General features: G+C 38.8%; 4 protein-coding genes and 1 long non-coding RNA gene across 9 annotated transcripts; 1 reads left to right on the top strand and 4 right to left on the bottom strand.

The window, feature by feature from the left end:
• Positions 1 to 6940: 6940 nt before the first annotated feature.
• Positions 6941 to 38063, bottom strand: RhoGAP18B (Rho GTPase activating protein at 18B). Of its 5 annotated transcripts, none has more exons than XM_032439595.2 (6): positions 37133 to 38063; positions 19497 to 20657; positions 13222 to 13396; positions 9472 to 9499; positions 8922 to 9416; positions 6941 to 8026 (listed from the first exon to the last, which is right to left on the bottom strand). In XM_032439595.2, the coding sequence occupies exons 1-6, from the start codon at positions 37463 to 37465 to the stop codon at positions 7843 to 7845; spliced, it is 2376 nt and encodes a 791-aa protein (XP_032295486.1). In that variant the 5' UTR covers positions 37466 to 38063; the 3' UTR covers positions 6941 to 7842. The 5 variants fall into 5 exon arrangements, with proteins under 5 accessions (XP_032295486.1, XP_070062851.1, XP_032295485.1 ...); XM_070206750.1 differs by lacking the exon at positions 37133 to 38063 and adding an exon at positions 22384 to 24830 and having other exon boundaries at positions 19497 to 20621; XM_032439594.2 differs by lacking the exon at positions 37133 to 38063 and adding an exon at positions 22441 to 24830 and having other exon boundaries at positions 19497 to 20621.
• Positions 29248 to 32005, bottom strand: LOC6635422 (protein boule). Its single transcript, XM_032439599.2, has 3 exons — positions 31717 to 32005; positions 30674 to 31663; positions 29248 to 30217 (listed from the first exon to the last, which is right to left on the bottom strand). Exon 2 carries the CDS (start codon positions 31462 to 31464, stop codon positions 30700 to 30702), a length of 765 nt encoding a protein of 254 aa, XP_032295490.1. The 5' UTR covers positions 31465 to 31663; positions 31717 to 32005; the 3' UTR covers positions 29248 to 30217; positions 30674 to 30699.
• Positions 38064 to 42892: 4829 nt separating the features above from the next.
• Positions 42893 to 44851, bottom strand: Inx5 (Innexin 5). The gene is made up of 2 exons (XM_002058931.4): positions 43730 to 44851; positions 42893 to 43655 (listed from the first exon to the last, which is right to left on the bottom strand). The coding sequence occupies exons 1-2, from the start codon at positions 44390 to 44392 to the stop codon at positions 43119 to 43121; spliced, it is 1200 nt and encodes a 399-aa protein (XP_002058967.1). The 5' UTR covers positions 44393 to 44851; the 3' UTR covers positions 42893 to 43118.
• Positions 44852 to 45797: 946 nt separating this feature from the next.
• Positions 45798 to 46862, top strand: LOC116651991 (uncharacterized). The gene is made up of 3 exons (XR_004304990.2): positions 45798 to 45902; positions 45957 to 46005; positions 46091 to 46862. It is a non-coding gene; the product is annotated as an uncharacterized lncRNA (long non-coding RNA).
• A 6355-nt stretch (positions 46863 to 53217) lies between these two features.
• On the bottom strand, positions 53218 to 53986 carry LOC6635460 (uncharacterized). The gene has a single exon (XM_002058932.3). The coding sequence runs from the start codon at positions 53969 to 53971 to the stop codon at positions 53261 to 53263; it is 711 nt and encodes a 236-aa protein (XP_002058968.2). The 5' UTR covers positions 53972 to 53986; the 3' UTR covers positions 53218 to 53260.
• Positions 53987 to 60948: the final 6962 nt, after the last annotated feature.

The raw sequence follows: 60948 nt of genomic DNA, 5'->3' as shown, positions 1-60948 counted from the left end.
CAGGGGGCGCCACGTGGGGCGTTATGTCTTTGACTCGTTTTTTATGCAAACTGCATTTGAATTTGAAATTTGAAAACGCCAGCGGTACAATGCGGCTTGGCAGTTGCAAGAGGTCAACCGTGGCAACAGTGTCTGCAACTAAAAAAGAAACCATCAAGCCAACCCAACCACCCAACCACCCACCCACCCTTCCCCGCTTCATCCGCAAGCTGCGGCAGTGCATACTTTTCAGCGCCATGCGGCAACCTTTAGCACTGATATGACAACACTCCATGGCATCTGTGTCCATTGGCATTTTGTTTGTAAACATGCCTCATGTGTGTGCGAGTGTGTGTGGGTGTGTGGGTGTCGGTCTTGGCTTGTGTGTGTGTGTGTGTGTGCGTGCAAATAGTTTTTACTGTCGGCACAGCCACAAACCCAAATGCAGCCGTAAGGCAATAAAAGCAACGCGCCAACTTTGTTATTATGTTTTTATACCGCCAACAAACACACAAAAAAAACTAACACACACACACACACACACACAGCATTTCTTTGCATAGTTTTTATGTGCTGGCAGCAGCAACTGACATACCCGTTCAGCGGCATGCGCCCCGCTGCTTTCGCCACCCCCCCTCCCTCCTCGCCCACGGGCAACCACATTCATTTGCATTTGTATTTTTAGTTCTGTTTCGCCCCCCCCAACCCTTACTATTCCCTCTCGACCACCTCTCCAGACACTCTCCCCCTTGACAAAGCATGGCTGACTTTTATGATTTTTGGTTGGTTTTCTGCATTACAAAATATGAATGTGTTGACATGTTACGATTTTGATTTTAATTCAGCACCAGCAGCAGGCCAGGGGTTAACGGGGTGGACGGGGTGGGCGGTACTGGCAGGGCAGCTGCATAGCCATTCGGGCCAGTCTGTCTGGACAAATTTCAGGTTGGCCATATACACATATGCCGTGCTGTCGGAGGGAGCTGCGATTTGTGACTTTTGCACAAAATTGGATTGTAATAAGACAACAAAGCGAAGCTCAACAAAGGCGAAAGCATTTCCAAAGAATTTAATTAAATTGTCATTTTGGATAAACCTAAACACAAGCAGCAAACGTTCGATGATTTGAGGAATGCCAGAATTGAAATACCCTGGCGGACATGCGATATTTGATATGCTCATGTTGATAAACACAAAATAAATTACTTTCTTTTAAATGTTAAGAAATTGGCTAATATTAACTAAATTTACCAACTAACTAACTAACTAAACATACTTTCCGCAAGTTTTTTCTTTGGTAAAAGTAATGCAAATATTTTCGAAATTTTCAAAGTTTTATAGATTGAATTAATTTGAAGAGTTTTCTAAAATGTTTGATTCAGGTACTCTTTGAAAGTCAAATACATATATGATATAGAAATCAGATATTAAAAGGATCAAATCGATTCAAATTTCGTCCAAGCCGAAACACTTTCACATATCTAAATAAAATGGATATATGCCAAGCTGGTGATAAACAATATGTATTACCTTAAGGCTTCTTTGAAGTATAAAACAAGTAAGAGGTTCTAGTCGGGAGCTCCCGACTAGGGGATACCCTCAACCCTCTTCTTGCAACATCAAATGCATAAATATATATTCTATTTTAGAAGCTATATGTCAAGTTTGGTGACTCTAGCTCTTACTATTTATCGAAATGGCCCAAAAAACAGAATGCGGAGTAAGTTATCGATTATCGGAAACAAAATCGATCAAGCTCTTATATGTTCTGAGATCCTTGCGTTCATACATACGGACGGATGGACACACAGACAGACGGACATAGCTAGATCGACTCGGCTATTGATGCTGATCAAGAATATATATACTTTATGGGATCGGAGATGCTTCTTTCTGCCTGTTACATACATTTGGATTTTGCACAAATACAATATACCCTTATACCCATTTTTAATGGGTTCAGGGTATAAAAAGGGGACATCGGATAACTGCGAATGCCGCACATTAGTCTAATAAAAGTTTCTTAATTATTCAAAAAACATATAAAGCGTGCCAAAATTTGATATGTTAACTGTTTTATAATAGGCCAAAGCCAAATATTATATACTCCGATATCTCTTCGTAAACTAAGCCAGTTTAAAGCTGCTTTCGGACTGTGAACGAGTGTTGCACAGTCGCTGGCGCCTGACTGCAAAAGTTGTACTTGTTTTCTTTACTTTTCGCTATAATTATGCTTGCTTTTTATTTACTTTTGTTCAACTTGGGGAAATTGCCAATGGCCCAGGGCAAGAATCTGTGGCAATAACAACAGAACTTGGGCTTCGCATAAAATGACGCCAATGTCCTGTTTCACTTCCTGTTCCTGTTGCCCGATGCTGCCCACTCACCCTCCCACACTCTCTCTCTCTCTCTCTGTCTGTCTGTCTGTCTCTCTCTGTCAGATACAATGTGTCACTTGGGTGTCAAATGGGAAAATAAATAAATAAGCTGCGAGGCTTGGTATTAAGGAACTCACGATTTTGCCATTGCTCCTGTTATCCTTGCTGATGTTATTATCATTGTTATTATATTTGGTTGTAGTTGTTTTTGTTGTTGTTCTTGGTGTTGTTGTTGTCACGCGACTGCAGCGGCGCGTTTTCAATAATAATCTCTTGTCTTGGGCATAAATGTCGCATTAAAATGTCACGCACTTGTGGCTTAATCACGCCTAAAGGCTAACGCCCACACCCCTGGCACGGGCCAGCCTCAGCCCAGCCGGGGCCAGCTTAAGCCCAGTCCAGGCCGATCCAGGCCCATTCAGGATAACAGACAGGCGACATCATTTCAGAGTCAGCCTTTTCATGGCCCTTTACATCCTTGGCGGTTATCCGCTTGGACCTCAGCCTGCAGTCGCCGCTGATGTCGAGGTCCGATCCACTTCAATGGATTCGCTGCGTCTTCTGCCAAGTGGATAGTCAGCAGGGTCGGCGGAGTGGGCAGTGCCGGTTGACGCTACTTGTTTGCGGTTTTTATTATATTATGCTTGTGTCAAATGGGCTCAGCGCTGTCACATTCTCGACTGCTGCCAGCTCAGCGTCCTGTCAGCCAACGCTCAGTCGCCAGCCACGCCTGGGCCCCTTTATTCCGGCGCCAGTTATTACACATTGCCGGCATCTTAATGTCGAGTGCTTGGCTGTGGCCTCTTGTAGCATGTAGACGCATTAAGAAACTGCGCGGTTGAGGCTACAACTGCCTCCCTCTGCGAACCCCCTCTCACCAACAGGTGGCGGCCCTTAGCCACGTCAAGAGTCCTGGCAAATTCAAGCCCAAACAGCAACCACTTGGGCAACAACAAGTGCCACAGCTTCACTGCCAGCTGCTGCTGCTCCTCTTACTGCTGCTGCTCCACTTACTGCTGCTGCTCCTCTTACTGCTGCTGCTGCTGTGGTTGCTTACGTTCAAGATCTCATTACTCTGTCATAAAAATTGTAACGCAGCTTATGCGTGATGAAAATGTTACCAGACACAGCTGCTCGGCTCTATTATTTGCAACTATAATTAATATTATGGCATTATTAAATATAAATAGTATTACTATCGCGAAACTAAATTTTTTTTTGGGTTATAATTAATTAATAAATTTGATTAATTCAACTTAATTTGTTTATATTATAAAGATTTCAATCAAAATTCTATATTTGTAAAGATATTTCATATTTAAAAGAAAAAAAAAACTAAGCAGAACAAGATATTAATAATATTTACTATTCATATTAAAATGTAAGTCATATATATTTTATATATGAATAATTCATGAACGAAACAGAAAATATTTCGATTAAATTTGCCTAAAGTCAAGTTAATATATATATATAAGTATATTCCAAAGTATATACTTATTCGATAAATATTAATTATATAATAAAAATGAAAAACAATAAAGAGTATCTTGTTTTCGACTAGAGCCTGTCTTTTTGCTACCCATGTTCCCCTGCAATTGGCAGTTGGATCTTGCAGTATTTTATAAGTTAAGGCACGTTCCAGTGGTCAGGCCTTACTGCTGCGCCTTACTGCTGCTACTGCTCTTACTGCTGGCAGTAATTCCGCTCCACTCAGTCCACGACTGGACTCCAGTTACTGTTCTGCAGTCAACTGCTTTGGCCGCAATAAAATCTCCAAATTTATTTGCTGAGAACAGCAAAAAAAAAGCTCAAAACAAATATATATATATATTAAAGAGCCGCTAGATCTGGTCGAGCATGCTCACTTAGCTGATACCCTGTAGGCCAATGTGTGCGCCCGAATGAGTTCTGTGATAACTAAAGGATAAAGTCATGTGCATTCGCCTAACGACACGGCCAGAGCTCACAAATAGTGCCTACAATTTATATTCGAGCATAAGTCATAAATTGAAGACGAAACTTGACTTGAAATTCTTTTGGAAATATTAGTTTAATCATAACCAACTAAGCAAAGGCTTTATGCACCGAAAAACATGGCCAGCAAATTGGCAGCTCAAATTCAAAACTGAAAATCAAATTCAAGTAGCAAAAAGGCCGAAGATTGAATGCCCTGCCTGGCGAATGGCCTGGCAAAGTAGGGGTAATGCTTTAATCGGACCGATTGTTCCTATGGGAGTTATATTATATAGTAGTAAGACATTAGCTTTTTTTGAGCCGTAATAACAAAAAATGTTCGCCTTAATTTGGGAAACATATGAATAGAAATGTTTTTGGTAAAAAACTCTAATGGGTTTGTTAAAAGTTCAAAAAATTGATGTTCATCTTTGGTAGGAAAATCAAGAGAATCAAAACAGTTTTTCAAAAGAAGAACTTTCTTTTTTTTGAATTGGATCAGGGTTACACATTTGATAACGTAAATCGAATACCCTTTTGGCAAGGGCATAAGAAGCAAAGCCAATTGGAAAGTGTATAGGGAATCCTTGCTGCTGATGCACAGGCGCTAAGAGTCCTTTGTGGTTTGCCCATCAGCAGCAAAAATTGAATTATAAGCCAACTGTCTTGGCCGGGCCATCATCATTGGGCCATCATCATATGCTCGTACTAGCCCGGTTTTTCGTCGGCTAACTTGATTACAAGTTGCAAATGTTTATTCAATTTGCATTCTCAATTAAATGCGGACTTTGTTTTGTGTCTCATAATTGCATTTGGGTCACGTCCGCCTCACAGCACTTGTTGTTGTTGTTGTTGTTGTTGTGCACAACTATTTGTCGCAGGATCAATTTACTTGGCCCATGTCCCAGCTGACCCTTTCATTTGATGGCACTTTTCGCAACGCCCACTTTGCAACTTCCTCTGCATAATTTGTAATTTTGCTTGGACTTTACTTACAGCCAGTAAATTGTGAGTTGGAACTGTCTTTCGGATTGTGGCTTTGGCTTTGCCTTTGGCTGATTGGCCAGCATAAGTTTTGCCCGGCCTCAGTGTCGCCAAGGCGTTGCCATCATGTGCATGTGTCCTGCGCCTTCAGCAACAAAGTCCTGTGCCCGATGAAGGGACACGTCAGATGCTCGGCTGATTACATTGGCTAACCACTGCCCCTGCCCCTGCCCTTGCCGCTGCCCCAGCCACGCAGTCTTGGAGTCGCACGAAAAGTTTACGTATGATTTGCTTGGAAAATTGTATTTTGCGGTTTTGCCAAAGCCTCAAAAAATGAAAATAAAAAACCTGAACACACAACGGAATGCTCCTTCCCAAGCGAGGGTGGGACTCAGTTCCGAGTCCAGCTTCGATCACATAGTTTTTGCACTTCTCCACCGACATTATTAGCTGCATATGCCACATCCGGTGCCGCCGCTGCTTTTGATGTGCCATTTGCATTTAAATATCATTTGGTTGGACCGCAAATTGTATTTGCCAATCGACCCAAATGCCTTTTAAATAATTCCCAGTTGCCTGCTTGTTCCTGATGTTGCGTTCTTCCTTGCGCCTCATAACAAATTGAAAAGACAAATAAAACTTGGACTTGAACCGCCGACCTGCCGCTTGCTAGTACGAAGCTCAGGTTTGCGATGTTTAACATTCTCTTTGCCATCGACTTTGCTTTAAGAATTTGAAATTTGTTTAAGAATGAATATTTATGCTACATATCAAGGGCTGAGGGCCGCGACTTTCTCCTCACTTTTCAAAATAATAATTATATTATTTCTGTTATTTAAATTTAAAGTAAATAATTACTTATAATAAGCTACTATATTAATTGAATAAAAATAAAATGTAAAATTTAATAAGAAATATTAAATAATATTATTATTAAAACATATCCTAAAAATCTTTGAAGCGCACTTTCCACCAAGTTGGGAAAATTTTGAAATACTTCTCAAGGGAATTTTAACAAAAATCATTGAAAATAATGTATAGTACAATATATATATTTTTTATTTAAAATTATTTAGTAGTTAAAGAAAAAACATCAAAACTTACCTGGAATATTTGAATCCATTTGAATGAATTATGAAAAAGAAAATGCCAGCCAGGAATCAGTCCATATCGCGTAGTCTAAGCTAAAGCTGAAGTCCATGTTTTCTAGTTTGAGTATTCGTTATTTAAATCTATGATAAACTTGAATTACGATTTTTAAAACCTTACTATTGAATTGAGCCGAATCGCTGTGAAGTCCAAACTTTAGTTTACTTTTTACTATAAACCGAACCCAAACCCAGTCGGCTTATAAAACTTGCATTTAACTAAACTAAATTCAATATGTGCCAAATTTTTGGTTTTAGATCTAATGTAGCCCGCAATTTCTATATGAAAATATTTACGACTAGCAATATTTTCAGCAGAACGGGCAATTTTATAAAATTAAGAATTATATATAGTCAAGTTGGGAACACAACCAGACTTAGAGCCAGAAAGTCGATTGAAGCCATGTGCTGGCAGTCGAGCTAACAGCAAATGTGTACTTTTTGAATTGGCAACAATATTTTTTTTAAAGATTTTATCTTACAATAAGCAAAAAGTTCTTAATTTTTTAAATACTTGTCAGATTTATTGAGATAGCAAACATTTTAAACATATGCATTTGTTAAACATATGCAACTCTTGTGGTTGTTGTTGTTGTTATTGTTATTTTGGCTTTTGCTGCTGTTCTCAAAACTAACCACAATGCTAGTTAATTGTATTATTTTTAGCATATATATGTATACAGTAAATGTACATAGCTAATTATATTAGAGACATTAAAAAAAAAAAACAAAAAAAAAGACACTACGGCGGCAAATCTTATCACATGACAGTTATGATATAATATATACATATACATATGCAATTATATATACGTATATGTGTGCATGTATATGTATTTGTTTTGATATATCGCTAATGAACATTATGCATAGATAATGCCTAGAGTATGCTTCTAAGTATTTGGTCACATTGTCAAAACCAAGGTAAAGATATAAAAAAAAAAAAATATGTAAATCAAGAATATATCTACGCATATTTGTATAATAATATATATACTTAATATGTGAGTCATGTGTGTGTATGTGTGTGTGTGTGTGTGGTGCGCCATAGCTAGCGTTCACTGTACGGCATATATCATATTGTACATGCGTCTAGTAATTAGCATTAACTTAGTCTACTGTCTTTTTGGTAAGTATTTTGCTTGTTTGCTGAATTCGACTACAAGAAATGTTCGGGTCTCGAACATTTTGTTTAACAATAAATAAACATTAAGATAAGCACAGAAAAAAAAAAAGAAGGTAGCAAGACACATAAAAAAAAAGAAAATAATTATTGCAATAATTGATTGAAAATGTGTATTAATATTAATTGAAAGCGCTTCTCCTATGCGGCGCACAATTTGTGTGATGTTTTCCTTGGAATTGTTGTCTGTTGCTTTGCCGTTGTATATATAGATTTAACAGACAAGTCGCTCATTAGCAGGACGAAATATACGGTCATAGTTCTCAATTAACACCTTGGCTAGCATATTCATTCGACCGATATCGAAATTGATATCGTTCGCAGCCAGCAAGCAGGGTCCCCAGACAATGGCCAGGTTTGAGGCAGGCATCCGGTTCGAGCTGCTCGACGCTGCAACGCTGTGTGAAGGCAGACAAAAAACAAAGGCTTCATTAATGCAAATCGAAGTAATTATCTATTGCTTCTTTGGTTTAACATTTCAGCAAACTAATTGGTTGATGCGCCTCGGCTGCTCTAATTATATATATACATCAATTAGACTATAAGCACTGTCAAGTCATCTGACTCCGAGTGCGGCCACGGATATCGAGCAGACATGCTGCTCTTTCTGGCCTCGGGCAGATGCTCACATTTTGGAAGCCTTGATGCCTAGTCCGAGACAATGTCTGTGCGTTCATGTAAATAAATTGTTAAATTAATAACCGAAATCTACAGAATTTATTGAATTTGTCGTATGTGCTGCATTCAGCTGCAGCTACTCATGTGGATTGTGAATTTAACGTGCAGTTTCTGTAAATTGCAGTCGAATTGCGGCTAATCGAGTTCATTGTAAATTTAACATGAAGTTTTATTTCCGATATCTGCGAGCTGCAGCGACTCGTGTTCATTGTAAATCTAACATGCTGTTTCTTTAAATTGCTGAGAAATCGAGTTACTCATGTTCGTTGTAAATTGAACATGAAATTTTACCAGATTGCTGCTACTCAAGCTCATTGTACATTTAACATGAAGTTCTATGGAGCTTGGAGCTGTGGCTCATCATGTTCATTGTAAATGTTACTCATGTTCATTGTAAAACTTATATGAAGTTTAATTTAATTGTAGTGCTGTCACAATTGCACGAAGTTTTAAAGTTTTTTAACAATGAAGTCGAGTGAAAGCAAAGCAATCTATCCTCATGATAACTATGCGGCACTTCGTATGTATTCCGTGCAGTTTTTTCTCTCTTTTTCGGCCTATTTTCTAATAACAGCTATGAGCTGTTTAAAGTTCACAATGAAGCTGGGCACTCACTTGGTCAAATGCTTGATGAGGAACCGGAGCGTAGAGCGATTCGGTTCGGGCATCTCATCGAAGGCCAAACGCATCCGCTCGATGGCGGCATCGTCGGTGAGACACCGTCCCAGTCGCTCGTAGGCCTCCTGTGTGATCAGCGGGGCGGGCAGCTCGCGAAAGAACTGCTTATGGAGGCTGGTTAGCGTGTGTATGTCATCAGTTTGCAGGCAGCGTGGATCGTAGAGGTGGGTCAGCTTGCGCTTCAGCTCATCGACGAGCAGCTTGTTGCCGCTCGCGCGATAGATGCCATCCTGTTCAATGCAGTCGGCACGCTCGATGTGGGCGCAAACATCGACAACGAAACGCGGCACATACGGATGGTCCGACATGTTTAGCTCCAGGGCGTTCAGACGGGCGCCAAACAGCGGATACTTGGACTGTTCATCCAAGCAGAGGCTATTCACTTGGCTGCGACGTGTGCGCGATTTCTTTTCGCTCTTGGGCGATCGATTGCTGCAAATGGGTGCGATTAGTTGGCTGATATATGTATATGATAAGTGATACTCACAGTCGAAACACATTGCTGTTGACTGCAACTGCAGCATGCAACGTGGTGCGGCATTCCCATTGGCAACAACATGAAAGGGAAACAAATCGCAAACGGGATTAGCATCAAATTGCACTTTTGTGAAGGCAGCTAAAAGCTTGGCCTACATTCTGCAAAGCGTCTATCCATCCCTCTCTCTCTCTCTCTCTCTCTCTCTCGCTGTCTAGCTCTATGTATCTCTCGTACTCCCTCTTTCTCTCGCACTCGCAGACCACCCACAACGATAATATTTATACTATCAGCAAACAACTCGGTTAGCTACCTGAATATCTACTGGCATTGGCGACTGCCATTCCCACTGCTATTGCGACTGCGACTGGGACTGCGATTTGTAGTTTTATATTATTTAACGCCTGCATTCGATACACCTTGTTTGGGCATGCGGGCGTTTTTGCATACGGAATCTCAGCGACTGGAATGGCAAGGCTGACAAAAAGTAATAATAAATAAATCCCAACTTCCAAGATTCCCCGCAGTGAATCATTTTGTCACTCACTGTAATTCCCCTGCATACAATGGAGAAACAGGTACAAAAAAGTGAAACCCGCGAGACTTTCATTAACTAAAACAGACGTAGCTACAAATTAAGAGAGTTGGAGCGAGACACAGATAGAGAGAGCGAAAGAGAGAGAGAGAGGCATAAGAAACCTGCCCTGCCCCCCGCCAACTCTGCGCTCCATTAACCAAACAATTCAAGCCGCATTCCATGATTCGAATTCGCATTCGCATTCGCATTTCCAAATTCCAATTCCATTCAAAGCTGTCTGTTTCTATATCTAACAGTGTGTGTGCGAGTGTGTGTGTGTGTGTGTGTGTGTGTGTGTGGGCGCATGTGCCGCCTTTTAAGGCCAAGCTGTTGGTTACCAATTTGGTGGGGAAACTTGGACTTGGCATTTATCAACGGGGCAGACATCGGGGCGCCCTGCCACACAGAGCGGGCCACCACGTAGCAGAGGCGTCTGTCAGCTCGCTTTAAGCCCGATCCAAGGCGCTTGTTAACTAGTTGCATGTTTTGACCCACAAAGCCAGCGAATTGGCTGGCAACCAGTTAATTAAAGCACATACTCGAGCAGCATATGTCAGCTATATACTTATATATATATAGCTCAAGTTTGCCTTAACTTCTTACAACATATTACACATATCCACATACCATACTTTCATACTTTCTGGCATAATTCATATATTTCGGATATAAGTAAAACTGCTTTCTGCCAGATTAGATCAGAAATTGGGCATGTTCATTGGAGCTTCTTTAACTAGCAATACTGGAGTTCTAGTTAAGATGAGACAATTATTTTAATGTCTAGACCAATATTAAGAATGGGAATAACTCAGCAGATCGTATTTGCCTCACTCGCTCTCTCTCTCTCTCTCTATCTGTCTCGCTCTCTCTCTCTCTCTCTGTGTCCGCCTCTCTCTCTTCCCCTCTCCATTTTTCTCCGTTTCTCTTCTTAAATGTATGAAAGACTTACCAGGGTTAAGTCAAATTGAACTATCTCTCTGTATTTCTCTCTCTCTCTCTCTCATGCTCTCTGTGCCACCTCTTTTTTATTTTCTTTTTTTTTTTATTTTCCGATTGACCCAAACGTTTTCATGGCTGTGAGTCAGGAATATATTTTTTAAAATACTTACAGTATGTCAATAAAGTGTTTTTACTAACAAAAAAAAACTAATTTTTTGGGTTTAGTTGAAAATAAATGTACCTAAAAGTGAGAATTTTTTTTCAATTCTAATTTATTTCGATTCTATATTTTTCCTAGAACTTAATGGCAAAAAGAATTGTTAAATAACATTACCCAAACATTTTATAAAATTAAAAAACTAAAAACATTCAAATTTTATGCTGTCAATAAAGTGTTTTTACACGAAACTTTATTACTAAATAACAATGTTAAAAAAACAGGAATATTTTTTTTTAATACTTTGTGTGGCTGCCATTAGCGTCACATACAGCCTGCAATCGCCGTTTCATTGAAACAATAAGGTTTTGTATGTATGTTTCTGGAATCTTCTGCCATTCTTCCAGTACAGCAGCTTTTAAATCAGTTTTTGATTTTGGACTCCGCTTTGCGACTTTTTTTTTCAAATATGACCACACATTTTCTATTGGATTCATATCTGGACTTTGTGGTGGAGTGTCTAACACCTTTCCACAGTTGTACAACAGCCAAACTCTTACCATATGAGCTTTATGCTTCGGGTCATTGTCCTGGTAAAATTTAAAAATTGGCTTATTGTCCTCATAGAATCCAAATTTCTGTGCACTACTGACGAGATGTGTCTGTAAAATGCTCAGATATTGTCTAGCATCCATGGTATTCTCAATGAAGGTCAAATCTCCTACACCCTTGCTCGAAATACACCCCCACACCATCACTGATAGTTTTCCGAATTTAACGGTTGGAATAATATTGCGGTTTTCCAACGCTGTTAGTGGCTTTCTCCAGACTCTGGATGGCCCATCGTTGTAGAATAGCATCATCTTGCTTTCGTCACAGAATATGACGTTACTCCAAAAATCGTTCGAACTATTTACATGGACTTGAGCGAACGATAGCCGCTTCAAAATATTCGCCGCCGATAGTAGAGGTTTTTTCCTGGCAACTCGTGATGTGTAGTCATTGGAATTCAGTAATTTTCGGACAGTTTCATGTAACACATCAACACCACTTTCTTCCTTGAACTCCTGAGCAATATCCCTAAGCGAAATTTGTGGATTTTTCTCAATTTTTCTCAGAATTTTTCGCTTATCTCTGTCAGAAATTTTGCAGGGTCGACCACATACTGGCTTTGCCTCTAGCCTATCTTCCTTATTGGCTCTGTTTAATATGTTGTATATCGTTGCTTTTGATAAATTAAACATATCAGCCAGTTCCGAGACTTGACGTCCCATCTGATGGTTATAATACACCAGCTGAGCGACTTCAAAAGTTGTTCTTTTTCCTGGCATTTTATTTTTCATAAAATTAAAGCAAAACGTTATAAATTGCAATAGAAAATGACAAGAAAAGTCGAAGACACAAGAGAAGCCAAAACGCATGGGCCCAAATCTAACGGGATCACCCAAAAGAGAACGGCAAAACAATTTACCGTAGCTGTAAAAACACTTTATTGACAGCATAAAATGTGAATGTTTTTAGTTTTTTAATTTTATAAAATGTTTGGGTAATGTTATTTAACAATTCTTTTTGCCATTAAGTTCTAGGAGAAATATAGAATCGAAATAAATTATAATTGAAAAAAAATTCTCACTTTTAGGTACATTTATTTTCAACTAAACCCAAAAAATTAGTTTTTTTTTGTTAGTAAAAACACTTTATTGACATACTGTATATCGAAAATGTTTGAACTTCATCTATGTAGGGTATTTCTCTCTCTCGATCTCTATCTGTTCTTTACTATTTTTAACTCTCTCCATCTCGCTCTCTTTCTTTCTAATGCAAACGTTTTCATTGACAACTGGATGGACATGCCACACGAAGTCAACTGGACCTGCATACAACTACGATTACTATGATTAGCTACTTTCTCTCCCCCGCTCCAACTACCCCTACCTATCCCTCTTTTAACCAGTACGCCTCTCTATCTTTCTTTTTAAATACTTAAACTGAGAGTTAAGAGCATTTAAGTAGAGCTAATCGAGAGTACTTTTTATCATAAGTATAGAGTAGTTAATTATTAAGTTGGAACACGGACAACCATACTTACATTTCATGCGCATGCGATTCTTGATGGACTTCTTGTCATCCTCGCCGGGCAGATCGACAAGATTGCCAATGGAGGCGCTCTTGAAGCGCTGCAATATGGTCGTCTGCTGGGACTGCTGCACCTCGTTGTCCTCCTGGATTTGCTGGGCACGCAGAATATCAGTCACTGGCACAATCTGGAAGCACAAGACACGCAACACGCACATAAATATTTAAGGAAACACAAACACAATTAAGCGCAACTGGCAAACTGATGCAAGATGCAATTACTATCAGATACATAGCAGGGCGTGGGCGGGCGGGGCGTTGGGATGTTGGGGCTTGTCTGGCATGCGATTGAGATACAATTTGAGCAATGGCTGCAAATTAATTGCAGCTTTTCGTGCTGCTGTCGCCCGGCTCTGATTTTATATCTGTATCTATAAACACATACATATATTTAACTGATGCTTGATGCTTGCTCAAGCTCAACACGATTTACGTGTCTGCTTTTTATTTTTCGTTGTTTTTTTTTTTTTTTTTTTTTATCAATTATTTGTTGTTGTCGTCTCGCCCAACGCTCACCGTTGTTAGTCGACGCTTCGATTTGCCTTTGCCAGTCATTTGTTATCTCTTGCCTGCGCGCACGCCCCGGATAACGCAAGAACAAAAAGAAATTAAAGCAAGAAAAACGAGAACGAAAACGAAAACGAAAACGAAAAAGAAAAGACACCCAAGTTGATAAGAAATTGAATTCGATTTGCTGGAAAAGCAAGAGCGACGCGTGCAATGCCAAACGCAAACGGTTAATGTGCCCAAGATAACAAAATGTAGAAAAGTGTTCGAGCATTTCACGATTTTGTTGTATTTATCGTCGTATCTATAGCCGTAAGTACTGTCCGATCCGATCCGATCCGATCCGTATCGCTGCCACTCTCCCACTCTGCCGCTCTCTTGACTCGCCTGGCGCTTTTCACAAGTATTTTCTGATATTTTCTTGCACATAATACAACTCGTCTCGGCTCGCCCGCTGCCTTTGGCATAAACAAAGCGACACCACCGCAAAACCTGTAGACGGCCGTCTGCCAGTACGCAACACAGCCCGGGGCAGCTGGCTAGAAACGATATCGAAATCTATATGCGTCCCGGCAGCCGCAGCCGCAGCAGCAAAATCAGCTGTAAACACGAGCACCACAAACAGCTTGGTGGCAGCTTGAGTTACTTGCACCGGGCGCGGTGGCGCGTCTGTGCCAGTCGTACGCACAACTTCATTTTGTTGTACACCCACACACAGTCAACATTAACGAGCTTGTTTAGCTAGACGAATAGATTTCGCATTCCAGGAACTTGGCCAAACAGCTGCTGTTCCGCTTGTGCCACAGCCAAATGTAAATATCATTTTTATAGAGCAACTGTCACGATTCAACGATAACAAATACCTATAAATACGATATCAAAAGAGAATACCCTACAAAACATGCATCTGTTTTCAACAGTTTCTACTTACATATCTTCCTTTAGGCAACTCTAATAAACAAGCGTAAGAGATGAGTCGAGAATCGGGATAAACACATATCATATAAGAACCAGACAGAACGCAGCGAAGACAGACAGATGGAACTTAATAGACATCTCTCATCGCTGTGCTGTCATGGAAAGAGCTTTACTTTCGATCTATGATATAGTTTTTATAATGTAGTAGTCCGATTGGAGCTAGCGTTGCAGATATGCTTAACATCTTGAATATCTTGTCAAACAGCAAAGTAGTTTACAAATATATGTATCTTTAAGCAATACTAGAGATTATAGAACTGTATGCGAGCTTTAGCTTATATAAGAAGTTTTCAACTCATTCTGGAAGTAATAGAACTATATGCTTTAAGCTTTAAGTCTGCAAGACTAGTTTTCGACTGATCAGGAATATATATCCTATATATCTACTTGATAATTGCAGATACCTGGCTCTAAATCTGTCTTATATATATGACAAACTTGACATGCTTATGTTATTCCATAGCTATGAAGTTACTCAGACTAAAGAATATCTCTATTGTGCCACTCAGGAATATATATATATATATATATATCCTTATAGATGGAATATATCTTTATGGCAATACAGGGTGTACACAAAAAGGAGCCACAATCCGCTTGCAATTATGTTATTTAATCCCATTGTAACTGTTTGTTTAAGCTGCGCTGTTTTTTCCTATTCTCTTTGCAAATTCTAAATTAAGCAATAAAAAGTGCCTTAGTCAGATGTGCCCGACTAAGAGATACCCTGTAGACAACTACGATCACCTACACGTTTATTTATTGATTGTTATACAATTTTAATAAGCCAAAATAAGAATCTTACTAAGAAACTACGAAAATAAAGAAATATATAATAATAACAATCTGCGTGCAGCCAGAATTAAATATCAATTGTGTTAAATAAAAACCCAAACTAATCGATTTCTTAAGAGGGAAGTCTTACGTTCTTTAAAAACTTCAAGACAGAGCAGAACAGATCTGATCAGCAATAGGATTGTGTATATACATTGTGGGATTGCGGATACGTTCCTCTGGCTGTTGCATACAGTCTCTATGCAACATTATACACCTTTCGAGCCATTTAATGGGTACAGGGTATAACAGCACTCGATTAAACTCTAATTTTATTTTGCTTAATTTGTTATTGTTGCTTTTGTTTGTTTGTGCATAAACAAAAAAGCAAATATTGCGTAGTTGCTGCTTGTGTTGTTGTTGTTGTTGTTGCTTTTGTTGTTGCTGTTGTTGCTGTTGTCATTGTTTTTGCAATTAGTGAGGCAGCTGCCGCTGAGCGCGCTTTTGGGCATGTTTAGAATATGCGCGGCATTAGTTGCGCTGATTTTGGCCAACAGCTCGCAAATTTACAAACTCGCACAAATGTATCTCTGGCTGTATACACATAATCATATGTATCTTTTGTAGCTTTTGCATTTGTATCTGTATCTGAATCTGTGCGGCAAACGAAAATAGAATATTAAATGCGCTGCACGAGCAATTTTTCCGCCCTTGTTATTGTTGTTATTTTTGCTTTGTTGAATTTATTTATTCTATTATTTATATATTTTTTTTAATATTTAATTGATTTAGCCTTGGCATGTGGCAACATCTGTATCTGTATCTGTATCTGTATCTGTATCTGTATCTGTATCTGTATCTGTATCTGTATCTGTATCTGTATCTGTATCTGTATCTGTATCTGTATCTGTATCTGTATCTGTATCTGTATCTGTATCTGTATCTGTATCTGTATCTGTATCTGTATCTGTATCTGTATCTGTATCTGTATCTGTATCTGTATCTGTATCTATCTGTATCTGTATCTGTATCTGTATCTGTATCTGTATCTGTATATGTATCTGTATCTGCATCTGTATATGTATCTGTATCTGCATCTGTATCTGATTCAGGAGCAATAACATAACTGAAAGTAAGGCGACATATTTGACCCGCTGGACTTTTTGTTTTACGCGTATTTTTAAAGTGTTATTTGCACATCTATTTTTTACAGGTATATTGCTTTAAGCGTTGCGGTTATCAACTGGGCCCTCATAAGATGTCTCATGGACACCGTGTTAATGGTGCCAAGAGATTGTCTATAAGCCACATATCCAATTGTTGCCAAGTGTCGAACTGTGTGTTGAATTAACATTGCGTAGGCAAAGTCAATGCAACACAATAGCCAAACATCCGCTCGGCTCAATGATATTGCAGCTAACCTTAGCTATATCTAAGCTCTATGCATACATACATGAGATGATTTCAAAACACAGCCCGTTCAAATTGAAGCCAAGCCATGAGCACTCGCAACAAATACTCAGTCAGGGCCAAACTTATCAGCAGTGTTTCTTGTTTTTTGCTTTATGCAAACATAAATGAGATTCAAAGAATTTGAATGCCCAATATATATTCCAATACATAATAATAATATATTGAAAAGTGTTTTTGTATTCCAATAAGGTACTATTCTTATTTGTACATATATTTTAGAAACCAATCTTTAAAATCTAATCAACAAAACAAATTCTAAAAATATGTTTTAAAAAATAAGTATAAAAAACGTATGCAAATATAAATTTATACATTTCGATAGAGCCAATCCGATAATGTTGGGTACGTGACATTGGTTTAGCCATAAAAATAAAATAAGAGCTCAGCTTTCGAGCATTGCGATAAGCAATATTTTAAGCAATTCCCAAGCTCTGCTCGTAATATCCGGCCCTTTTTTTATGGAAACCAAGGCCCGTTTTTTACGATAAAAATAACGAAAACTGAAAAAAAATGAAAAAATTTAGGGAAAATCCGCTCTGTCGACGGCTTACAAGAGGCGCAGCCCACCTATAATTATGTAAAAGGTGAGCACAGAACAAACCCCGGTCTCGAGCCCGCGGTTGAAGCAGAACTCGAACTCGAACTCAAACTCGAGTTTACAAAAATATTTGACTAATGATTAACCAATTAAATGCTGATAAATACGCTGGCGATGACGAGGCCGGCGCGCTGCTCCGCAGAGGGGTGCATGGGGCAGAAAATTAACGACAGCATAAAAATCAGAAACCGGTTCCCCAAAAGCTGTTGGCAAAAACCTAAAAACTTGCCGACTTGTGTATGCTAAAATAATTGTCGCTGATAGCAGAGCGGGGGGCGTTGGAGCGAGGGTCTCGCCGATGGAGACAAGAAGGAGTAGGAGAGTAGAAGGAGTAGAAGAGAGGAAGGGAACGATATGTGAATCAACTTTTGGGGTACCGAGTCTCTCAGTCAAATTCCATAGAATTTCTCATGCAGCGGCAAATGCAGCAAATGCAAAAGGGAAATAATAAAACAACAACAACAACAACAACAAATAAAATGCAAAGAAAAACGTGAGAGGCAAATAAATAAAAATACATTATGCAAAAGAAAAAAAAAAATACAAAATAAAATCAAAATAAAAACAACAACAGCATATGATATAAACAAAGCGCAATAAAATTACGACTAACGCGAAAAGCACAAGAACTTTCGAGTCGCCGACCAGAATACACTATCGTACAAAAACTTGAAATCCTACGGAGTATAGCTAATGATATGATTGCCTTAAAATAGCTTAGTTCTTGTTTGAATCGCCAATTATGTACGCATCTATTTATTTTCAAATACTTTTTAGTATAAGCCAAACGAACCCTATACAAAAACTTTTTGAAAAAAAAGCCAACATATTTTTAAAAGCTAAAAACTTTTGAGACATAGTCGCAAAGCATGAAAAGCTTGGACTTGACTTACTTTTTTTGACAATTGTCAATCTTGGTTAGGCAACAAATTTAGCCCGCACTTTCTATAAGAAAATATTTAGGACTTGCAATATTTTCAGTAGAACGGGCCACTATAATATATCAACAAAAATTCTACTCATAGTTAAACAAGCATATAAATTTGTCTAAATACTATACAAAATTGTAATAACAAATAAACTTGAAAAACTACACGTACCGATTTCGAATGAAACATAAGCAGTATTACGTCTCAAATTTCATATACTTTAATATATATTTCTAATATATATAATTAAAAATTTGTATCAACTAAATCAAATAGCTTATATATGTAAGATTAAGGCTAGAATTCATTTTTTTTATTAATAACTCAATTGGTTTTCCTCCCAATATGGTCAACAAATTGAACCCGAAAACCTATTGACTCCAGACACTTAAATATATTGATTTTTAAGTTCGAAAGTCTTTTATTTAAAAAGTATATATATTAATAATATACTTTAACAATATTATGCCATAATATTAGCGGCAAAACAATTCCAAATAATTTTCAATAAATTAAAAAATTGTTGTAACATTTTCTACTTCTCTTCTTTATTTTTTTTTTGTTGAATTTTTTATCGGAAAGGGCATTCGGAAAACTTAAGTGCATTTGTTCCCCTTTGCATTGTTTGCTGCTGTGTGTAAAATTGTATGCAAACGCCAAAACTGTAAAGTACCCGCGACTGAGGCTCTGGCGCGCCCCAGCAAACGGCACAAACTCAAAACAAACAAACATTCGAATCAACCGTTACACACATGCACACACACACACACACACACACACACACACACACTCACACACACACATATAGAGTGCTGGCAATTTGCAGCGTTTAATTGATGGGGCCGCAGCAAAAACAATGCAATTGCGGTTCCCATTGAATTGAGCAACTGGGTAAGGGGGTAAAGGGGATAAGAGAGAGAGAGAGAGAGAGAGAGGGAGAGAGAGTTGGGTTGCGCTCTTTACACTTACCATATCTTCCTCATCCTCACAACAGTTGACATCTTGGAGCTGCTCACGCCACGCCAGCACCGAGGTGGATACGAGCAGGCGGGCCCTGGAACGTACGCGCAGCTTGCGGCCGGCGCGTGCAGCGACGCCCCGTTTGGTGCTCGCTGCCGCTGCGAGAACGGCCAGAGCCCAATCTTCTTTCAGTGGATGCAGTATTTGATCCGATAGATCCTCGCTTTCAGCCTCGCAGCTGCAGCCGCTGTCATCGTTGCTGGGCGACATAGCTGCCGTTGCAGCTGCAGGCCCAAATGCAGTCGCCTTCGCAGTCGCTGTCAACGCTGACGCTGACGCTGACGCTATTGACGGCAGCGGCGGCGCCGGGCGTCGTATGCGCGTCATGAAGCGCTGGTGTATCTGCGAGCGCTGATAGTCGTAAAAGATGGCGCTATATTTCTGCGGCTCCTTGAGACTGTAGAAGATGCAAATGTTGCGCAGCAGCGGATGCGTCAGCGTCTGCGTTGCCGACGAAGTCGCTACATTCACATCTCTGCCGCTGCCAATGCTGCTGCTGCCGGCGCTGCTAATGGAGCCAAGCGTTGCCGTACTATTTGTCACTGTGCTGCCCACGCTAAGAGTCTCTGGGTGCTGCTCCCGCTGCTGCTGCTGCTGCTGCTGTTCGTCCGCTTTGGCAAACATGAACTCATCGTCCGTCTCCCAGGCGCCCTGATCCATGGACGCCGTTGGCGACGGCAGCGGCGACGCTGTTGGCGTCGCCTGCTTAGTCAGCTTGTGACGTGCGCCGGCAGCAAATGCTGCGGCTGCTTGCAGAGTTAACGTTTCGACATCGATGTCAACGTCGACGTCGACGTCTGCGTCATCATCGCTGCCCGCGTCGGGCGCTGCGATGATCTCAAAGTCTTCATCATTGCCGTCTGGCACTGGCTCCAGGGTTTTAAATTGCCATATGGTCTGATAAATGGACTCCTCCTCCTCTTCCTCCGCCTCCTCCTGTGCATGCTCTTGCTCATCCTCATTCTTCTGCCCAGCTGTCTCTTCCAGCGCATTGTTGTTGTTGGCATTCTCATGCTCATTGTCAATCTCATTTCGTGGCTTCGTAAGCGATGTGCTGGGATTACGCACCGGCACCTGAGGGGCGGGACGTCGCACTTTAATCACACAATTCTACAAATATTTAAAAACAAAAAAAAAAAAGAACTTTGTTGTCACAGCCGCACATTCCGAAGACACAGATTTATATAGACAACAGCAGCTTTTCCATAGATGATATCCAACAATTTGGGCTCACACACAACAACAAAAAATAGAAACAAGGAATTCGTTAAATGGTTTCTCTGGATTTGCACTTCACAGCCACAGAAAAAAAGATTCCAACTCGAATTTTTAGCATTGCACATGAATTACTCCAACTAGAATATGAAGAACTCGTTTGTTTTTATAATTCGTTACTCGTTTTGTTTTACTCGTTTGTTTTTGCAGACAAGTAGAATACGAGTATAGCGAGTGCGCTCTACGCAAACTCTTTTTCGAACTATCTTTATTAAACAGTCAGATTTCTGCCAGTTTTTGTTCACAATTTCATGGGCACTCGTTACCAATTATCACTAATATTTATAGGTAACTCTTGAATCTTTTCCTATCTAATTTTATTTGTGTGACTTCTTTTTGCTATTTCAATTTCCAATACGATTATTATTCCTTGCTGCTCGCCTTGCTACTCGCTGCATTATTATTAGAATTCACAGGAACTTTTAAACTTAACTCGTTACTTTTTCGATCAAATGTTGGGTATTATTTGCATGCATAATATCAATATAAAACACCTTGCAAAATAGTTTACCTTTATCGCTATCAATCTAATCTTTAACATGCGACATACAATTAAATCGTTTACTCGTTACATGCGCTTACAAAACGAGTACGCGTGATTACTCGTTACAGAGTAACTATTTTACACTCTTTCACACTATACTACACTATGCCATACAATACTTTACAATACTATTTTTAACGATGCTAAAGGATTTGTTTTTTTTATTAATTGATGAGCTTCGATAATGAAATTATTAAAAAAAAGTTTTTAAAAATGAATTTTCATAAAGAAAAATATTCTTATAGTTTTTTAAAATAGTGAATTAATTTTGTATCTGATAATCTGAACAAAAACTTAATACTTTATTCTCAATCTTGCACTTTAAATAGACTTCCAACTTAACGAGCCCAAAATAATTAGAAAAAAAATGGCATAAAAAATATACTTATGTATGTATGTCACGTATACAATTATACATGCATACATACATACATCTTTACATACATGTGCACATACTTGGAAGTTTATTCTCGCATGCGTATGTATTTTTGCATAATTATATATATATATAGATTTTTTTTATATTTTTGTTTATGCTTCTAATCAACTTTGTGTTTCTTTTATTTTTTTAAATTTATTTAATTTATCTAACCATCTTGGGTTGTGCCTAATGTTATTTAGTTTTAATACAAAAAGAAAATACACCGAAAAAAAAAAAAAAAAAAAAACAATTGTGTACTTTGGGTTTTTGTCTCGTTGTTGTTGTTTTTCTATTTGCTATTTGCTACAGTTTGCAGCTCGTTGCCAGCTCGCTCGCTCTTATTGTCTTTCGCTTTCTACTCTCTTTCACTCTGACTCCCTCTCGCGCTGCCTGTGGCGCTCGCTCGCTCACTCGCACACACAACTACCGTTGTATGTTTTTTATTTTTTTTTTTATATTAATTTACGCCTCAATTGCGGCTGGCAGTGAGCCCAAATTGTTGTTGTTGTTGTCGCTCGTTATTTGTATTATATTTTTTAAATTTTGTTGTAATTTGTAATTTGTTGTAAATCTGTTTGCTTGGAATGGCTATTGACCTGTTGTATTGTTTGTTGCAGTTGTTGCAGTTGTTGTTGTTGCTGCTGCTGACTGACATTATCATGCTCCTTGTTATTGTTGTTGTTGTTGGTGTTGTTATAATTGCTATTGTTTTCACTGTCGTCGCAGCTGGAGCGCTGAGCGTCGCCGCTTTGCTTGGGTGCCGCCATCAGCGCGCTGCTACTGACGCTGCCGACAACGACGCCGCTGCTGCTGCCACACACCGATCGCGTTTGTGACTCGCTCTCGCACTCTTTCTCACGCACGCACGCGCTCACGATCTCGCTCTCGCTCTGCTCAATTGTATCGCTAACGCTGCCGACACGCCATACGACCGCTACGTCGTCACTCGCTGGCGTCGCTGGCACAACTGCCAGCTCCAATGACGGCGGCCCCAATAGGCGTCGTCTTTGCCGTTGCCGTTGCCGTTGCCGTTGCCGCAGCGCTGACTCACGCTCAGCGCTGCTGTTGCTGTCGCTCTCGCAGAGCCGGCGATAGCGTCGCAGCCAGCGCTCAATAGCGACGCTGCGCAGTCGCTGTCGACGCTGGCTGCTATGCAAAAAGGCGCTCAGTAATTTGTCATAGCCAAAGAAGCAAATGACGCTGCGGTGCAGACTGGCCGCAAGCGCAGCGCTCTGCCATAGCTGAGGCAGCGATAGACGCCCTGCGAGCAGCGCTGCCGCTGCTATTGTTGTGGCCGCAGCCGCCTGCGTCGGCGCAGGCGCAACTGTTAATTCAAACGTTTCGGCTGCCGTTGCCTGCTCACTGACCGCCAACCCGCTGAGAAATTCGCAAACAAAGGCCGCATCGTGGCGCTCATTGATGCCGCAGCGACGTCGACGCCGATCGTTAAGCAGCGCCTCGCATTGAGGCGCTAATTGGGCTTCCAATTGATTGTCTAATTGGAAATGCTGCTGCTGCTGCTGCTCCCGCTTGGCCAGCAGCTTGCGCTTAAAATCGTTTACCAAACGCTGCTGCAGCGCAGGCTCTGCTGCTACTGCTGCTTCCTCGGCTACTGCCTCGTTGCGTCGCAGCATCACCGAATCTGTCTCTTGCTCCCGCTCCCGTTCCCGCTCTCGCTCTCGCTCGTAGGCAGGCGGTACGGCTTTGGGCTGTTGACAGCCGACGCCGCCGTTTGCATCCTCGTAGCTGTGCAGCTCGCGTCGCAGCGCGTTCATCCACTGGCATATGCTTTCATTTAAATAGAGCGCCGACGTTGACGTCGCTGCTGGCGTCGGCTGCTGTTCATCTTGACGCAGCAGGCGCATGCGCGAAATGCGCGGCTTTTTGCGTGCCAGATCCGTTACACTCTCTTCCTCTGGCTGCGACTCCGGTGCTGGCGCTGGCGTCGACGCCGCCTCAGACTCTGGCTGCGGCTCGCGTTCGGCCCGCAGCCTGCCATAGATATGCTGATCGCTGCGACTGCACTGCAGCTGACGCTTCAGCTCGCAGATGCGCTGCATATCGAACGTTTCCTGCGTCCGAAAAACTTCGTCCACATTGTGAATGATCTCCAGGGAGCCGCCGCTGCCGACGCCAGCCTTGGCAGCGCCGCCCTCCCTTTGAAACAGGCGACGCTGCAGCGAACCGGAGCGATTCAATTGCTTCAGCGAGCCAAAGAGACGCGTCAGCGTCGCAGCGCTCGACTTCGAGTAGTTTAGCAAAGTGCGCGATTTGCCAGACTTGGCAGAGGCAGCGGCCGAAGCAGCGGCAAAGGCTTGTGGCGGCAGCGAAAGCAGCGGCGGTGGCGGTGACGTTGGCAACTGGGGCTTCTCGTTAATTAGAGCTGATGTGGGCGTGGCACTTGTTGCACACTCACATTGTTCGCTGTCGCTGTAGATGCCGCGGCAGAGCTCACAAATGTTCTCATATATATTGCATTCGCTGCTGTTGGTTGGCGACGTCGACTGTGGCTGCGGCTGCGGCTGCGTCTGTTGTTGCAGCGCTGCGACGACGCTGCCGCTGACAATGCACTGACAGAAGTGACAGTAGCGACCTTGGGCTGCAAAGACGCCATAGCCGCAGCCGCGGCACAGATTTTCGTAGATCACCTCGCGGCGAAAGTATTTGCGCAGCTGCTGCGACGCTGCCGAAACGGGCAGATTCTCATAGATATGCTGCTGCTGCTGTTGGCGACTGCGCTTGCTGCGCAGCTGCGTGTATGTCGCCTCGTTCTGATTGGAAATGTGCTGCTTTTTGTTGTTGTCGCCGATTTCGCTGCTGTTGCGTTTGCTGCTTTTCATTTCCACTTGTTGCGGCATTTCGTTTTGCTTTGTCGGTTCGTTTACTCGCCGTCTCTCACTCTCCCTTCTTCTTTCTTTCTCTATCTTTCGCTCTTTCACTATCACACGCGTTTATCGCACTGTTTGTTATTATTATTATGCTGCATCATCGTTTATTATTTTTTTTATTTAAACAACGGCCACCAAAAATACAAGAAACAAAAAAAAAAAAAAACACAGTTTTCAATTCATTTTATCTATTATACGCTTTTAATTGATGCGAGGCAACTGTCAAATAGTCGCTCGCTCTTTATGTCGTTTTGCACTCGCTCTCTCCCTTGCACACATGCGCGCACGCGCTGTTATCTTTGTGACCCTTTCCTCCCGCATACACACACACACACACACGCACACGCACACAGAAGTGCAGAGAGCGATCATGTTAGTGTCGCTGCACTCTGCGTGTAAAGCGTGTACATACACACGCACATATATAATAAGTTAGCTGCTGCAGTCGCTGCCGCTGTCGCTGCTCAACAATTCTGACGCAGGCTCTCTGCGCTTAACCCTTAAGCTGTTACACGCGGTTAAAGCGACCTCAGCTTAAAATGTACGCTAACGATTTACTTTAAATAAATTTATAATTTAGATAATCTCAACAGCTTTTGATAGATAAGTAGAGGAGTGTAATAAAAAGTACTACAGAAGCTCACATAGATAAAATTTACCAAAAAAAAATACAATACAATAGAGGAATATGATTATTTGTATGTGGCATAAAAATAAATTACTGCGTTTTTTGCAGTGCTGCCCTCGTATTAATATTAACAAGCTGGCAACACGCTATTTGTCATATGTTCAACAATAAAATTATCTGCTAGCTAAATTGAAGAGTTGGGTGTCAATTTTGACATGCATTCATTTGAATATTCATAATTTATATTTAATTATAATATATTTAGCCCCACATAAGGGTTAAAATGAACAACTGCTGCCGCTGCTTCTGGAGACTCGCTGAGTTCGCCTTATATTACATACTTGAGCTGTTTGCTTGAGCGATGACTCAGAGCGGGGCAGCAAAGCATGTCGAGATGTCGCCCCCAAATGGCTTGGCCAACGGGTCCCGGGTTAGAGGGGCCTGCCGGGGCGTCACTCAAATTAAATGCCCCGACAGTGCGCAACAGCGCGGCGACCCTTGAGACACTGAGACACTGAGCAACTGAGAAGTTGAGAAACTGTGAAACTGGTTAAGGCTGACGTTGCGTAAGCGGCCGCTGGACTCGCCCTCGGCCTCACCTACGCCTCGTAGGTGCCGCTGTTCTAGGGCAATGGAATGTGGACTACCTGTCAGGTGCTTGGGACAAAGCCAAGGTGGATTAACAACTGTTTCGATCGATGCAAAGGCAATTGTTACGAGGTGAGAACAAATGTGGCATATAAATGTGGAAAAGTTGTATGTAGTTACATTATTTTTTATCAATCAATCAGCACTTAATCAGCAATCAATCATTTAGCAATCCAGAATCAATCAAGCGTGAATAAATAAATCATCAATCAAACAATCAGTCAATCATCAACTAATCCATCAATGAATCAGGAAAAATTCACCAATCAATCAAGCAATCAGTCATGAATTGAGTGAATGTCAGTATTTAATCAATCAATCAATCATTTACCAGTTTTCAGTCAATCATCTATGAGTCAAAAATCAACAATCATTTATCTTTTAATCATGGATCCATCAAGCATCTTTCAATAATAAATTAGTCCATAATATATCAATAATCAATCCATCAATCAATAAACTATTGATCAATAATTGATCAATCTATCAATCATAAGTCAATCAATCATATAACAATCATCAATAATTTATCAATCCTGAATCGATTCATCAATCATATATTAATAATCAGTCAAACAGTCAAATTTCTAACAATCATTAACTAAACAAATAATAAAGCATGAATCAATCATTCATCAATCTATCAAGCATTTCTCAAGCAGTCATCTATTCATCATGAGTAATTTTTCAGTAGTGAATCAATCCAGCAATCATCTATCAATTAACAAATCAAACAATCATCATTCAATGAACCAATCAATCAATCAGTCGATCGTCAGTCTATCAATCAATCATCAACTTGCATTCTCTAATGTGAGGCTTAAGAATACTATGCTGATTTCCGCTTACTCAAATCAGAGAATTGTATATAACATATATGTTATATATATTTCTTTTACATCTGAATCAATCAGGCTTACAATAACAGGAATATCAACAAGTTCTCACAATAAATAAATATTGTTTGTGCACATAAAATTTGGCATTGTGTTGTGAACTTTTGAACTTGCATACTTTTAGGCGGCAACGGCGGGTCAAGCGCGACTCGAACCTGTCAAATTGAAAGCCCAGGCTTGGCGACGTCTCTTTGAATGACACCTAACATATATGTACACATATATAGACAGAGATATCTGTGAGATAGGCTCTTTGAGCCTAGAAGTAACACGCTTATCTCGCAGAAGCCAAGCCAATTGACCTCGGTCTGCTAGCGCAGGCGAGAGAGAGAGAGAGGGAGAGAGAGAGTGGGAGAGAGAGAGAGAGGGTTTCATGTATGGAAATTAAAACAATTGAATTGACTATAAAAGTGAATCATCCATTCAAACATATATGAATACGTGTTTGAATGTTCACAATATATTCACATGTAAAACGGGGCTTGGCTTTTCTATATACTAAATACATATGTATGTGTATTTGTATGTATTTATATAGAGCTGTTGCCTATGCGTTTCGCTTGATTTCCATATAATGCTCTCCGATCTATTGCGGCATTCGGCAGCTCAGCTAAATTAATATATATATATATATATATATATATACGTGAACAATCATGCGATTTACTGCATTTGCAAATGAAATGAAAACGTTTTAATTTGTGTTTTTTTTTTTTTTTCGCTCACAATCTTATTTAAATATGCACAACAAAAATAATAACAACAACAAAAATAAAAAGCCAAAAAGAAGCACGTTATTTTTGTTTATGATAAGCGCAGAGCGCGGCGGAAAACGAAAACGAAATTGATTTCAAATTGGAATACTAATGTGTTCCAATTAGATTTTCCTTTGTACCGGTACCGTTGCCGGTCCTATAAGTCCAGCTGCGAGCGCGACGCGTTCGCGAATTTAACACAATATCAACTAAAATTGAAGTCAAGATGCCGCCGCGCATTTTCTTGGGTGGCGGTCGCTGTCGCTGTCGCTGTCGACGCCGACGCCAACGCCGACGCTGACGGCAACGTCAAAGCCGACGTCGACCCGGTCACCCAGCGGACGGCGCGGACGCTGCAAACACCATGCAACAAAATCACAAAAAAACAATAAAAAAAATTATTTATATCAAATAAATACTTAAAACTAGAATTTTATTGGGGATTGGGCCAAAAATCGTATTAAGGTATATATATACTGTACATATATAAACGAATTGAATATCAAAATATATGTATATATATAAATGTGCATGCATATATGCAGATGTATATGCAACAGGAAAATAAGTTTTTGTTGTCTAGTGTAAGCAACAGATCCACATTGGGGAGGCACAACTCAAAAGCCAAATGTGTGTAATGTACATGGACAACATGTGTCTGTCTGCGCATATGTGTGAGTGTGTGTGTGTGTGCGTGTGTGTGTGTGTGTGCGTGTGTGTGTTGGCATAAGGTGGGGGTGGGGTGTGGCAGCGACAAAGACGCTTTTTATGCTCAACGCCGATTGCCTAATTAAGCATAACGCAACTGCGGGCGATTGGGTGTGGACAGCAACTGGGCGAGGGCAAGGGGCGGCGCCGTAAAAGGGTCGAGAACTGCGGCTTAACGGCATAGATACAGCTATCAACACCTGCGGCTAAACAGAAGCCAAGATCGAAACCAATTTGCAACATAATTGCATGAATGCGATGACAGCGGGAGCGCGGGCGTGGCCCGAGGCGGTTGCAACATCTGGACATGTGGGCCGTGTTCAAAGATCGGGCCGAATAAAGTAGAAGTTTATAACTGGAACGCTGCACAAATAAACAGCAGCAGAACCTGCACATTAAATGCAGCTGCATGACAACAACAACAACAACCACATGCAACAACAACATGCAACACATGCCTCATATGGGAATGAATGCAGGGTAGCTTGAGGCTGGCAACTGGCAGTTGGGCGCACACGAACCGCATGAAGAATCGCGACGGCATCGCGGCCGCTTGATCTTTGAACTAAATTAATTAAGCACAATGAACGCAATTGTTGCTCCTGTTGTTGTTGTTCATGTTCCCTGGTGTTGTTGCTGTTCTTATTGGCAGCAGCGCGCCAGCTGCGCAGCAGCAGCGCCGCCTGCGCCCTAAGCAAATGTATCCAGCAGATACAACAGCAGCAAATACCCTTTGCAAGGGTATCACACTTCTATCACCACATATGTAACTACCTTATGGTATATGAAAAAATCTATAAAAAAAATGTATTGCATAATATTTAAATAATTTTCAGTTAAATGTGAACCCAAGTTCCTATACCCTAGCCGTGTTCATAGGGTATGCTTAGCAAAATCAAATAGCATGTTACATAATATTTGTAACCATTTTTTTTTTGTCGATTTTTTTTTATATTTTTACTTATAGCATAGCTCCAATATAGTTTAAAACTTAAAATTTTGTTAAACAATTGATTGTACACACACATAACCTAACAAATTTTGGAGACCTTGGCCGAAAATGTGAGGGGGGAGTATAGGAAGGGGGGGGGGGGGGGTTTCTAATACAAAAATGATCACGCTGCATAATTTGGAGGTCTTGTGTAGAATTTGTAGAGCCTTTCGCCAATATACATGTATATACTTATATACATATATTGGAAGTCGAAACATTGATAGCCGAATATGCGTTTTGTTCTTGAGTTAAATGGATGCAATTGGGTTCTAGACGAATATTTGGGCTACAATTGAAGCACAGGGCAAAAGGGGGTATATATATGTGTGTGTATGAGTGTGTGTGTGTGAGTGTGAGTGTAAGTGTTGGTAAGCCTGCATGTCTGCATCTAAGTATGCTGGCGTGTGTGTATTGTTGTGTGTATGTATGTAAATGTGAGTGTATGTGCGTGTGTGTGTGTGTGGGTGTGTGTGTGTGTGTGTGTGTGTGATTATGTAAGTGTATATACATGCCTGTGTGTGTATCTGTTGTATCTGTATTGCTTCAATATCTGCGGAATCTTGAGTCTATTCTGACTATATATCTGTTCGATTTGACCCCGATTGCGCCTAAATATTCTAACCTCACTATACATACATATATATACATACATATATATATATATATATATATATATATACACACATATGTGTCTAACGACACAGTTGCGCAGCTGCTGTCGGTTTCTTTTTGTAGTGTATTTTTTCTTCGTTGTTAGTCGCTCATCTTCAAGTGTTCGTCGTTTATTCTGGCTTGGGTATTATGTCTGCTTCTACTTCTTCTTCTTCTTCATCATCATCTTCTTCTTCTGTTTGTTTCATTTACTTCCATTTTGTTGAATCCAGTTGTTGGTTTTGTATTGCACGAGGAGTAGCTGCAGGCATTTAACATTTACAGTTGCTAATTAAATGCAATTACTCAATTCCAATCACAATTACTTTAGTAATTGGTTGCCAGACAACCACGAAATAATCAGCCCTACGGCTCTATGTTATAGTTACCCGATGTTAAAAAGAAATGAAGTGAATCTAATAATTTTCGATCAATATAGCGGCTATATGATATAGTATCCGGCTAACTCAGATATACGTACTATCAGCAATAGGAAGATGGCGAGTAGAATCGTTAAAATTGGGAATTAAGAAATTTTAGAATATATATATCCCCAATACTTTAGGTCAACAGATTTGGCAAGAAGTTCCCAATTAAAATCGAATTACTGAAGTAATTGTAATTACTTTCGTAATTACTTGCGTGAAAATGAAAATATATATGGGCTGTCTGGAGGATTAGTGAAGCAATCGTTGGAATTGAGAATTCAGATATTTACAGAAATAGCATGCACGCCACATTTGACTAGGTTGAGCGCCAGCTGCTGCTGTTGGTCCCATCGAACTCCCAGGCGGTCTGCTGCGGTATCGATGTCTGCGAATTGGATGCCTGCGGATCGTGATAATAGTTCTGGGGCCAAACGGCTGGCACATTGACCGGCACACTATAGTATTGGTAGACTGGCTGGTACTGGACGCCGGCCGGCGCCTGCTGATATATGGTGGGCATGGCGGCGGTGGTGTATTCGGCAACTGGGGCAGCCGGACCGTATGTGGCGGTGGCATATTGCTCGATGGGTATTGTGTTGACCGTCGGCGGCGGCGGTGGCGGCGGCTGTGTGGTAAAGTAAACGGTGCCGTTTGTCTCGATGATCGGCTGTAGCTTGGGCCGGATCGGCTGCTTCTTGAAGGCCGGCGCAATGTTCAGGCGACGATTGCGCAAGATGACGCACTTGCCAACCGACTGGAGGCGTTGCGCCTCCTCCTCCGTCTCAAAGGTGACGAAGCCGTAGCCCTTGTTGAAGCCATCCTGATCCACAATGATCTTGGTGCTGCGCACCGTCCCATAGGCACTGAATGCGATCATCAGATCCGATTCAGTTGTGTCGCGGCTAATGCCGCCGACAAAGACGCGATTGGGTATCACAGTGCCATAGATGGGCTCCGCCGGTGGCGCCTCCACGGCCACGGCTGGCATGGCCACAGTCGGCTGCGATGCCTGTGCGGTTGCCAGGGTTAGTTTCGGTGCAACCGGTCCAGCCGTTGACTGTTGCAGCTGTGTCGATGTCATCCTCTGATGATAGCTTATGCCAAATGGCTGAATCTTGAGGCTGCTTACTTATTGTTTGTCAATTAAAGCGAAATTCTGGCCTCGGGAAATCTTTGGCTTTGCCACACAATCGTTGGCGAGCCTGTGCGAATCCGTTTATTCCTCTTTAGTTTTCTATTCGTTTCGCTTACCGCTTGCAATTAACAAGATCCTCGGCTAGCTAATACATATATCAGTACAACAATATATCGGGATGATACTCAATTGAATTACGGATGGATGGGGGCTGGGGGGTGGGATTTGCTGGGTGGAGGGATTGCTTGGTGAGGGGATTGGTGAATTAGGGCGGGGCTGGGTTGAGAACAACGTCCAATGATGCCGTCTCCCTTCTCGCTTTGAATTGCTTTAACGGTTGATGATGAACTTCTTAATTGGGCGTTTTTTTAATACCTTTTTCTACTTATTATAACGGTTAGCTAGTTAACTATCTTTCAAACGAGTTTCAAAAAATCGAGAATTTCAAAAATTGAGAATTTCCAAAATACCTCATTTGTTAAAATACAAATTTGAAATGAATATCGTAACACCTGACCTTAAAGCAAATGCGATAATGATGTTTACAAAGCACACACACACACACACACACACACACACACACACACACACACACACCTACACACACACACACACACATACATATGTGTCTGATTTATGAACTTTAAGATACTTTGCTTTCACCTGGGGAAGGCAGTGGGAGTGGGACTGTCAAGGAGCTTATTTCTTAAACTAAGAAATTAAGAAATTTTCAGAAAAAGTCATTAAAAAAAAACGTTTCTATGTATAAGTTGAAAAAGATGTAAGTATATATTAGATAGTTCAAGATAGTTTGTTTTCACTTGGATGGGGGGGCTTCTTTCATTTCCTTAATTCTTTCGATTTTCAAAATGAAATGAAAATTTCAGAAAAATTTCTATAAAAAAAATCAATCTCTATACGTACAAGAAGAATTTTTTTTCACTTGGTTTGGGAGGCGGGTAGGACTTTCAAGGGTTTACCCTTTGATTATTTCCACGCACACATTAAGGAAATTGTCATTGGAATAAGAATATTTATATATATAAGGGCGAATATATTGATTTATATATTTTCAAGGGGCTTTCGCTTTAATTCTTTAGAGGAATTAATAATATATATCTCAAACTATGTCAAGCAAGTCGCACACTTTATCAGGAAGCTGGTTCGAAGCATAAGTTGAGCAGCTGAGCACGTTAAATCTGCTATATAAAACCCTTACCCTATACACTCTCTCGCAAAGCGTATTCCACATTCGACTTTGAGACATTACAGAAAACTTTATATTATATGAAATACATTTTTTTTTTGCTTTCAATTTCCGCTTTTTCTGCGGGTCGTACAGCAAAAGGGCTGTTCCCGAGTATCCAGTAAAGCCAAATACCAGATATGCCTGCCAAACGAGGCTGACTGCGACGCGACGTCGCAGTCGCCGTCGCAGTCGCTGCTTTTCAATTGCACTGCAAGAGGCCAATGAGAATGTCGTTTGGTATTATGATTATGATTGTTGTTGTGGCTCGCTTCTTTAATGAATTTTATTAAGCGCAACAGCGACCCACAAGTTGTGGCAGTTGCAAAAGAAGTCTGATTGGAGTTATGTGAAAGGAAGACAGCCGCGTGGCAGCTACGCTCTGTCAGTGCCTCAAACTAAACAGAAATCTTTTTCAATTTCTATATGACAGCCAAATGACGATGAGTCGATGAGTCGATGAGTCATCGCTGTACGAGCAGCGAATCAGATATAGTCCAAGAAAACGCTCCGGCCAATGTCTGATAAGAACTTGGCGTAACTGATAAGAGCTAACTGTCATCTGTGGCATTACTTGATGGCAATTTATGTGTACTCAGTGGGTCACCTATTGCTCAGCTAATCTCGGGCGGAAAATAACCTGAACCTGAGGATGCTGCAAGTGCCGTGGAGAGGGGAAATGTTGTACATTAACAAATGAATGAGTGAATATATCATTTATGCAACACAACAATAATGTGAAAGCATTTTCAAGTAGAAGACAAAACCACAAAGTATGCACCTATGTACCTAAATACATTAAATATCTTATTCATATATATTTAATTCGATATATATTAAAAAAAATATATAATTATAAATAGAATTTAAAAATAAACATAATATAATAATTATTTTACATTATTATTACTATTATATTATTGTAATATTATTAGCTAAATAATATTATTGCTAATTAAGAAAAGAAATTACAATAAAAATAGAAATTAAAGATATAGAAGTAAATCATAATAAATTAATGTTAATATTGTGTCAATTAAGTTATTTTAACTTGCCACAAGAAAGTCTTAAAAACACACACACACACACACACACACACACACGAATAGTTCTGTGTGTGTAATGGCAGCTCAAGTGTCAATCAAGCGGCTACTTGTGTTGCATTAACAAAGATAATAAAAAAACTTATAAAAAAAAAAAAAAGAGAAATTTGTGTGCAGCAAAAAAGTGTCAAGCAAATCAGAGCGAGAAAATAAACTGCATAAATAAAGTCAAATGGAAATGGAAATGGAAATAATGCACATGTGTGTATGTATGCATACATGCATATGCCTGTGTGTGTGTGTGAGTGTGTAATTGTGTGTGTGTGGTTCCATGCAAACTGATGACAAAATTGTTTTACGCGCGCGACTTTTCAAATTGCATTAACAGCGACTGCGACGGAGACGGCGACGCTGACTGCGGCAGCGGCAGCGACGTCGAACGAAACTGATAAAGCTGCTGCTGCTGCTGCTGCTGCTGCTGTGCAATGCGTTTTGCTCAGATTCGCAATAAACTCTATCGCTGTGTACTTTACGCCATTTGCTGGAAACAGCGCGCTGCGTTTTGGCTGCGATAGTTGCGGGCGGCAAAAAACGCATGCAAAACGCGTGCGCGGCACGTCGACTGCCAAACGCGATTAGTCACACAGCTGCCGCAAGCTGCCAAAGTCAGCAAAACAAAGAGCAGCCCACAAACAACAAACAGCAACAGTTGCCGCAACAACAACAATAAGAAGAAGAAGAACAACAACAACAACAAAAGCGAGCAGCAAAGCAAAACACGCAATGCGCAACATGCGCAATGCATTTTCATGTTGCATCAGTGCACAGCACACACATACATATGTATGCGTGTGTGTGGCGCGCGCAGCAAGAGAGAGAAGGGCGAGTGGGAGGGGGGGAGGGGGTGCTGCACACAATGCAAGACACTGTGCGGTTGGGCGCTTCTTTGCAATCAATTTTTTTCTATTTTTTTTTTTTTTTTTCCAACGATTACACATTTCCGAAATTTTGTTGATTTATTTGATTTAATTGCACGCGAACGTCATTTATCATATTACAACACTCATTTGCAGTGTTGACAAGTGCTTTTACATAATCTGCGAAGGAGCGTATGTGCAAGCGAAATAAATAAATAAATTATAATATGATTTCAATGCAGATAAAAATAATAATAATAATAAAAATAATAATAATAATAGCAAAAATAATAATAACAATAATAATAAAAATAATAATAATAATAACAATAATAATAATAATGGCAATAATAATAATAATAATAATAATAATAATAATAATAATAACAATAATAATAATAATAGCAATAATAAAAATAATAATAATAATAATAGTAATAGCTATAACAATATAGTAAAAATAATAATGACATTAATACAAATATTATTAATAATTATATTGACAAGAATAATAACAATAATCACCATGTTAAGCTATTTGAGATTTGAGGTACTTTGAATAAAAGACAATTAAACTCTAAACGCCGATAAACGAATTCTTATTATATTCAGAAAATTTAAAATATAAAAACAATCAGTCTGCTTATCGTTTTTATCGTTCTCGACTTTTTCGAACTCTTATATAGTTTTGCATTTAAGTTTAAGCCCACGCTAAACGTTTCCCTCTGCCAGAAAATCATATATTATCGTATCATAAAAACATTATCATCAGGCTTTTTAGAGATTGGATTTCGTTTGAGACAAAGAAAAGATAATTTGGTTATGTTCAGGAACCGTAATGATTGTTTTTATCTAAAGGGCCATAGTTCTGCAAATTCCGAAGGTTCCCACAAAACAAAATTTTATTTTAACTCCGGTTAATATAAAATTTCTTAAACGATGCCAAAAGTCATTGAGATCATTTGGAAAACACTTCAGTTTTGGGAACAATACCTCGCATTAACACGGAAACGTGTTTCGGTTTCACTTTCTCTCGACGACTATGCAAATTTTTGTCGGGCCCAACAACACGACAGCACGACTTATAAAGAGACAATAAAGACGAATCCGAAAAGGCATGCAGTGAAATCTTCAATTGCCCTCAGAATGATCAGCAAAACATATATCATATATCAGATCTGCATCTGACTAAGATCGAGGATTCCCAGTTGAGAAGAAACAACAACTGACGATAGTCTATAAAACCTCTTCCTCTAAAATGAAAAATTACTTGGGAAAAATCTTCTAGAGAATAACAAAAAGTTCCTAGGCTTACTACCACGCTCTTTTAGTTTGAAAAATGATTCATTAATGATTCACTCAATAGATGAATGAGCTGTCATATGAACGGATCAAGGAATCAAGTCCATCGTATAGCTAAGTTTCCAAATTGAAGTCCAGAAAGGAAAAGACTGCCAGATTTATAGGTTAAGTTGAATCGAATTTAATTATAAGCATTCGATTTAGTTCAATCAACCTAATCTTAAAGAGAACAAGTTGATTCGGATATACCACATTGCGATGCTTTTCTGGATGCGCTTAGCACAACTCAATAAAAATAGATGATATTCTCACAAATTTCTCAACACTGGCACATCAGAATGCAAGTTTTTTTGAAATGAAATAAAGCCAGAGGTAAAAGGTAAATGATTTTCGGAAACGAGGCATTAATAATATAAGCATAATAAATATTTCATTAAATCAGGTAGTTTCAAATTAAGTTAATTGCAGAAATAATAGAATTTCTATTTATACAGACAGGAATTTTCTTGATTATTCTATTTATACAAATGACTTCAATTTTCGTCATATGAGCATAAATAAACCAATTCATCTTTCCAACAAGGCTGCAAACTGCTCAAAATGGCATTTCAATTAAGTTGCAACTAATCATAAATAATTTTTTAGGGCGCGGCAAACCTTGGATATATCTAATCATATTTGGCAGATGCCCAAAACGGGGAAGAGCTTCGAATGTAGCCCGCAATTTCTATGCGAAAATATTCACGACTTTAAATATTTTCAGTAGAACGGGCAATTTAGCAGCTATAAGTTGAATTATTTCTTAAACTATTTGATTGATAAAAAAATAATTATAATATATTGAGGAATGTTCTGGTTCACGAACGGAACCTGAGACCGGGAATCTGGTGCGAACCAGTGATTCTTTTGATTTTTGGACTTGCAATCCTGTTCAACACTCAAAGAGAATTAGATCAAGGTTTACATGTTCGGACACAAAGTTAGAAGAACTTTTGTAAGTTCTTCAAAGAATAAAAGCAATACATAAATATGCCCAGCCCCTTAAGAACTACACACATGCATACATACATACATATATGTATTTGTTTTCTAACTGTTTCACTTACCGTTTGACGCCTAAACATGTTATCTCCGGCATTGAGATTTTGCATGGAACTGGCTCTCAATTTGTAGTCGTTCGATTTGCTGGCATCCTGGCACTTGGTGCAGACATTGGGCGTAGGGGTTACCCGGAGAAGGGGTAGGACAGAGCTGACAGAGCTGCTCTTGCTGTTGTTATAGTTGTTGTTGTTGTTGTAGTTGTTGTTTTGGCTATTGCTGCTGCTGCTGCTGCTGCCGTAGTAATTGTTGTTGCTGTTCTTGCTATTTGCGCTAAACACCTGCGATATGCTGCGAAAGATGGTGCGATATCCCCTCTTGTGCTCTGCATCCCCGGCCATGGCTAGTCAGAGTCTTCTTTGATCCTCAATTCATAGCAGTTCTTATATTTTTTTATATTCTCTTTTCTTCTTCTGCTGCTGCTGCTGCTGCTGTAGTTGTTGTTGTTATTTTTGCGTGTAGAGCACACCCACACACAGACACACACAAAAAGAAGCACACATACGCGACGCGACGCGAGCGTTTCTCTTGCCGCTCATTTGCTCACGAGCAGCAGCTGCCAACTGAATATCTTGGCCTTTGTTTTTGGGCTGTCAAGTTGCCAACAGCAGCACCAGCAAGAACAACAACACGAGCGACACCTTCAAGACTGCGACTGCATTGACGGCGACGACGGCAGCGGTGACTGCGACTGCGACTGCGACTGCGACAGCGACGTCTGCGGCGACAGCGGCTCACAACTCTTATCGGCACACGGCTGATAAGCTGCGTAGTTTTAACGGTAGTTTATTCGGTGTTTGCAGCAAAATCAATAAAAGAAAGAACAAAAAAAAAAAAAACAAAAAACAAAAACGCCGCTCGTCACTGGACACTGAGGCGCGGAGGTGGACGGAATCAGATTCGGACTGCTCGGACTTGTTCCAGACGACCAACTAAAGAGCACAACTAGAGACCGCATAGGCGCCAGCCGCAGTCGACGCTGGCGTTGGCAGCGACTGCGACGGCACGTCACCGTTGTTGTAATCGTTTTTTTTTTTTTTATTTATTTATTTTTGAATTCTTTTTTTTTTTTGTGTTTTACTATTTAATTTTGTTTTCTTTTTTGTTTTGTATTGTGTGTGCTTTATAGCACTGTTGTTGTTGTTGTTGTTGTGGAGGTGCTTCTAGGTGTACAGTGGTGCAATATCTATTGGTTTTCGCCGCACAGCAAACGTATGTGTGTGTGTGTGTGTGCGCGCTTTGACGCAGATTGAGGGCGTACGTGAATTATTAGGCTGTTAAATCATTATTAGATTAGATTAAAAAGAAAACAAAGGTTCGATTTTCAACTACAATCGCGATTTCTTTCACTTACATTAGAGTTAAATGTCTTTGATTTTATGCTCACAGTTCACAAAATTTGTTTTCTGAAGATATTTTAAGCAATTCAATTATTCATGCAAAGCTGTAAATTTTTTTTCTTTCTTTTTTTTAAATTAACAAATTCCTGTTTGAATTTACATTTTATCAAGCCTCGTATTGTTTGTTATGCTAAATTCTGCTCAAACACAATGAAACTTGTTCAACAATAGTCTCGAAAATTGTTATGAACAAATATAAGAAACGAAAACAAATTGCTTTCGCCGCGATATTTGACAGCTGTGACAGCTTTAAGCTAAACTGATTGAATGCTAAACGTGGCCTTTCACCGCCAGATTTCCAGCGTAACAAATCGTCTGTTGACCACTGTGCCGCTAATGTTTTACACATTGCGGGTGTTTATCAATGCCTACGGTTATTGCCGCCTATCGCAACGTACCCTTACGTCATGTGTGAGTACTTGCTCTCGCACTCTCTCTCGCTCTCTGGCTCTCTCTTTCTCTCTTGCTGTCTGTGTGTGTGTGTGTGTGTTTGTGTGGGCTTAAATTGATGTCGGGCACTTGATTTGTTTTTGTTTGCAGACCACAGTGTGGCCAACGCTTACTCATTTGGCCATACCGCTAGCTGGCGTTTAAGAATCTCCGTAAATCCGTTAACGGTTTGCTGCGACAATTGCCAATTGCCAATTGGCAATTGCAATTCGCAATTGCAATTCGCAGTTGCACTTACAGTTCGCAATTATCGCGCGCGTCACGTACGCGTTTTAATTAAATGCCACTGAGCCGCCCGCTCTGCTCGAATCGTTTAAACCGCGCGCTCTGAATCTGAAAACGAAATCGCGACAACGACAACAACAACAACACAATAAAAACAACAGTAACAACGACAAGCGACGGCGACGATGAAGCCACTTGGCGGCTTCCCGGTTGACACAAGACTAACCGTCTTAAAGCTGCCCCGAAAGGCAGCCGCACAAAATCCAAAATCCGAAAATCAAAATGAAAATAAAAACCAAAGCACAAAACAATAAACACAAAATAGATGTAACCAAAGCTGAAGAAACTGGCGAACTGGCGAACTGGCGAACTGGCGAACTGACGAACTGACGAGCTGGCTAACTACAAACGCCGGCAGAAGCAACGGCAGAGCCCGCGGCAGAACGGTCGCACCCCTTGTCAAGCTGCCCCCGCAAAACGGCGACAACGACCACACGATGACTTTTGAATAATATTTACATTTATTGTATGCATGTGTGCGTGCGAGCGTGTGTGTGTGTGTGTGTGTGTGTGTGTGTGTGTGCTACGGTTTCACGCAGGCAGCCCAAGAAGCGAGCCGCGCTGTTAACGTGCGCAAAACAAACGAACAAAAGCTACAGCTGCACGCGTCTTAGGGCCGGCAGAGTGTCGCGGCAGAGGCGTGCAGCGGGTACAGACACAGACCTCACACAAAATATAAATGACGAAATTATATAGCAGCGGCAGCGGCAGCGGCAGCGGCAACGGCAACGGCAACTACTTAGTTTATAAACAATGCACATTAAAATATGTGTGGCAGAAGCGCAAACGAAAACGACAGCAAAAACGCAATCAACGAAAAAACGCTAGCGAAACGCGCGCGACTTTTGCACGTGTTATTCGAAAGCAAACCAAAGACGTCTAGTTGTGCGTGCATGTGTGTGTGTGTGTGTGTGTGTGTGTCAGTGCCAAATGTGGGTCATGACTTCTTTGAATAAATTCGAAAAAGAGTGCAAAAGTGAATACAATGTCTGATTGCATTGTTTTATTTGTACAGTAGTCACTCGCAAATTAGAACACTTCAAAGTGATTCCTATTCGAAACAGTTTTTTTGCTTTCTTTTTGAAAATAATTAATTTGAAATTGGTGAAAAATATGATGATAATCAATATCTAAGAGAATTCATGATTTCTTTGAATCAATCTGAAAGTTTCAATAGAATTAAATAGAATTTCAAAGGGCTGATATCGTTTTTTTCGTACTTCCACTCATATTCCGACAATTTTATTGTGCAAATTCTAGTTTTTGAACAGAGATTCTATTAAAAAATGGTTACATATAGAAATTTTTAAGGCTTGCGCAGAATAGCTGTTAGCATTTAATATATATATAAGATATATATGGGATATAGGAACAAACCACCTTTTGAAAACTTTTCCGGAATATATATAGAAATATGGGCTTAATTTCGATACTTTTCGTTATGAAAATCAGCATTGAAGATTGAATAAAGGATATTCTCATGCAAGCTTTAACTGCACAACTCAAGCTTGGAGGATTCGAACCCGTTTATTTAGGTCGATGAAAGGGACACAAAGATAATCAAAGCAGCCTTTGGCTCTAGGGATTCGCAGCAGCCGACGAGCCTATTGTCAACACATGAACAGAGCTCATATATCTCCAAGTCTCGACACGCATAACAGCTCGAAATCTGTATATTATCAGTCTTAATTAATACGAAAAAAAAAAAAATAAGAACATAAATTTTTGGTTATTTTTGTATAAACATTTTTGTTGTTGTTGATTTTGTTTGCATACATTTTTGAAATCATGTTTAAGGTAATGTCTGAAGCATTGGCAGAGTTTAAAATGATCTTTGATATATTGGACTGGGGCAATACCGGCTTCCTGACGGCCCAACAGCTGAGCGCTATTATGAAGCAATACGGTTACAATCACAACGAGGAGGAGGTTCAACAGATGATCGATGTGGTCGACTGCGATGGCACCGGGCACATGGGCTTCTCCACCTTCTGTGCCGCCCTCTGCGCCTCGATGACCATCTCGAAGTCATCGAGATCTTTGTAGGCGGCATACAAAAAATAAACAAATACTAAAACAAAAAAAAAAAAAAAATGCAAAAATGAAAAAAAAAACAAAAACAAAAAAACAAAAGAGAAGAGAAGAAAATGTTCTATTCCCAAACGAACGTTGCTCAAAATCCGTGACGTTGTCAAATTATCGTCTGTATGCTCAGAATTATCAATTGGATGCAAAAGTGCTCTGCTGTTTTATCTTCAAGTTCTCCTCCATAATAAATCTTTTGGCATTTTGAAAACTAAGCCCAGACGAATATCATTTCTTTCCTTAGAGCTGTGCTTGTTCAGAGTTATTAGATTTCAGATACGTTGGGGTCTCATACAGACGAGATATACCCTGTAAAGCACCTCTTCGAACTAACAAGCTGTTCTAACTAGGGACTTTCGACATGGTATTATCTGATGTAGAAACAGAAGAAGAATTATCAAGCACCTCTCAGAGCTAATAAACTGTTCTTAACAAAGAATTTTAGACTCACTAACGAAAAATACCCTGTAAAGCACCTCTTCGAACTAACAAGCTGTTCTAACTAGGGAATTTCGACCTCGTATTATCTGATGTAGAAACAGAAGAAGAATTATCAAGCACCTCTCAGAGCTAATAAACTGTTCTTACCAAAGAATTTTAAACTCGTACAATCAGATCTTACTCATCACTAACGAAAAATACCCTGTAAAGCACCTCTTCGAACTAACAAGCTGTTCTAACTAGGGAATTTCGACCTCGTATTATCGGATCTAGAAAATGAAAATATCAAGCACCTCTTCGAGCTAATAAACTGTTTTTAATAAAGAATTTTGACCTCGAACGAATTTTAATCACTAACGAAAAATACTCTATAAAGCACCTCTTCGAACTAACAAGCTGTTCTAACAAGGGAATTTCGACATGGTATTATTATTGCAAGGTCACAATTCAAGTTCAATGTCTTTTAAAGAAGATAAATCGGATTAATATACTTAAATAAATGGTTATCTTATTTACTTAACAACTCAACTAGCGATTAAAGATATATTTTATGGAACTTACCAGTTTTAGGCTCCGAATATTTGGCAACATTTTTGTTGAACGCAGTTGCTTTGCCTGAAAATTTGCGTTTTTGTGTGAAAAACTATTTCGTTTTTAAAATATTTCAAAAGTAAACTTACCATAGATACGTTTGATTCAAGCCTGGCTTTATTTAGCAGGACTTTTATGCGGAGATCTCGTTGATGCAGAATGTTGCCGCATTTCCGCCCATTTTCCATATCTTTCATGACACTTCTCATTGGACCAAGATTTCACTTTGAGCGGCGCATTAACGGAAAATACCGTTATGTAGCTTATATCGATATATATCGATAGATTTACATTAAAAAAATCGCAGTGAAAGACTTGTAAAATATATAAGACTACAATAGTGTCAAAAGATACACAAGTCTATCTATGTATATATAATTAGAACACATGAGAGCGGCATCTCTAACAATTATCTATCTACCGTTAAGAAGCGCTAAGATCGATATATATATCGATACATAAATGTTGCCCGACATGCGACATACTTCTTGAAAAGTTGCTTTCTCAGTAAACAACTTACAGAATATGAAATATATATATTTGGGTATACCACTCATTTGATCGGACTACATTAATGTCAAAAGATATATCTATCTATCTATCTATATATGTGCATAGAATACATGGCAATGTATTATTATGCACAAACACTAAGCACAGCGAGTTTGGGTGGTTGACTATCGACCTGGTCGTTGGCATAACTAATTTGATAGTTAACAATGCATAACACTCCACACGTAGGCTAGGCGGGACTCTCGAGCAGAGTGAGGGAGGAGGTGGAGCTGTGCGTGCTGCGCTGCTCGCAGAGCTCGTCCATCAGATCACGGAACAGCATGGGATTCACATTGACGCTAACTTTCATTAGAAGGAACCAATCACCGATGGTTAGATCCCGGAAAACGCGCTGTACATGCTGCTTGGTCATGAAGCGCAATTGGCTGCGTATCATCAGCTCACGCAGCGTCCGGCTGAGCATCATGGCCAGACGGCAGAGCAGGTTCAGGCCGGACATGAAGGCCATCAGCAGGAACCAGCACCACAGGCACACGAAGATCTTCTCGTTCAGTATGTTCAGCGGCAGTATGCACAGGTTGTCCATAATGCTGGCGGTGCCGCTGGCGCCATACTTGAGCACCTCGCACTTGGCGATCTTGGGAAAGACGCGCGACGATATGTGATTCCAGCGATCCCAATCGTACAGCGGTATTGTGGCCAACGCGTGCAGATACTTTGACCAGAAGCCATTGAGAAACACCTCCAGCGCGAGTATGTTGAGTATCTGGAAGGTTGCATTAGAAGATCGGATCGATTGGGATGGTTGGGTTTGGGGTTGGGATGGCAGCTGCTACTCACGCTGATGAGAAAATTGAGCAGCTCGCAGAAAACATATTTGGCCATATAGCAATAGTGCATGTCCTCGTAGTCGGTGGTAAAGTATTTGACCAGCAGCCGTAGACGTGTATTGTACGTTTGATCGGAGAGCAGAGCCTCGCCCACCTCCGAGCAGAGCTGCTTGAGCCGCTGGCCCTCCCACACCTTCCACAGGCACGACGGAAAATAGAAGACGAACGACTGGAAGAGCAGCAGGATAATGACCCATTGATAATAGCGCAAATAGACGCGCTGCGTCTGGCCGCGTATCTCGGGGCCAACGCCCTCGGCAATGGACATGGCGCGTGCGTATTCCTCATTGTAGTCCGCCAGCCGGCGCAGGCTGATCCGGTTGCGTCCGGCACGCAACGCGGGCGGCGTCGGCAACAGCTGGCGATCGCTGAAGTTATCCAGCTTGATGATGTAGGTGCCCATGGTCCAGCAATATGATTGCACATAATTGATATTCTTCTCCTCGCTGATGCACTGTATCGGATCGCCGAAGTATTGGCGGGCCGACAGCAGCAGGGAACAGGTCAACAGTATGACGACCGTGCACTTGGAATGTATTGTAAAGACGGCATCATAGATCCGTATCGATTTGAATTGTAGATATTTGGACAGCGGCTTCACTGCCGAATACATTTCCTCAGCCTCTGGAAAGAGTTCCTCGACTACTGTGTCCAATTCTCAACCTCAGCGACGCACAGTCCTGCGGCTGTTGCTTTCTCCCTCACTCCAATTGACTGGCTGAATGGCTGGCTGCTGTCAAAACTGTTAATTCGATTGCGCTTCTCTTACACTGCTTCTTCTTCTTCTTCTTCTTGCGCTATTCTGTTGCTTACTTTCTCTAGTTTAGTTCTTACAGCCTCTTCTTCTTCTTGTCTATGCTTGCAGTGCTGTTAACGTTTATTTAGTAGCTGTTGTTGTTGTTGCTGTTAATGTTGTTGCTGTTGTTGCTGTTGTTATTTTTGCAACTGAATCACATCCGCACACTCACTTGCCGGCCTAAGGGTAGCGACAAAAACAAAATGTTGATTGTCGCTCGGCTTTACATATTTGTTTGTGCTGCCCCTCATCATTACAATTTACTAAATTTACATTATTCATTCACATATTCGTCATATGTCATATTTTGTTTGCCCAAACTTCTGCTGCAACTGTCGATAGCAGCGCTGTTATCGATAACAGCGCGGCTCAGCGCCAAAAGTTCCCAATTCGCCCAGCTGCAGCTGGGCGCCACACGCAGCGTTGCCTCTAACCATTGCATACTTTTCGGCGCAGCACGAAAATGCTGCCTACAGTTTGACGGCAGCTGCGCTGCCTGCTGCACACAGCTTTTTAATAAATTGCTAGCACTTTTTTATTATTAATTTATTACATTTATTCTACAAAAAAAAAAAAAGAAGGAGTTGTATATGTAGACCTTGCAGCGCGCCCATATTCAGCCTTAATTAATTTATTTATTATGCTTCCAGCACGTCCGCGGCCCGAAAGTTCAATTGCCAATTAGTCCAAGTTCAAGAATCCAATTATTGAAGGTATCTGTAATTAGCAGCAAAATCATGAAAAAAACATTATCATAATATTCAAGCATCTTTAGTTAATACGTTTTCATGCCACGCACACACACACACACACACACACACACGAACTAATTAGCATAAATCAAATTAATTTATTTGGTTTTTGGCCCTGGCCTGCAAGCGACAGCTCAAAAATAAAAATCTAATAAACAATAAAAACAAAATAAGGCAACAATTTTCTGTACATAAGACTTCGAAACATGTACATGGCCCATAAATTAATTATATTTTATATTTAGTCACAGCAGGAATTTAAATTAAAGGAAAATTGACTAAAAAAAATTTTTCGAAAAAACTTTTGATCAAAATAAAAGTATATATAATTTCATTTATAGAAGATTTTATGGAATAGCTAGCATATGATCTGATCATATTCGAGGTAAATTTTAATCGATTTACAACACTGATAAAGACCGACATTATTTTAAGTTTAAGATCTGAAATTCAGTAGGTTTTCCCATTTGGGTGTCATAATTTTACTTGCCCTGCAATTGACAACAAAAATTTGATCAATTTACAAAACTGGTCAATTGACACCTGAAAATTGTACGATTTACAACACTGTTCAAGTAAGCGCAACATGAATTTATAAAATTATTTAATGCATTAAGAAGCATTCCAAGTTTTAGGATCTTCAATGAAATTACATTTGCTAGCTGCAAGAAAAATTCGGTAATATACGTGCTAATAATTAGTTAATCCATAAACTAACTAATTAAATAATTAATTTAATGTTTCAATGCGTAAACCTAATTAGCAACATAATTAGATACCAACTTTATTATTGCAAATAAAAGAAAGAAAAAAAACATCCGAGTTCGCAGCTCTTCGAAACAAACCTAAAATGCAAACAAACCACAATCGTAAAAAAAAAAAAACAGATTAAGTACGCGCTAGCCATGCGGTGTTTCCTGAACTTGACCTCCACGCGAACTACAACAACAACAACAACAACAAGAATAACAACAACAATAACGTGTTGTGTGCACACGTCACGAATCGGAATCTCAGCTCGAAGCTACCTTCCGAAATGCCGCTCGAGTTGATGAGGGCTGATCATGCGCAGAGCCTCAAACGAGATATATACGAAGTTCTGTATACCCTTGCTGTGCTAGCCTTATCATGAAGTGTGTAGAACATAGAAGAAGAAGACATCTGACATTCCAAGAAGCATCTACGAATTGCTGCATACCCTTCCAGAAGCTATTATAACATTGTCGTGAAGTGTGTGAACGACTTGAAGGACCCATAAAGCATATACATATATTCTAGATCAGTATCAGCAGTCGAGTCTATCGTGCGTCTATCCATCTGACCGTCCGTCCTTCTGTCCATCTGTCCGTCTGTCTTTTTCTATGCAAAAAAGTCTCTCTAAGCTTTCATCTTGAAACTTTGCACCGCACATATTTCGGGCCTATGCGGATCGGATCCTATCAACATCGGACTATTATATCGAATAGCTGGAACGATCGCAGTCGAAGGGACTAGAAAACTAGTATGAAAAACTTGTTTCTTATTAAATATATATTATTTACACAAAATTAGAATCCTTGTCAATTTTGGGTTGAGTACAAATTTAGCCCGCAATTTCCATATGAAAATATCTACAGCTGGCAATATTTTCAGTAGAACGGGCAATCATAAGAGCAGATTGCAAATTTTCATTTCAATTTTTAAAATATATATAAAAGGAGAGGAGAAGTTTGAACCAAATTCAACGAAAACATGACACTGGTTCAAACCGCGAACCGAACTGGTTCTTAAGTTCCTATGAGATTTTAGCCCTGCACAATGCCCTGTGATGGTAGAAATGCTGTCCTTGTAAGGAGACCATCTATAATACCTGCACAGCTTCCGAATCTAAAATGGGCTAAGTCCAAATGCGGAGGAGATTGCAAAGGTCTCATGCAAACGAGCCTCAGGTCGGCTTATAGAGATCTCTGGTATATGTTAGACTTAGATGTAGCAAAAGTTGCATAAGCTCTCACATTTGGCAGGGTATCTGAAGTTCGGCCAAACGGACTTTTTTTTTTTAAATTTACTTATTCTTTTTCTTTTCTGTTATTGCCATTCAATTAATTGCTTTGCTTTGGCTTTTATGGCCGTCGATCGTCGCCTTTGTTAGTATTTCTGGGTATTATTGTAAATGATTTTGGGCGCCGCATCAAATAAAAATGCGGAAGCAGACCGAAAAACCAGAGAAGAAGAAGCCAAGAATAAAAACGAAGACAAATTTTTTTTTTTTTTTGATCTATCAACAATAATTTGGAATTTTGGGATTTATGTTTGTGTGTGTAATTGTGACTTGCGATTTGTCTCGACTTGTTCCGCAACGCTGGGCATAACAATAATTAAGATACTAGAGCGTCTGGCCGCAGATGCACAGCTACAGATACACGAATGCCGAACAACGAACAAAAGATACAAGATACAACATACAAAAGATACAAAAGCTATTTAAGCGAAAGCACCAAAGTGCGACTGTCTGATATTCTCGAGATACGCGACTTTTGGCCATTTAGTTAGCCATTTGGCCCGGCAGAGATACGAATACGGCCAAGCATAGATACAGATACACAGGCTTAGATACAGATACATTGTACACTCGCGTTTAGAGTAAAGCATATAAAGCAATTGGCTATTATTTATGGCCCAAATCTCATTTAAGCCCGCCGAACGTTGCCAATCATAGAAATTGAATTTGTACAGCATTTAGTGGCGCATTTATCGCTGCACTTGCCACACTTTAAGCACATTTCACAAATTCAAAATTGATGTTATATCATTTGTATTTGTCTTCAAATTAAGTAGCTTGTATATGCTATAGAAATATGGCAAGTTTCGTTTGTTAATGCATTCCGAACTAGATTTATCTTGTGCAGAGCCCATTTAGGCGCATTTGTCATGTGCCTGGTAAAGTTCATGGTAAATTTCATATATTATATGTTCGCTGTTCTAATCCCAAGAGCTACAAAAAGTTCAATAAATTAATTAACTAAAGCGCAAAAGTTAATGTTCTTCATGGAAAAGTTAAACAATTTATATAGCTCTAGCTTGCAATTAAATTGTAATCCATGCTCTGTATATGCACATTTACAAGGTGGCAACACCTCAATCAACCGTCTGCTAAATTTCGCAATTTTAAATGAATTATATATTATTATTTCCTAAGATATTTGATGGGATTATATCTGCAATTCCTTTAATTTCAATTCAATTTATTAAGAGTCTCTCTTTGAAATTAGCTCATTTGAACCGAATCAGCTTGTGAACTCTTTAAACGTGATCATATGCACATCAGCTCATTACGATAGGCATATTATACTTTCTATTGGCCTGTATATAAGATCTAAGTTATCTTCTAACTAACCGGTGAACCCTACCAAAGCTTTATGCCGCATTTATCCGTATCATTATCAATAAGAACGAACCTTTCATTGACCCGTGTCTAGACTCTACCAGAGCGAAAATCCCCCTGCACAAAGAACAAGGTAATCGGCTTGGGGGAATTCCCTATATTATCACATAAACAGCAATACTGTGCAGTCATTTAGTAAATATATATATATATGCATATATAGGGTAAATTTCTTCTAAAAATCGATGCAAACAGAACATGAATAACTTTTAAAAAGCTGTGGAACTCTGAGCGAGTATTACGCAATACTAAACTCGTTTTCTACTAAAATAATATTTTCGTCTTTTTTTCTTTTCTCAAAGATTTATGATGCTTTTAACTTCTAGAATTAGCTGCTGTTTATGTTTTTCAGAGACATAAGAGTATAGTAAAAACAACTCAAGAGCATAATTAACTAATCACAGTGAGATTATATATATAAGCTTATGGTATATATATATAAGATGTTTATATATATAAATGACATAATTGTGGGAACTTTGAGCACAAATAAAACAGATTAATAGGAAAGATACTAAGCTGTGTTTAAGAAGCAGCTGATCTCGTGCTATGCAGCTATATATATAGATATATATAGATATATATATATACGTATTGGAAAGTGCTGATCGGGCTGTTCAATTAACGTAGGTGTGATAAAAGCTGGATATATTTATTTAAATTGAAAAACAATTGAAGGCGCAGCGAAAATATTTAACAAACTGGTTTATATGCATTCGATATATATTTAAATACATATGCATATATTTATCAGTACACACATGCATATATATATGTATATATATTCAATCCACTCGTTACCTTTGCTTTGAGACAGACAAAAATGTCGAAACGGAAACTGAATAAGTAAAAAATGAAAACAATGAAGCAAATATTTCCGGCTCGGCTGATTTACGATTGGCTTTGCATTTGGCCCAAGTCAAGCCCATTGATCATTTTATGTTAATATTTCTAATAAGAAAACATCAACAACAACAACAACAACCTTGACCGTGTGCCACGGACAAGGCTGCTAATTAGCCACAAATCAAAATAAAACAAAAAAAAAAATAATTAAAACAAGCGATTAACAGTTGAACGTTAACTGGTGCGAGGGAAACTCCTTTGCACTCACCTTGGTAACAAAATCATCCTCCGGCTGCTCGGCGGGCGGCGCCATTGCGAACCAGTTCCGTGCCGTTCAGCGCCGCTTCGTTCAGTTCGGTTCAGTTGAGTTCAGCTCGGTTCAGTTCAGTTTTCTAATTGCAGATGATTATGATTTGCACCAGCAGTCCATAAATTGTCATGCTTTTGGGCAAGCAAAAAAAAAAAAAAAACAAACAAACTATATATAAATCAAAATTCAAACAAAAATAATAATAATAATGCGGGCTTTTTTGCACTTTGTGTTTGTGGCGATTTGCGAACCGTTTCGTTTTGCGTTTAGTTTATAACTGACAATGGAGCCGAAAGATCGCTAACAAGTTCAATGCGTTCAACGTTGGCATCGACGTCAACGTCGCCGTCGACGTCGACGTCATCATCGTCTGTTATAGTCGCTCTGTTAAGCTTCTCGGAGCTGAGCCTGAGTTGTTCTGCTTTGCCCTGGCTTATGACAAACTGGTTCTAGTTCTGTTTCAGTTTTGGTTATTGGTTTGGCTTCACTCCCAGCTCCAGCTACAGGTTCTTCTTAATGTTATGGTTATTGTTATTGTTATTGTTGTCGTTGTTGTTGTTCTCGTTGAGCTGTAACACTTGGCTAGGCCTCTCTGGCTGACGACATCACTTGAACTTGTCGCTTGAACTTTGCGCGCAGCTGAGCCTCCGTTAATTGCGGTGGGTTGGGGCCGGCGGCTTGAGAGCATTTGAATTGAAAATCGCGGCAACCGACGTCGCAAGCCGCTTGGCATTGACCATAAGTGGCCAATGCGCGAGTCATGCAACACTTGGTCTCTCTATGTGTGTGTGTGTGTGTCGCCTGTTCTCTGTCTACATGTGTATGCGTGTGTGTGTGTTCATATCTTGGCTGTTGGTCTACGCCCGCCCGCTGCACTTTTGCAACGTCTCAGAGTTGCCCTTGAAACGCGCCACGCTGCGTTGCACACAAGCGTTCAAAACAGCGCGCGCTTGGTTTCTCACTTTCTGGCTGGTATACCCTGTACGCATTCCAATTGGGTATATTGGCTGTGCACCAGATCGCATATAGCATGTAGATATATAATTATCAGCTGATCAGCTGGACATGCTGAATCCATCTTGACTATGCTTCTAAAACGCTTTAAATTTAATACATACAAATATATATATATATGTTTTATATGCTCTCTTATATCATTCACAGTTCTTACATCCGTTTTCGATATCTCTTCAAAAGAAACTCTTTTCAGCATAACTTTGAGACTATAAAAACTCGTCTGACTTTATACAGGAGAATAGCTAGCGGATATATAGACTATACGCGTACCTAGCTAGTGTCTATAGAGCTTGCTTTGCATATCGATATTTATATCTGTACAGATAACGTATTAAGAGTTTTCCTTGTGTTTTGGTATATTCAGATATTTGGCTAGCATATCAAATCCTCGAAATTTTCATTTTCAAGAATGCATTATGCAGCTTGCAGCATGTGGGCCTGCTCGGCCCTGATTACAGGGCATCAGCTAGTCAGGCATTTGCGGTTAATGCGCTCTAACATGCTGTTAATGCTGTTGCTGATATGCTCTGCCACAGGCAGGAGCATATTAGCTATGTCATCAGATGCGATATGCTCAAATTATCGAAAACGATCAATTATAATGATATCCCTCTCCCTTCCCTATAATGATATTCCACTTTAATTGAAGAACTCTTTAACTACATTTTCGAAGATCTACCTTACGGTCCATTGCTTTTTTATGGAGAACTAAAGTATCAAATATCTAAAATAGCAAGCCTTAATTATAAAGTCAAGAAGTCTTCCTAAAGCCGTATATTTTAATTGCATTGTAGTGCATTTGAAATTCGTTGCATTTGATGCGTTGCTTGAGTCCATGATTCTGGCTTTATGATTGAATGTGCAACACGGTGACAAGATGCCTGATGGCCACCGGATTTCGTTTTGATTTCGTTTTGATTTCGATTTTGATTTGTAGCCGCAGCAACTTTGAGGCGTTTCTAGCAGCGCCCGCGCGTTAGTTGCATACCCTGTTCTTGGAACAATGTCAAAAGCTGGTTATATCGGATTGTGAAAGGGTAGGTTAAAGTCCGCCTAACTGAGCTGCGTTATCGCAATAATGGGTATATGCATAACATTTTTTTTTGATTTCGATGTCGATGTCCAGTAAATCGATAAATATCGATTTTGAAACATAGCATAAATATACAGCCTTGCGCTTTGGCCCAAGTTAAACGATCGGACTATAAGCTCCGAAGTTGTGTGTAACCGCAGGGTAATGATTAATGGGTATCTTCCAGTGTTGAGCTCAGCACTCGGACTTGTTTTTTTTTTTAGTTTTTTTCTAGCTCGAGTTCGCATTTCAATTGGATTTAATTTTGAAGCTCAATTTTAAGCTCAATGCAAACTTGAAAACCGCCTGACCAAAAACAAGAACCTAAGAAAATTGAGACTATTCGACACTCACTGCCATTCATAGTCCAATAATTATCAAACTTAGGTCAGTTGTGCGTAATTAAAAGCGAGGCATTCGAAGGCCATGCCCAAAGCTCTCTGGCAAAAGCAAAAGCTGAAAGCCGAAAGCCGAAAGGCGCCTGCACGTCAAATTAATTATGTATTTGTATTTTGATTAAAAATGTTGCCAGCCTCCAAATGCGCTTTTATAGGATTATAAATAATTAATCTAAGAGCAAGAGAAAGCCCCACAATAAATGCTCCAAATACTTTTGATGGCCGCTGTCAAGAGCTCAAATTGTGTGAATTGTGATTATTCGCATCACGCATCTGGCATCAATTCGATTGCAAAGGGAATTAAATTTGCAGCTGTGAAATTGCCAAGGATTACAGGACTTGAGCAAATAGAAAATTAACTCATCTCCGCTTTATGGCCTTCAATCAAACCAGCGAAAACTTAGCATAATCTGCATATCAGATATCAAAATAAAAATGGATTGAATCGATATATGAACTATCCTGAAATGGCTAAATCTCTTACGCTAAACCTAATTTAGTATCTGAAGCTCTAATTAGCTACGAGATATTGCCAAAAAAAAAATAATAGCTTAACTGAAAATCGATTTTGCGCAAATCGATGAGTTGCGTAATCAAAGGGAGAAGCTGCTCTTCAAATTTATAGTTTGGAGCTCCTAAAGTCTCTTAGATTAAATCAGATATTGATGCTGAAGCAAACTAATTTTGATACCCTTTATACTCAATTTCATGTGACCAAAATGAATGCTACTCTCAGACAATTGCAATGAAACTGGAAATCGATATTTATCGATAAGCTGCATCAACTGAAGCATGCTGAGGTGAAAGTAAGCTCAAACCGAACTGGAGTACACAAGTTTTATTAACTAAATGGATAATCGGAGTGTTTAACGACGACGTGCCTGGCCAATGCATTTATCGATATCAGCATTGATCACATCCAGAGCCGTGACAGCCTTCTCGGAGGCGACATGGGTGCAGGCATTGCTGTCGGTGAAAACGGCCGGAATGCGATCGTTGGTGGTCTGCTTGATGGTCTTAAGGGAGGAGCGGGCGCTGACCAAGTAGAGCGTGGCCTGGACATAGAACTTGGCCATGCAGGACTGCTTGAGCACGACATTCTTGTAGTTCTGGCACTTGTTGTAGGTGCGCCCCAGAGCGTAGCCGCCAAAGACCAGCTGCTGCGTGGCCTGGTTGACATCGGTGACAATCTCCGCGGAGTCGTGGGCAGCTGTCAAGCCGCATTCGTGCAGCTCCTGATGTGCGGTATCCAGAATGCTATCGATCTGCGCATCCTGCTCGGCCACACACTGTGGACTCTCCGAGCGCCGCACCTCCACCCGCTCGACGGCCTGGTCCAGCTGCTGTTGCGGCTCCATAACAATCTCCTCATACTGATGGACCAGCGCCTTGCCAGCGTTCTCACCGATCTGTGTCATCTCGTCCACCACGTTCAGCAGCTGTGCGTCCAATGGCGCCGGCAGCGACACAGGCTGGGCCTGGCCAACGCTGGCCAGGCTCAGGCTCAGGCACAGGCACATAACACTCGCAATGATGAACTTCATGTTGATTTTCGACTTAACCACATCGCTTACCATGCCCGGTATTTATACTCAGGCCAAGTAGAAAAATTCTTATCTGAGGGCGCAGACATCGTTTGTCCAGTGCTGATAGCAACTGATTAAAATCATAATCGATAATTATCGGTCGTAAATCAAAAGCCTTTACGAGCGACATCATATCGTTCATTGATCAACATTTATGAAGTGAAATGAAAAATTAAATAAAAAAAAAAAAAAAAACAAAAAAAAACATTTGTAAAGGTCAAAAAACGAACTGCTAGCAAAACCTTTTCACAAATTCTTTGACTCAAAATAATTATAAACAAAAAAGTTTCAGGTAAACTCAGCGACAAGCCATAAATAGCTAGCGCCCCAGTCATTGTATTCATCTAACCATATTTGACAACTGTCAATTTTGGATAGAGATCAAATATAGCGCGCATCTAGTTCATGAAAATATTATGGACACAAAATATTTTTAGTAGAACGGCGCGCAATAGAAACTAATTACATTACAAGCTTCAAAATATTCCTATAAAAATATTATTTTCAATTAATTATAACGTTAATATTCATAACATTAATAATAATTCGTATAATAATTAAAATTTAAATAAATAATAATAATAATACTAATAGCAATAATATTCCATAATCCATAATCAAGAACAAAAAAATAAAAATAACATTAATATAATAGAAATATGTTTGAAAACATTTTTGGCATATTTTTGCATATAAGATCCTACTACTCCACCGATCTCTCCTATAGCACCTATATGATATAGTGTCACAATGTTGATAGAATTTTGCTTATGTAATAAATGTCAAGTTTGGTCTAGATATTTGGAAAAACCGAAAAGTTGTTCGTTCAAAACATTTTCATTTGCGACCTATCGACCCTAAGGCAGCTGTTAGTTATAGTCGTCCGATCTAGCCGGTTCCTACATGCATATGTTTGTACTGCCTGCCAAGCAGGACAGACTGAGAGACTAGTTCATATAGAAACAGACAGACGGACATGGCCATATCGAGGAGATCCAAAATTTATATACGCTATGAGATCGAAAATGATTCCTTTAAAAATTTCTGGACAAAATTTGAATACCCTTTGCATAGGCTTAACAATAAAACAATAACAAAAATAATAATGAAATCAATAAAATAATAATAATAATAAAAACCTTGTAATGGATGTTTGGCGTTTCAATATTATTTCCACCATTTGATCGCCAGTCGCATATCTTTATCAAGCCCGTCGAGTCGAGTACTTTATTGGCCGTAATTGCTGCTGGAATTAGATTCCGTTTTATTATTGATTTAAGCGTTTGACTTTTAATCGATGCCATAAACACTGTCTGCATAATTGGGCTATTATTAAGCTGCGACTGGGCTTAGTTGGAGCAGTCCAACGAGGGTATCTATCCGATGGGAAGGTCTGTAAAATATATATAAATAAACATAATTAAAAATAAATAAATATATATTACAAATATTTTGATCTTTTCATAAGAACTGTAACAATTTGATTTTTGGTTTTATTATAATTTTTATTTAAATTTGGTTTTATAATTATTCATTTTGTTCAAATACAATAAATAAACATTTAAACTATGTAGTGGTATGTATATATGCATATATAAGTACTTTATATATAGATATATATATATAAATATATGTATACATATATAGTTATATATATATGTATATATAATTCTTTTTTTTTTTATTTGTTTTTTTTTTATTTAATATTTAAATAAGTGTATATATGTATATTGTATTTTCCTTTTGTTTTGTTGTTGTAATTTTCCTTGTTTTTTGCTCGTTTCATGTTAGTTAGTTGTTGTTGTTGTTGTTGTTGTTGTTTTTTTCTTTATTTTTTTTTTTTATTTTTGTTTGCAATTGCGAATTATTTGAAAGAAACATTTTCATATAAGTAAATTGCTGTTTTTGTTTTTCTTGCATTCATTAAATATCCGAGTATATATATGTATATATGTATGTATATATTAATAAAAGATGATGTTGCATAATGCTAATGTATAAACTGTTACTACAAGTATGTACACATACACATGTATATATAGCCTCTTTGTAGCCTTATATATATATATACGAACTGGTATATATCTGTATATGTGTGTGTGTGTGTGTGTGTATGTGTGTGTGTGTAGGTGTCTGCTGGCCATTCGCCTGGGGGAGCTCAGTGTACATATGTAGAATGTATGTACCGTTATTATGCCAACAATTATCTGTAAGTGTGTGTCTGTGTGTGTGTGTGTGTAATTGTATACATGTTTGTATATGAAGTTTCTATCCATTCACTTGGCCTAAGATAAAACTTGTACCTTACGCATTTGCATCAAGTTTTAGTAACTTAATTTTAGGTTAGTTTTTTATATTTTTGGAGTTGTGTGTTTTTTTTTTTTTCAATATTTCTTGCATAATTTTATTGGAGTTTTTCTCTTTTTTGGTTTTATTTAGTTTATATTAGTCACAGTTTTTGTAGGCGCAATTTTGCAAAACATTCAAATGAATTCAGCGTAGTTTTCTTTTATATTTATATTTTTATTAATAAATGTTTCTTCTCGTTTTTAAGTAAGTAGTAAAAAATAAAATACAAGTAAAAGGCAATTTCGTAGTTGAAAAAATTTGTGCTTAATTTTGTAGAAATATTGTTGACTGTTTTCCTTTTGCTTTTGGTTTTTTTTTTGTATTATTTTTTTTTTTTAATTTTTTGTTATAATTTTTATCCGTTTGCGTTGCTTACGTTTAAAAACAACAAAAAAAATACCGTAAAATTTTGTTAATGTTTTTTTTTTTTTGTTTTTTTTTTTATGTATATTAAGTTCAATAAATTCGTTACGACACATGGACTAAGACACAGCAAAAAATATTTATGCTTAATTTAGGTTCAGTTTTTCGTTTCATCTTTGCATTTCATTTGATTTTAAAAACTGTCAATTTCATTTTATTCATTTTATTTTTTTTTTTTGTTATTTATTTGTTGTTTAATTGCATGTTTTTCACATTTGGGGCGCATGCCATGTTGCCATTTAAATGCGCGTGTAAATATTTTGTTGTTCAATAATAAATAATGAAACAGCTAAAGAACTTTCGTACTTTTGTAGCAATATGTATATATATTTCCTTTGTATACATAAGTGTGGGTTTTTCTGTAATTTTTGTGTTGTTTTTTTTTTTTTTTTCTTTTTTGTTTTTCTTTAATTTATTTTAATACATACATACATGGACGCTTCTATGACGTCATGTGTAAAATTTCTATTGCTTGCTACGATTTACTGCCATTTAAATGTTTAGCAAGAACTGCAAATTGTGTGGCTCACGTTTGTCAATGTTTTGTTTTGTTTTTAAATTTATTTATCGTTTACTAGAGCTAAACAATCAACTGTCAATTGTCACGAGTTCTCTATATCATGCTGCAATTGAATTAGGTTTTTATTGTAATTTTTGTATTTTTTTTTATGCTATAATTTTGTTTTGATATGTTCGCTTCAAATGCGTTTCATGAAAATACATTTGCTTTGTATTGATTTCTATTTAATTTAATTTTGTTTTTCTTTTTTTTAATACAACTCCATAAATATGAGTACAGTAAATAGCACATGTAACTACATATGTATATGTATTAAATCGGGGCAAACTTTACTTTCTGCTCGGTTCATAAACATTTTTTTGTTTTTTGGTTTTTATAACGCAAAAAATTTGCTTGTAAAACGTAAATATTTGTTCTTTTTTTATTTTCTTGTTAATTTTAGTTTTTTTTTTTTCGTTTTTTTTGTTTATTATACTTTAGTGTGGCCAAAGCTTATTGTCGGAAGCGTTATGCATTTCATTTACTTTTTTTCTTTTTTCAAACTTGTTATTTGGTTTTTTGTTTTTTTTTTTGTTATTTTGCATATGTGTTGGTATTATAATAAACTTGTTTTTATTTTTGTTTACGCTCACATTAAAAAATCCCATTTAAAAACTGCCTCAAATGTGTGTGAGTGTGTGTGTATTGTAAAAATATTTCGCATTCTTCTAACACTTTGCTAAAAATAATGAAAATAGCAGGAAAAACACACACACATATATATATATATATATCATATTATTCATATACATGGAATTATTGGTTTTGCATGATTTTTTGTTTGTTTTTGTTTTTGGTGTCTTTAAAGTGTGCTCTTCAGTAAGGCTATTTAAACGTCGGGCTTACGAGCCGCATTCATTTATCAATGACATTTTTGTCGACTCGAAAATTATTCAATTTGTGTTCTTGCTTGGTTCTTTGCTTACTTTTTTAAACACTACATTTAAGTTTTTTTTTTTTCGTTTCTTTTTGATGCTTACATATATCAACTTTTGACTTTTATAATTGTATATAAACATTTTGGCGCAACTTGGTTTGGATTTTTTTTTTTTATACATATTTTTTTTGTCAACTTTTTTCATTTTTTTTTTTTGTTTTTTTTTTTTTTGGTTTGTTTTGGTTTTGTTATTTGTGTGAGCTTCTTGGTTAAGGGGAAAAAATGTTCAAAAATGTAACAAACAATTTATTGGCTTATGCAAAAATGATGTAGCATATGTCATAACCTATGATGTATACATATGTATATAAATAAATTGTAAAATATATATGTTGTTGTATAATTAAATATTGCATTTGGTTTCGTTGAACGTCTGGACATTTTTTTTTGTGTGGTTTTCTTCTTGTTTTTTTGTTCTCTTTCTTTGCAGCTACCTAGCATATTAGTTTTAGATATTAGGTATATGTTTGTGTGTATATGATGTACGTATGTGTGTGTGTGTGTGTTAGGTGTAAAATATATAGGTATATGTATATATGTATATGTAAATTTAAGCATGTCGTATCGGCACACAACGATAAAACATGTCGGTGTGTGTGTAAAATATTTTTATTTTGTTTTGTTTTTTTTTTTTTTCAAAACTTCTTGAAGCACACAACTTCTTGCTCGCAATTCAGTTAAAAATAACACATACGTCTATTCGATATATATATATATGTATATATATTAATTTAGTATAATATTCGGCCTGCTTAAGGATTTGATGCAGCTTTCTCGTGCTCAAAGCAAACTCTGCTAAGTTACAGATTTTTGAGTAATTGTATTGTGGGCAATAGATCGCAAATTTTTCGTAGTCCCATTTGCTGTATTTCTATTTTTTTTGCTATTTTTACTACAAAGAGCCAAAAATAATACAATTATTTGTTGTTTTATTTCTTTTAATAATACGCGTATAATTAAAATTTTGATTTCAGTACCTGATTGCGATTGGATTTTCTTCTTTTTTTTTTTGTTGGTTCTAGAAACACACATTTTTCACATTTGTGTTTTTTTTTTTGAGGGAGGGGCTGACCACTTCATAAACACTTAAAAAATGCTACGGACAAATTACAAAATTTGCCATTGAGTTTTTTTTTTTTTTTTGTAAACTTTAATATGTAAATACACACAATTGGCTACATATTCATACATATATATATATATATATATATATATATATATATATATATATATATATATATATATATATATTGCTATATATATATATATATATATATTTAAAAAAAAAAACAATGAGCAAATAATTTAGGACATGTTCAAGTTTTTACTACAATACGCATGTGTGTGTTTTATATTTTTGTGCACACATATGTACATATACATATGTGTGTTAGTATGTTAGCCATTGGACTCACAAATTGCCGTTAATATATATACCAGAACTAATGTTAAGTCGTTCCGTATGTATCTGAATCTAGAGTCAGATATAGACGTATGTATACATATATATTTTTTCTACCTTGTTTGTGGAACTTATTTATTTAAAATTTTCGAAGTAGGGCACACGGCTAAGTACACATTTTGTTCATGTTTTCTCTTCTTCCTTTAAAACTATATGCATATATATATATATATATTTTTATTTTTTTTCTTACTGCTGCAGTTAAATAGTATCGAACGAATTATACCCTCATATCATTTAGCTGCTGTTAAAATTTGGGCAAAAGAAAACCAAACAATATCTGCTGTTCCTGGTTTTCCCAAAAGTTAGCTACTTAATGAAAAGACTTTTGGAAATGGAAGATATATACTATATTTGTATATGGTCAGAAATTGAGAGTCCGTGTTTGTGGGTCAATTATTGTTGGTCTGCTGTGGTTAGCTAAAATTCACAACCATTCAAAACAAGGTTTCTGGAGAAAACACGTAAGCGGCTCTAGTCGGGAGTTCACGACTAGGGGATACCCTGAACCGTCTTCTGCACCAAATGCAGCTCGTGCTACGATATCTGCCACACGTTTTCTTAAATATTTTCTGGGCTTCTTAACCGATCTTAATGAAATTCTTAACAGTTGATCTGTTTGAACTATAGATTATTTGTATATTCCCGCAAAGTCATATGCCGTAAAATTGTGGCTTAATTTGGTGAGCAATACAAATTGAACAGACGGTCAGACCAACCGACATGGGTAGATCGCGACTCGGCGACTTTATGGGATCGGCGATGGTTTGTACAAATACATTATACCCCGTTTATGAAATTTTTAATGGGTTCAGGGTATAGAAAGCAGCTCAATTCAGGAACCCAAATTGAACTATGCCAAATACCTTTTTGCTAAGAACATGTGTATCAACTATTCCGATTCGCGTTTAGTGAATTGATTTTTACTTCGTTTTCATTGGAAAGCTATTAATTAAACTTGTTTACTGCGCGGTGTTTGGTTTCATTTTGCATTTATCGATAAACGATATGAGTTCAATGCAGGCGCGTGTATGTGTTTTCTTGTGCATTTATCGATAAACGATATACATTCAATGCAAGTATGTGTATGGATTCTTGTAGCTAGTTTGTTTTAAATTTATCGATAAACGATATACGTTCTTTGCAAGTATGTGTCTTTGGACTCTTGTAGCGTATGTGTGTGTGTATTTACGTTTTGACATTTATCGATAATCGATATACGTTATGTGTAAGCATGA

Source organism: Drosophila virilis, chromosome X (genome assembly GCF_030788295.1).
Source record: "Drosophila virilis strain 15010-1051.87 chromosome X, Dvir_AGI_RSII-ME, whole genome shotgun sequence".
NCBI classification, from domain to species: domain Eukaryota; kingdom Metazoa; phylum Arthropoda; class Insecta; order Diptera; family Drosophilidae; genus Drosophila; species Drosophila virilis.
Note: the sequence above shows the minus strand (reverse complement) of the source record. Positions and strands in the feature narration are given on the sequence as shown.

What these genes read in the sequence shown, in the direction of transcription:
- RhoGAP18B (XM_070206747.1), bottom strand. Translation starts at nt 24,645, where the DNA reads ATGCCGCAACAAGTGGAAATGAAAAGCAGCAAACGCAACAGCAGCGAA. An exon ending in GAATCGCATGCGCATGAAAT is followed by an intron (nt 9,500 to 13,221) that starts GTAAGTATGGTT and finishes TGCATGCTGCAG; the next exon opens with TTGCAGTCAACAGCAATGTG. An exon ending in AACAGCAATGTGTTTCGACT is followed by an intron (nt 9,417 to 9,471) that starts GTGAGTATCACT and finishes ACCCATTTGCAG; the next exon opens with CAATCGATCGCCCAAGAGCG.
- LOC6635422 (XM_032439599.2), bottom strand. Translation starts at nt 31,464, where the DNA reads ATGACATCGACACAGCTGCAACAGTCAACGGCTGGACCGGTTGCACCG.
- Inx5 (XM_002058931.4), bottom strand. Translation starts at nt 44,392, where the DNA reads ATGTATTCGGCAGTGAAGCCGCTGTCCAAATATCTACAATTCAAATCG. An exon ending in TGCTCAATTTTCTCATCAGC is followed by an intron (nt 43,656 to 43,729) that starts GTGAGTAGCAGC and finishes GCAACCTTCCAG; the next exon opens with ATACTCAACATACTCGCGCT.
- LOC6635460 (XM_002058932.3), bottom strand. Translation starts at nt 53,971, where the DNA reads ATGGTAAGCGATGTGGTTAAGTCGAAAATCAACATGAAGTTCATCATT.